The sequence below is a fragment of the Rhopalosiphum maidis genome, chromosome 1 (assembly GCF_003676215.2).
Source record: "Rhopalosiphum maidis isolate BTI-1 chromosome 1, ASM367621v3, whole genome shotgun sequence".
Classification (NCBI taxonomy): Eukaryota; Metazoa; Arthropoda; class Insecta; order Hemiptera; family Aphididae; genus Rhopalosiphum; species Rhopalosiphum maidis.
Window position 1 is genome coordinate 6,018,885 of NC_040877.1, and position 72,089 is coordinate 6,090,973.

Consider the following 72,089-nt stretch of genomic DNA (forward strand, 5'->3'; position numbering starts at 1 on the left):
TTATTAATGGTATTGAATAAAAAATCTTGTATACGTGCCCGGTGCTGGACAGGCAAAAAATTGAAGAGTAATTACAGTAGGTACACATACATTGTCATACAAGTAGGAGACGAGTAACTTGTAATACTCAGCAACAGCACCTTATGATAAATTTTCAATTTTTTTTTAACCCACGAACAAATTTTTAATTATACATAAATCTAACAAAAAGATAAACAATTTAAAATGTCAAAATATTTTGAAATTTATATCCAATCTAAAGAATGGTAATAAATAAATATTTATTGATGAACAATTTGTGCTGTCTACAGTTATTCATATATTTGAATTTTGAATTATAATATCAACACTTTTTCAACGTATATTTAGACATTAGGAATAGTGATTGTTCATGAATAAATCGTTACTAATTTTCAATGCCGTTTAAATATTTTATATTTTTTTCGTAGTACGTAATAATAATTAACAAATATAATAGTAATAACTACTATGACAGTAAAATACTAATATAATAATAATTATAATAACTTTTAACATTTTTTTTTGTTTTTTGGTAATACATATTTTTGATTTAAAAAATAATATATAATTGTTGGCTTAAATATTTTATTTGACCAAAACACGTTGCGTAATCTGTAAGACTGTAAAATGAAAATAAAAACAATTAATACACTATATTAAACGATTTTTGAAGACAACTGCACTACACGATAATCGGATGTATCCAGTATCCGATATAGACACGTGTAGTTACGTTAAAAGTTAACACGATTACAAACAACACTTTTATTGAGAAGTAAAAAATATCGTTACCTTTGTATAACTCTGTTTTTCATAGATCAATTTGTGACGACAACGCATTTCGCGTATGGCATCACTCCGTTGTATAATGAACTAGAACAACTCTTCTCGACCACTGAATCGCTAACGGATGTACCTACTATGGTCTTGCATATCGAATGCAAGAAAATCTTTAATTGTGAATTCGTGATTTGGGTGAAAGTCCGAGAATCATACATGGTACCACTTGTCTATGAAACACAAAAAAATCATAACGGTTAGGTACAGATAGTAGTGTAATAAAGTACATACATAGTACGTAAAATTTAATATCGTCTCATTTAACGGCATTCTCGGGGAGAGTGGATGAATTTACTGGGGTAAACCAATTATGGGCCTTGAATTTTCCAAATTTAATATTTTAAATAATATAATTATAATTAGGTATAATAAGTATATACATTGTTGTAGTGTAAACAATTGTTTAAAATAAAAAAAATCAATATTTATTTTAGCCTTCAGTCATGGTTTGATTTTTTATGCATACATTTTTTTACTTACTTAACTATTTAACCGTTTTTGAATGAATTACATTTACACCTACTGGTTAGTAATTATGACTTTTAAATATTATCCCTTCCCTATGGGAATTCCGGAAAACGCTACTACCTACTTTATTTTCATTTATTATACTCTAATTTCATTTTACTAACCATTAACACCAAATTCGTCTCTATTGATTTGTTATAAGTATACTCATTGTCGCTGGATTTACCATTCGGCGACGAAACTGTGTAAATGGTGTTCACACCACTCGCTCCTGAAAAAATAACACATTATAACCACTAAAAATTATTGTTTCTTCTACTTAACAGGTTATATCATATATATTGTATGTATATAATGAACATGTATATATACATATACACACACACACACACACAATATAATATCATAATTATTATGTTACTACTTAAACACGAAAGATACTCACCGAATATTCCATCATCCGAATTATCACTCAAATTGATGGGAGCAATCAGATAAAAGGAAATGCCTTGTTTCGTATAGCATGACGTTACGTAGTTGAACGTATACTGAGATACCTGTAGTACAAAATGGTATACTTTTGATCGATTATCGTAATATTTTACTTAAGTACTTACGCCTATAATGGGACTTTGGGCATCGTATAGAGATTGTGCTACGGACAAGACGACTTTAATAGCATTCGCTCTGTACGGATAGTCGGCCGAAAGTTTGTACGCTTTGTCTTTTGAATTTTGACCTGAAAGTAAAATCATAAATATATTTGTGCCGCAGTCCGATACTCCGATAAAGTCATATCTCTTTCATACATTCTCATCGATTTAACGTATTATTATACAGCCTCAATTTATTTACCACAGGTTTACTCAGAGCCGTGCCGTGGGGGGGGGCTAGGGGGCATACGCCCCGGACGCATGGCTTAAAGGGGGTGCCAAAAAAAAATTGAAATGCATAATGATAAATAAAATAGCGGGCGAATATTTTTAATTTTGCCCTGGGCGACAAATCTTAACGGTACGGCTCTGGATGTACTTAACATTTTAATTATTTAAACGAAGACTTATATACAGTATGTTATTAAATATGGGTATATGGTGGAAATAATTGTATTAGTCTAACTAAGTACGTATACAAAAAAAAATTTCGGGGGGTTTACGAAATATAGCAATACAAATTGTGCCGCAACATAATAAAACAATTTTTTTTTGGGGGGGGGGATTGAACTCTTTTGTATAAGCCCTTGAGTATAACTATGTATCTGTGTGTCATCGCGTATATAATATATTATCCATATATTTTTTTCGATAACAATTTAAAATAAATTATATTCTTAATTAGAGTCCAAAAATAACATAATATATATTACGCATCTTACCCATAACTTTTTTAAACGAATAAATCAACTGAGATTGCAGACTACTTGTTTCTACGTCATCGTCAGTAGTGGTAGTCTGAGCGTCTGATGTCCATTCCGGCATGTTACTCATTATTTTTGTATAGCCAGTATCATCATTAGTTGCATACATATGCACTTCAGAATCTGTACTTTTTCCAGAGTACCCAACAATAATAAATTTGACGTCACTAAAATTTAGAACAATAATTTAGTAAATTTAAAGTTGTTTTTAAATGATTCTCATTATAGTTAATTCGTTTTACTTAGTTTATTTGCTAAATACTTATTAGTTGCAGCTTATAAATTAATTATTTTATGAAAATTGAAAAAGTATACACGTAAAATAAAGTTTTACACGAGAAATATTAAATTAATTTTGGAGATGTCGGAAATAGACCCACAACGGTGAATGGTGGTGTAAAAAAATATCTTATCGGAGACGGTTAAACGTCATGTAGTGATTTTAATAATTTTACGATTGAAAAAATAAATATTAACATAGGTACGACATACATACATTTACATAACACTTTTTTGACAAAAACGTTGAAATACTTCAATAACTTACCAGGGGTATATATATTATAGTAACAATATTTATCACACTTTTACTAACTTAATACGTGATGCCTATACGCTGTATAATCAATACGTTGGTAACTCATTACCTATTATAAGTTGAATATATTTCAACTCGAATCACACAATACAGTGTGAAGGCACATAACGCCTTGTCGCCTTATGTTATAACATTATTATAATCATATTTACTTTATTCCTTTACTGTTAAAATTGCTTGTAAGTTTTTTCATGAAAGGATTCAACATTTTCGAAAATGTTTGTTCAATTTCTACGGTCTCTTCGAACAAAATCATTACATCTGCTACGTCATTTGGTTCAGATATTTGGACATTCGTCGTCGCATCTATCGTTCTTTCGTGTATCGATGTCGTTACTATATTATAAGTAAAAAAAATGACATTGATAATTTAAGACACACGTATCTACAAGTGTATTATTATAAACACCTATAATTTCTATAATTATTAAAACCACAGAGTACCTATCATCTAGATTATTATTTATGAGACGCTCACTAAAATACACTAAGTTTTATTATTATATTGATACTGTATACACCATACACTATACATATGAATGTTTAGATTAATATTAATTGAAAACCAGCGTCATAAATGACTAATTTTGATTATGAATAAAAGGCATCCGACTAGGTTGAAATATTTATTGCAATATCGCAGTGTCACAGCATGCATGTAAACAAATGATTATATTGAAATATTTTTATATTTACCACGAGAAAAAATATGTATCTTTTGCTTTACCTAATAAGTATCTACACTAAAGTAAAAATTATACTAGATGCTCAATAATTTTAATACACACTTTTTAAGAACAAATGTTAGGTACATTAATAAGGACCACGATGTACTTGAAAATACTTACTGCACATATCTGGAATATCACAATTTGACATAAAGTTTTGTCTGGCCGTGCTTACGAAAGCTTTTGCCACTAAACAAGCCTTATCCAAACTATCTTGCTCAGATGTAGCTGAAGAAACGATTTGGTTGCAAATCGTTCTATACGCTGTTGGTGAAATTGCTTGGAAAAACGGTCTAAGTACAAAAAAAAATTGTATGTAATTATCACATACGTTTCTATTACCTGCAGTAAGTAATTAACTATATTAATTTATGAATTATATATCTACTTTAAAGAAGATTTTCCAGAAAACAAACTGGAACATAGTGGTTGATCGGTTTGTAGTAAATCGATATTAGTCGGTTCGGTGTTTCCAGATTGTCCGTACGCCGACAAAAACGATGCCATGTCATTGGATAACTATTATAAAAATAAAATTTCAAATAATACAAATTTAACGTTTGATTTTTTTTTTTTAATCATATTTTACTTCTCCGTTAGGAAGGTTGAAATCAAATTTAGGTTCTTGATACATTGATCCTAGTAAACCACGCACTTGACCATAATAGTATCCATTAATAAATACTTGAATAATGTTGAAATCCAAAGTGCATTTAATACTGACACCAACAGCAATGTCGATTTCAAAGTAATAAACATCCTTCCAGGTTTTTAAATTGTCATTGATAAGTGGAAAATCAGCATCTTTACCATTTACAGTGATCTGTTAATATTATTTAAAATTAGAAACTAAAATTTGATCATCATTAAGATTTAAGAATCTATATATTGTTAATAAAAACTAATAATATTACAAATAGCAATAAAAAAAGATTAATCTCGGGCGTGATGAGAAAAAAAATATTCATTAATTTAATTTGAGCTAGGTATTTGTACACAAGACTGATTAGATATTAAATAATATTTCATTAAATAAAAATGTTGATTTGAACGTTGTTTAATATATAATTTAAAAAAAAATAATGTTTCCGTGTATTATATTCTGTTTAGTATTTACCTATTATGTTATTTATGTAAATTGGTGACAGCAGTATTTTATATACAAGGTTAATAATTATTCTTTTACTTACACTTCCTCCAGGAAGTAGTTCATATGTTTCGCCATTATAGGTTGAAATCGATAATTTTATTAAAATGTTATTCTCGTAATAGGCAAGTATTGAAAATTTATTGTTTACATAATCTTCAGCCAACGTATAACATCCAGTATTTGGCATAAAGCTGTAGGGTTGACCATTGTATGTGATTATATTGGTGGAGTCAATAATAACACTTTGTACTGTACGAACGACAAAATATATGAAGTGTGAGTTAATAATTTTGAGTACATTTTAAAAACCAATTTGTATACATTACCATCGTACGGTGGTATTAAATTCGATGGATTCGCATATTTATGATACAACTGCATATTATATTCATTGAATTCGAATAATAAAGGTTTATCACTGGTTGGATATGGGAATGTGTTCGGTGAGGCTATGTGAAGAATAGTCTGGCCAAAGTTAGTAAGTTTACGTAATGCATTATAAATATTCATTGCTCTTTCATGATCCACGTAATTGGAGAAATCAAATATCATTGACTTCACAACTATAAGTCCTTTATTCCTTAGGGTTATTATATCTCTCTGGCTCACCGGTATATCATGAATGACCTAATATACGATTAAATTAAAATTATAAATATAAATTGCATACATATAATATAGCTATATACACATAATACTTACATTATTTATATAATTATCTAAAGCTTTGATAAAACTAGCAAAATCTATAGTTGGAGCTGACTTTTCTAGTTCTTGCAAATATTTATGTATTTCCTCCCATAATTTTTCTTTGAAAGGATATGATTTTAACTATAAATAATAATCATTATAAAATATATGAATACAATCATAGATTTTATTTTAGTCTTAGAATATTTTACTTCTTCAATTTTATCTTGTAACTGGTCATAAATCGATAAACTCTTGATATAATCTTCTGCTAAGTCTTTAATGTTATTTATTTTATCTTCAAGTCCCTCGATTGCTTTCATAAGTTTATCCATAATACCTAATTAAGAAAACAAACAGAATATAATTAATTTTTGAGTCTTCATACGAATTATCTGTGATGAGGCACAGTTTGTTGTACATTTAATTAAATTAAAAACTATATGGTTTAAAGTGAAATCATAAAGTAAATAATAATTTTTAATATTATGTACCAACTAATTTTGATTATAAATTATTATTAAACCAATAAACAACACATTTTTAAAATAAATTCACTCAATAAAAAATATCTTACTATCATAGTACTCTTTAACCGAACGAGGTTCTGATGATTGCATATCATTCATTGGTTCATCAGTATATAGATTTAACTGTCTTAATATGTCACGTATAGTAAGCTTCACTTGGTCGATTAATTCATCAATATCACGCGCCAATTTATTCATGAGTATGTTTGCTTGTTCTGAATAATACTTGTATATTTTCTTTAAATAAATTTCCATTTGTCTATTTAAATATCTAATCGAGTCTCTGAAGTAGTGGCCGTTTTGATCAATAAAATCAATAACATCGGAAAATACGGCTTCTATGGTATTTTGTCTATAAGCAGATAAAATACATTAATTTACCTATAAAATGTATTATACTATATTTTTTCAAATTTACATCAACATTGGTACTTTTTGTAAATAATCATCATCCAATACTTCTTGAAGTATTTGTTTAAACTCGTCGCACGTATAATTTACCAATGCACGATATTGTGGTTGAGCTTTTCTTGCTTCATAGAAGCGTACTTTACGCTGTTGTTTGGCAACATCAATTATATTTTTTATATTACTGTGTACATTTATAAATATTTCAATAAATTGTCCCTTTAATGATTGCTAGAATATAAGAATTGTATAATTACTTATTAAATAAAAATATTATAGAATAAAAAAAAACGATTCTGAGCCAAAATGGTTTGTTAGTCTAAGTATATTTCATTTATTCATTGTATGTATATTTATATTGCTTCAATAGTAATTTATTTTTCAATCATTTATTATTAGTAAATATTAATACGATTGGTTGAATTAATGTTTCTGGATAATATATTTATATCATATATTATTGGTACTAACTTTTTAATCAATACAAAATCACTATATAATAATAAAAATAAAAAATAGGCAATAGTTTAAAATGAATTTAAATATTTTTTAAATATGTAATTACAAAACGTGTACCTAGTACCTACAGTAAAATACAATAATATATGTAAAAGTTTAAGTCCCCATGTATATTTTTAAATTAGAACAAAATGACTAAAAATCATTCTTCGTTTAAACATAAGATTTTGTCAACATTTGAACTTCAAACGCTTATAAAAAAAAGATCGTTCTTATGATGTATTTATAATATTTTTAATCAATTACTTAAAGGAAAACTTGTGTAGCATTTTCCATTTTTGGAAAATCCTAATTTTTTTTTTTATCAATATTTAAAAAAATAAATCAAACAACTATAAATAACTTAATATTAGTTCAAATATTTTTAAAATTGTATATAGCTTTATATAAATGTTAATATAATTAATAGTCTTAATTGTTAAGAAATCATTTATTTTTCACTCTTAACCCCCTAAGTACCTATTAGATTCAATTACCTACTAATAAAAATATTGAAGTTGAAAATTGAAAAATCGTTACTGTTCCAAAACAAAAAATACAAAAAAAAAATAATAAAAAATATAAAATATAATTGTAACATCCATAAAATGATTATTCCGCGTAGTTTTAAAAAAAAAATCTATAACGTATATTATATGTACATACCCAAATTTCATTAGTTTGTTCTGTACTCAAATGGTTATTTGTTTCCCACCAATTTTCTTCGTTTAACGATTTTTTAACGTATCCCACAGGTATAACGTCATTGCCATTGTTTTGAACACGAGTAGCACTAATAACGGCCGATTCATCCATAACAATAGAACCGTCGACCATCAGCTGTTCGTGACTTCCCTTTTTATCTAATAAAGATATACATAATTTACATTCAGAATGAATTATCTCATCTTAAGGTAGTACATACCTTCCCATCCCATTATGAATTTGAAACTTGGATTTGCGGTTAGCGACAATTCAAAGGAATATGGACGTTCATTGTAATGTATGTTTGAACGTGTATTCAAAACTCCGTCTTTGACCATAATTGACGAATCGACATCGATCACGGCAATATCAAAAATATTAATCTATATACAAAAAAATAAAATTAATATTCATAAGCTATTTCTTAGTAATACAAATAAAGGAATACAAACTTTATTAGTAAATCCTTTAGGCACTAATTCAAAATGTAGTTGAATAGGTTTAACAGTATTATTCGAGTCAACGAAACGTACATCTAAATATTTTCCCCATTTTTCACTTGAAATATATAAAGAATCTTTTACAGCATAATCCAATTTCATACCCTAAATAAAAAAAATAGTACGGTATTATTATATGACAATTATTATTTCAAACGTAAAAATTAATATAGCTTAATATGCTTACATCGCTTTCAGCTTCTAAAGAGGCAGAATATAAAACTCCACTATCTTGAATGTCTCTATTCAAACTAGTATGAAGTTTTAATGTTTGCTTTGTAGAAGAGAAAATGTCAAGTTCTAATAGTATATTCAAAGGATTTTCCCAACTCTTTAACATCTGAACATCGGTTTTGACACCCATTTCCTAAAATATTTAATATTTCATTGGTTTTTTAAATTTTTATACGTAGGTATGAATTAAGTTACTATAATTTCTTTATATATTTGGTAAAAAGTTGTAAGAACAATGATTTTCATTTTTTACCTACATTAAATTAATTTTTTTTATGTTACCTTATTATTAAATAATGGCACATATATTTTTATGTCACTGGCTGCAGAAAGTCCATCCTCAAGTGAATAATGACTATTTATTGACAAGGAGCTTTCAGAATTTGAGTCTTCTTTATAGTCTAACCAAAGTTGTCCCTCATAATTCAAATTATATCCTCCTTTTATATGGTCTAAGCTATAATGCGCTAAACCTCTTATTTCTCGCTGCTTATACAAAAACTTGAATGCTAAAAAATAATATTATTTTCAGTAAAATATAATGTTTATAAATTTAGAAAATGTATAAGATCCAACCTGTTTTTTCATAGTTTGTAAACCATTTAAGTTCATACGAGTCAGTTAAAACGTCTGATGAATAAATTTGAAGAGTATGGTCTTCATCTAATGAGTAATTACCAAATTTTATATAAGATCTAAATTCTAATACATTTTGGTCATCATTAGTCAAATAATGGAAAATACTCGGGGAATTTACTTTAAATATTAAATTATAAGACCAGTCGTATAAACCTAAAATAAAATAATTATTTTTACTATTCATAAATATTTTTTATTATTATTATTATTAATCTATACTTATTATATCATATTCTAAGTTCATATTTATGTTTTGTTCTTCATCATCTATTTTGTGTATTTGTCTATAGTTAAGCGCGCGGTTAGTGACTTGCAAAAGTTTTTGGTATAGAATTTGCTGATTATTTTGTTCCAGTGCAATTTTGTACGCGATCTAGAAGAATATAATAATGTTTAAATTATGTCTAGATAGAACTAGTCGTTATAAATACTTGTTTTCCAGTAGAGTATTGTTCATCAATGTAATTTTTGTACATTATTTCAAAACTAATAGGTTTGACATTCTGTGATTTATCGGGAATACTCTCTCCAGATACATAAAATTCATCATCGTTTAGTGTTAATTTATACTTGAACCTTTTATAATTATTCATTCAGAATTATTTATCTTATATAATAATAAAATGTCAAAATACTTACTTTTCAGATAATAAAACTTCATTATTAGATATGTAGCGAACTGAAGCGAATCCACCATCTTCAATTTCGGGGTCAGGTTTACTCTTTACTGATAATCGGACATTTACCAAATGTGCTAATGGAAAATCAATGTTTCCATTCATGTGAATTTGACGTCCATTTAAAAGTATTTTTCCAGTTGCATTCAAATAGTTTGAATTTTGATCACCAGGCCATAAGACCTGTAAAGTAAAAAGTTATAATTTATTTATTTTTTAAAGTACCTATTCTCTTTCATTCTCTCTTTATCTTCAAAAATAATCGGTCGAATGTTTTGGTAAATATTAAAACATACATTTGTATCGATTGCATACGTGTTTCTTGCTTCTAACCAACCATGTACTATCATATAAGACTTATATTCAGGATTGGGTGAATCGTAGTTAATATTAAAAGCAATATCATCTGTTAAAACATTCATATCGATCGTAAATGTGGAACCATCGTGGATATCATAATGAAGAGTATACTTGTAAAAATTATCCGTAAACTAAATAAAAAAAAAAATAAAAAAATTAAAATGTAGAGCAATATATTAAAAGTAGTCTGTTTAATATTAATAAGATAAAAGAAGTATATGCCAACCTGTTGTTCTGTATTAATATGATATTTTCCAAATGTTTGCGGATATTCTGAATTAAATTCAAAATAACTACCTTTTTTATTCTTATTTTGAACATATTTAAAATCTCTATATCCAGTATTTGATGAGTCCGAAACAAGAGAATTTTCTAAAATTCCACGAATAAATAGTCCTGTATCTTCAGTTATCGGCAGAACAGTGATATTACCTTTGAACATGATAGCATATAGTTAATAAAAGCACAACCATTTATTCCATAAAACTGCTTACCATTAAATGCCAAATCGAGAACATTGGAAGCCGAAATGTTTCCGTGTATTGTGGGTTCATTGTTTTCAATTAGTATGTCACAATTTGCTTCTAAATAATCATCATCCAAGCGGATATAATGATTACTTAAGAATACATATGGTGCTTCAATGTGAAGTTCATGGGATGTGAGTAAATTTAAAGTCTTAACTTTGCGTAGTAAAGCTATGAATTTGGAAGTTGGTTTATTATCATAGCTTTCATCAGTTTCTAATTGCTGATTGGCTTGTTCGTTTCTAGTCATATCTAAATGTAAGTTCATTTTGAAAATCGGATAATCTCCACTAAGAAGTCCCTTCATATTAATAGTAAGACTATTAGCAGTTAAACTAACATCCCCTGATATTTCATTATTTTCAAAAGTAAACGACCCTTGTAAAGAATGTCTGCTCTTTGTAGTAACAACAGCAATGTCTCTTAAAGTTAATTTCGTTGGATAATTACTTTCAGGATTCGTATTATGTTTCACGAGAACGTACCCTTCTATGTCAAACACAGGTAAAAGATGATGTCTGTGTTTTTTAGTGCTTACTTCTGTAGAGTATTTAGCTTCGAATATTGGTGAATATTTTATTGTTTCAGCATCCACTGTTTCACATTTTACTCCAGCATTAAAAATGTGCTGGGAACCATCAATATATTTAACTTCTATGGTTTTTTGTTCGTCAGAATTAACTAATGTACCTTGCAGAATTTTTTTAGTGAATGGAGTTTTAAACTCTGCTAATATTTTTTTATGTGCTTTAGTATCATAAACGACAACTAACTCCAAACCACGTTTGATGTTTGCATCCGGTGTAACAAATATGAACTTAATATATTTTAGGATTGGTGCTATGAAATAATTATAATAAATTATTAATTGGTTGATGAACGAATAACTGATAATTATATATTATAAGTACACTTACAGTTAAAGTCGTAATTTCCTTTCACAACATATTTAGTTAAATTTTCATCAACTTTCAAAATTTTTAAAGAAAATGACGATGGACCTGAAAATGGTAGTAAAGATTTTAATTCTCCATTCCACGGACAATCATAATTAATGTAAAACGATAACCCTGAAGTATCCTTAAATTTATCAAATGTTCTTGTATATGATTTCCTAGAAATGAAATTGTTAACATCTATGTATTTTTAAATAAATATTTTATTGTATTTTCCGCAAATATATTACGTTTCAACATCTGTAGACGAAAGAGGTATTTCAATCGATTGACTTCCCTTTTCTTGTACTATTGAATAAGCTCCAGATTTTATAGTCAGTATATCCATGACATCCAAAGGAAGTCCATAAACCATTTGGAAACCTCGATTTTGAACCATCTCTAACGAAAAATCAGATCCTGTAGAAGTATGGAGTGAGGACGATACTTTATATCCGACATCAACAGTATATCCATCGATTGTCAATAAAGAGTTAAAATCAAGTGAACCACTGAAAATAATTGTTATAAATTCATCAGCTATAATTCATAACAATCAATTAGATATCAATTATATAATATATATATCTTATTTAATTTTTTAGTCCAATTCTTAAAATGAGCAAATTAATTTCATGATATAATATGAACTAAACAACAGCCGCGAGCCGTCTTAAATTTGTTAATAATAATAATCACAGTGGTGCACATAATATTGGTTAACTAGTTAAGTTGAATTGTTTGGATCATAAATATCATAGTTTTAATGAAAACTGCGAACATTTTATTGATTTATTCATAAATGAAAATCACTCTCAAATTTGATAGAAAGGTTAATTTCACAAATATTAAATGTAGTCATGAGTTAGATTTAAGATAGATATGATATGCTAAAGTATTTGGCTAATATTATATAATAAGATACATTTGTATGTTTATTATAACAAGTCTTGAATACGTACCTAGGTATAAGTTTGAGTGCAAAATTTGAATTTTCCGGATGTTTAAAATAACTTTCTAAGTCGAACGTAGTAGCTATATCAAATTTAATAGCTGAGGTAGCTTGGATTTTTAAGGATACTGGAAGTCCGGAACATGTTGCGTACTTATTTTCGAAATCGACGATTGGTATTTGTTTCCTTATATTCAGCTAAACATATGTTTGATTATTTAATGGTAAAATAGATATTTAACTTAAAAAAACTTTAAAATAATTATTTACTTCTATGCTCTTTTTTTCAGTTATAGAATTATCAAAATTTTTAAGTATAACATCAATTATATGTTGATAAGTAATTTGACATTCATTTCCTTGGAATGTAAACCAACCAAGATCGTTTCCGAATAATTTCAGTGCAATATCAATATACATTTTTTTCATTTCTTCTTCAGGAATATTTTCACAATCCTGCAAAAGCAGTAATTAATATAATTTTTATCCATAATAAATATTACACACTTATTCTGGTAGGTATATATTTATACTATATAACGTTTAGCAGAAAATTTTAAAGTTTTTTTTAAAGAAATCTTTTTAAAATCTAACTATTTTATGTTTGATCATAATTTATAATATTTATGGTAAATGGTTAGATACTTAAAAATACAATTTTATATAATGCCTAGATAATATATGGTTCGTGAAAAAAGGCATTGAACACGTGACCGAATAAAGATTTAAAAAATAAAAATGTTTGAATTAATAATTATAAGAGTATACTGATATATTACCTATAAATGACTTACTTGTTTAGAATACGATTCAGAATCTACGCTATTCTTAGCATAATTTATTGCCTGAGTTACATAATTTTTAACATCATCAAAAGTAGATCCTTTACTTTTTGCAAAATATCCTTCGGGTCCAAATAGTTTTTCCAGTAGTGGTTCCAAATTTTCAAAACGAACATCAATCTAAATTATAATGAGAATTAGTTATTATAATGAATTATATTTTTATATATTTAGTATTATAATATTTACATTAAAAACATCATATTTACGTCCAAACATGTACGTTTTAAGTGATGCAGAAGAAGACCGTGCCAAAAATGTTCTTTTTAAAAAAATATATGATTAATTATAGAACTTTCAAATGAAGTTAATAGTTATACTGTAATAGGTATAATGTTGTATTACTTATAAGAATAAATAACTTCTCCGTCCAACAAAAATCCACTATGTAGTAAAGGACATTGATAGTAATACTCCAATTTCTGCGAGTAACGTAAAATATCATTGAGTGGTTTTTTTGATGACTTAGTCATAATGCCTTCATAAAATTGTTTTTGGTCTAGTTTATCTTCGTCTGCGGTAGTCTGCAAGTTACTCAAGTAGCTGAGTAAGTAAGCTCGGACTAAAATGAAAACAATTATTATAACCGTAATTATATTAATTTTTTAAATATTATTAATATAAACGTATTACAATTAAAAAAAATATTAAGCATTTATGAGTTATTTTTACATATTATAGGATAAATATAAGTTTATTAAGTTTTAACCATTTGCAAACTCACATTTTTCTGTGGTCATAGTAATGGATTCTCGCATTCTATTTATGTTAATTGGTAAAAATAATGTACTTAATTGTTATGTGCATATATATATCATTATGGACTAAAAAGTTTAGCATAATATAAAAAAGTAAGTAATATTAATTATCGGTTGTTTTATATTATCTTAAAAATGAACTAAATTAAAATTAAATCTAAAACAATAATGTTCGATCAAATGATTAAATCGGTTTTTTTATTTATCTTACTTTGAAGTTGGGTGTTTTTGTCATCTAATACATCTTTTATAACAGATGCTTTAGAGTTGGTTGGATTAATGGCAAATACTTTGAACGCTAAAATACGTAGTTCGGAATCCTCCAAGGTATCGGTAAAAATGTTTTCACAAGCTTTCTCCACCTAAATATAAAATGTAATTAACTATAAAGATTTAAAATTTCCGATTTTATTACTTATAGATAAAATATTGTTGTCGAAATCAATCAAATAATTATACCTACCTTAATTTGCTAACATAATTAACTTACGATATAGGTGTATTTGACTCATGAAAAGGGGTGGAATAAATTTAATTTACTGTGATATTTTAACGCATATGGACGATGGACCACGATTTAAATCTATAACATATGCGTACCTTTGAATTTTTAGCATAGATTTTAAGCATAGCTAATGATGCTGCTTTAATCCTTTGAATAGTATTTTTATCCATAGTAATCTGAATAATCAAATCTTCTAGATCATTATTTATATATTGAACATAGCCGATACTTCTTAGACTAGCAATAATTAAATCTTCGTCGTTAGCTGATAATGAACCATAACCCACTTTCTTTAACGGATTTCCCAGATTATTTAAAGTATTTGCTACTTCAGGACTATTAAAATCTTGAGTGTCTTGTAGGTATTGTCTTAACAAAGCGCCAACTCCAAGATAGCCCTCTTTTAGAGCTCTGTCACTGAGCAAGCTCTATAAATAATAATAACATTTTTACGATTTCAGTTTTATTTTTAACAATAATACGCAAGTGAAATATAAAAAATATTTAAATAGATTTACTGATGCTTTGACCACTGCCTCTTTGGTGGGATTTTTCGCGTTTGCCAAGTTATTAAACCAAGAAATAGTTAATGAATCGCTTAATTGTTGACTATCTATGAGTTCTACAGCAGCTTCAATAGATTCACCACTATTAGCAGCTATTAGTGCATCTATGAAAATGTCCCTACAAGAGTATTTTTAACGTGTTACAATAGTGATTTAAACATATTAATTTTATTTTAAATAATATATTAAATCATATGTATTTTTTAAAATTTTATCAACATACTCCGCTACGTTGTTATCCTCAAATCCATCGCTACCGCTCTTTATCATCTGGAATGTAGAAAGTATGTCGTCCTTCTTTGCCACTTTTAATAATTGTATTAAATTTGAAAAACTATTAGCACCGTCCATGTCGACTATTGGCTCGAGTTTAGTCAAAGCCAATTTGGTTGCAGCAATTAACGCGTCCACATCTGCCAATCCAATCATTGCAGTTGGGTTTTCAAACATAATAGATCGGCTTTTTGACAGACGGCTTAAATCAGCTAAAAGAAAAAACAAAAACGTTATACAATAATATATGCTTAACGTATTAATGTACGTTTGTGTCTTGTGTATGTACTATGTATACGTATGTGTTTGTGCATGTACGTGTGTATGTGTGTGTGTGTGTGTACGTGTGTAAGTATTAAAAAGTGAAAATAGGAATATAAAGATAATTTTTCTTACGAGGGCGAAACGTTGACATTTTTGCTAATTGAATGGTCATGGAAACCATGATTTTAGTTACTACATCTATTGCACTAAGCGGTTGATAGAGGAAAGTCTCTTTGTTGGCGACCGATACTAATGTGGACTCTTTTATTTTGATTTCAGAACTTTGAACTGCTGTTGAGAACGGAGAATCTTTATAAATCTGTATAAGAACATTTAAAACAAATTATTTAATAAATCAATAACTTAACTTTGTAATGTGTTAATTGTATAGGTTGTATTTTATATATGTAATAAATTGTATTCTGACCGGATACGATTGTGTCGATGACAATCCTAATAAATTTATTTTGTCGTGTCCTGTACATTGTGTGAGATCTTTATCCTTCGTTATTGTAAATTGCGAGTCCGACGATGTCCATGGATAGTATGTAGTATTGCACGTCCCTTGAATATCAGTCTATAATATAATATTAATTATGATTACTGAATCATACATGCTTGTTATAATAAAGATAATTCATAGAACAAAAATAGGTACCTCAAAAAGATCTTTTTGATTTTCTTGTACCGAGGACACTTGCAATGCTGATAGAATTGCTCGTTTGAAATTCAACGAGGCGGTAGAATCACGTGGTAATGAACAGAAATTCTGACCGATTTTTCCGTTATTATAAGAAAACAGAATTGGATTGCCTTCTAGTTCCTTTAAGTCGCCTTTACCATAAGTCTATGCCAAAATATAAAACAATTACTCGTGATGATTCTGCAGTTTCGCGAAAAATAATACTCGTGGCATATGAAAATAAGCTAACCTTCGATCCTCCTTGAGTTATTTCAATTTGCTTAACATAAAGGATGGCGCCACATTTTTGTGTCCCGATGATATTGGCTCTTCCTTTGATCGATACTTCTGATATACCCTCATTGGTGCCGGTCGGAGCGATAATAGTGGTCTTACCGCTGAACATATACACATATTTTCTATTCTCGTCAAACAATACATTGCCATTTGAAATTCCTAAAAGTTCATTTTATAGTTTATTTTTCACTACCAATCCGCCGACGTTATATGCGGTGACTATGATAGAGTAATATAAAGCATATTTCGATAAGTTTACGAACCTTCAGTACATTCTGTGGAACATATTGCACTTTCTTCGTAATCCGTCGTAATTTCACTTTGCAAAGGAACTGAATATGAACAAAATTAACTTATCTTAATTTCAATTATTCTACGTATAAGACATTAATGAGTTTATATTTTTATATATTTTAATTTTATGCTACATTCAACTTCGTGAACGATAAAATACAGCTTACAATTAAATAATAACTTGGAAAAATTGGTTTACAAAATATGTCGGTTAAAGAACATTACTAAAGGTAAAACAACTAAAAGATGAAGGAAAAAAACGGCGTATAAAAATTGTTTTTCGGGGTACGTGTGTTAAATATTGCTATATTAATCGCTGACCATTCAATTTTCTGTGGACTAAATCTAGATTGGTTGCTGTACCTATTTATGTGTATGCACATATTCATTTATATAAAATTATCTATTTATTATAAAATAAAAAAACCGTTTGTAAATCGAGTTAGTATTTTAAATAAGTACTTTGTTTTGTATTCAATACTTATGGTCTATAGGTATTTGTAATAGTTTTAATTTATTTTTTCGAAAAAATATGCAATGGATTTTTATTCAACGTGAGCGGAGTGATCATAACAAAAAAAGAACCAGCATGGCGGACTATAATTTTGAAAATATAATCATGTTTTTAAAGAGAATAAACAATTATTTAATAAATAAATTTACATTACCTACTATATAGTATGTAAACTATTATGTTAGTAACAAAACTACAAGGTAATAATCAAAAGTAACTGAATAGTATTTGAAATATTTTAAGGAAAAAGTATTTAAGTAAAATAATTTTTTTTTGAAAATTCTTTACAACACCGAGTTTACTACAAATAAAAACTGAATATACAATTATTTATATATCAACAAATAAATATCTATTTTTATTTTTTAATTTAATTAAATTGTTTATTTCAAATTATAATATTTTGTTCTAGTTTTATAAACTTCGAACCCCAATTGTTTTCAAATAATTTTGAAATATAATATTATAAACACACGAATATTTGTAATATCTACTAAGTAGATTCTAATTGTATTTTTGAAAATGTTCGATATTTAAAAATCTGATCAATTTAACTGAATATTAAATAAGTATGTCACTCGTATTTTATACTAACCAGATCTGTCGCAAGAAAACCATGGACGTAATTTTACTTTGGTAATGATTTGTACACGCAATTCGAAAATGCCTATATATATACTAATAATATGTACATGTACTAACATAATATGTACATTAAATTTAAAAATTTTAATATATCTACTACATTATTATTCAGCCTGAATATTAATAATTATAAGATAAGTATATTATAATAAATGTATAAATAAGGTACCTAATGGAAACAGCAATAAAGAATGATTATTAATTTAAACAATACACGTGCCATAGATAATTTTAAAATATTTTAAGTTAATTTTATTTTATTTATTAACAAAAATTCAATCATATTATTGAATTATAGGTAAAACTTACTTGAATGTCTTGACAAAGCTAATCCTACTGTTAGTGCTAGTAGGAATAACTTTATTAAGGTTTTCATGATTACTCAAGAATGTTTTTAACCAAATTGGTTCTCGTAATTTTATGGTTTCACATGGATCAAGCAAATAAATGATACGACCTTTTCTTTCCTAAAAACAAGAAGTCAATTTTAAAATGGCATCCACACCAACGATAAGCTGATAATACTTGTCGATAAAAGTAATATTTAGTTAAGTTTGTAATTTTACAACATTTTCTAGTCGGATTGATTAAAAATATGTATGGACCACAACATCTTTTGTTTGGTTTTATTCATGGTAATGGCAAGGTATCATTAAATAATATTTTTATTTTACCATAAATATAAAACGATTTTTCATTTAAACGTATACATAAAAATGATATATAAGTATTTGGGTACTCAAATTTCAGATTAATTTTAAAGACTGAAAATATCACACTAAAAGATATAGCACTATAACAATAGGTACAGTACGTCAGTACGACAGTACCTACTTAAATAATATTGGAAAATTAAAGTATTTGTGGTGGAAATACTGGAAATGTTTTCCAATTATTTAAATAAATGACAAACAACCAAAGGCATATTTAGGTAGTAGGCATATAGGATGAATTACTTAATAGTTAATACTAATATAGGTAATTTAAATTGTTTTCGTTTATTAAACATAGACAAATATACTTTGAGAATAGATAAGTATAGTTAAAAAAGTATAAAGATGGATTATCATTTAGTGTACACTACTGTACAGCGTTCATATTGAGTTTTCAAAAATAAATTGTATATTTATGTTTTGTTTAAGATAAATTATAAATCATTAGTAAACACATTTACTTACCTTTTAAAATATAAAAAAATCACACACAATTAATGCTTTAATTATATAAAATATTAACAACAAAATTATAGTTTAGATTATTATCGAAAAATAAAACAGCTAGTATAACAAACTGGTTAGATCCACATGCACTAGTGTCATAATTTTGCCATTTTGAGCTTTTTATACGACAATTTTATGACAAATGAATGTCTAGCGCATGATCTAGAATTGATTTTGACGGGAAAATATTATGCGTCCGCATAAAATAAAATAATTTGAAATTATAAATTAGCAAAATCTACAACAACAAAAAACAATACATTAAACAAATACATTCAAATTCAGTATGATGCACGTATTATTTATAAATTTCCTATTTTCATTCATTTATTCGTACTTATACAGAGTGTCCCGCGAGGATTTACCCATTGCGATATCTCCTGAAATAATGGAGATATCATAATTCTGGTTTTTTAATAAGATTCACAGGATTAAGAACTACAAATATTTTATATTTTAATTTATTTTTATGTTTTGGTAAAAAATTTAATAAAATAAAAAAATACATTTTTTAACTTTTCTACCAAAACATAAAAATAAATTAAAATATAAAATATTTGTAGTTCTTGTTCCTGTGAATCATATTAAAAAAACAGAATTATGATATCTCCATTATTTCAGAAAATATCGCAATGGGCAAATTCTCGCGGAACACTCTGTATAGTTTTAAATAAATAGTCATATTCTAGATTAAACATGGAGGATAATTTACAGGGTTCTGACGAAATATCTTAAAAAGAACAACATAACCATTTATATTCTTTGCGTGATTTATTCACAAGGCCTTATATTTTTTTATAAAAATGTGTTATGAAAGTTATTTTTTTTTTATATATTTTTATTGACTGTTAAATATTTTTTTTTTAATAGTACCTATGTTTAATTATTATTTTCGTCAATTAATAAACAAAACACCAATAACAATATTTTCATTATATATATGTAAAAAAGTAATGATCATAAAATAACATGTACCTAAATGTAAATTACATGTGTCGTCATTTTTTTGAGAAGGGGGGTATTTTTCGGGTCCCTCGCCACCCCTCATTGAATCCACCACTGAATACGACAAACGATTATGAACGGAAACGGTCTTTAACCCATAATACCAAGTGATATGTTTATTTGATACATTCATTAGTCATTTATTTTATTAAATATGTAGTATATTATAATAATATATAATATATTCATTTATATCATGGCATATAATAGAAAGTTATACAACGCAAAATGTAATAACATCTTTCTGTAAATACCGTACAACAGTAAAAATAGAGAATATTTTAAAATAAAGAAAAAATGTTTTTGCGTATTATAAAATGCATAGTAATATAAAATACAGGACTGTTTAAGTTCCCACGAATAATATTTTTAAATTACAACAAAATAATTAACATAATATCAATATTTATATCGTTTAAATAAGTTACGTCGTCCGAATTGGAACTTAAAATGTCTATAAAAAGTTATTGTTCTTATACATTTTTTAGATTTCATGTTTTCTGTATGAAGTACTTATAAAGAATTTTGTATCAAAGTTTCAAAACTTAAATTTAAAAGCAAACATTTTTATGCATTTTTAACTACAAATAAGTTTGCAAAATTTTGCAAATTTGACGAATTTTGTAAAATTCTAATTTCAAATACATCAACGAAAAAATTGATACCTATGTATTTTAAATATTTTTATACAGATATAAGAATAATTTTTTGGGATTTTGTATCATATTTTCAAGAATTTTGACCCAGCGAACAATTTTTAATCGACATTTATAAAACAAAACGGAAAATTTCCCATACCTATTAGTATTTCAAAAAGAGTTGAACAATTTTGATAATAAAAATGATAACATAAACGTTTGGTAAAAATGTCAAATATATAATATTATTTATTTATTTTTTTTGTAACAGAAAATTATTTGAGGAGAAATAATTATTTTACGGGCCAATATCGAATGTTGTAAGTATTCAAACTTGAAATACTCATGAAAAAATTTGGCTTTCCGAAGAATTGTTTTTCGTGTGTATATTAAAAACCATAAATAAAGAATCTTGTATAAAATTTTTAATTTTTAGGTTTAAAAACAAATATTTTTATGAATTTCTTACTACAAAATAATTTAATAATTTTCGCAAATTGTATATATTTATTTAAAAAAAATAAACACTGCGAATTTTTATGTTTAATCTCTTTAAATTACAAACTAGATTCAATTTTATATTCAAAACCACCCCCATTTTTGAAAATCCAAGCATTTTATCAATTATCATGTACTCATACACAAAAAAAAACTTGATCAAGTCAATACATTGATTGCTTATTTCAGAATACAAATATATCATGTGAAATATACTTAAGTGAAATAAAATAATAACCAGTCTTTGCTCAGAATTACTTTTTATATACAATGATAAAGTAATGAATTTAAATTTAATACATCAATTACAGTGAGTCAATCAACATCAATCATACGCAGAGCTTTATTTTACTTGATTATTTTGAGAAGTACTAAAAAATTATTACTTTTAAAATTTGACTCTATAAAGAACCCACTATATCCTACTAAAAACTTAAAGTTAAAAGTTGAAAGCATTTATACTACTCCAAAATTTGATGAATTAAATTCACACACAGAGATCATTATAAAATAAATACTTTCATCACTCTGATCTGAACCTAAAAAATAATTAATAAACATTCTTTTTTCAGTCTATGGATTGTGCAGTATTTTAGAAACATAAAAATTATTGTGTTATTTGGATTTAGAAAGAGAAAATAATTAGTTTTTTTTTTTATTAAGAGTGCATACAGTATGCAAATTATATGTATAACAAAATTATTTAAATCTTTAAATATGCTTTTATATGAAAATAAAATTTGGTCAACAAAATCCTTTAATTTATAACTTCAACATTTCAAACCCTCATGAACATATAAACTCAGTTTGAACATTTAAATGCATTTAATTCTGATTTCTAGTAATAATATATTATACATAACATATTGATAAATTAATATTTTATTTAATAAAAATTATCAATTAATATTTGTTAATTCAATTTGTACAATATATTGTACACACACTAATGCTCAAATAAAAATTTAATTTCAATAAATCATAATATTCAAATAATAACATGATAATAAAAATTTTTTTTTAGGTACTTAGTCAATTTTATTTTTCAAAATAATTTTGAGGTAACATTTGCAAATTACAGAAATGTTTCAACAAAACAAAATATTAATAACTAATACTAAGAAAATGAATCACCCCTTGTTGAAAAATACACAATTAAATAATATGGTGCTACTAAAAACAATAATAAATAATAATTAAAATTATAAGTATACAATCTTGAGATATGGAAATAATATTCTAAATAACATACATAATTTAGATAATAATAATTATCTAATTCAATTTAATACACTAATATTGTGTATTTCAGTATACAGCCGTTATGAAAAAAAAATAAATAAAAAAAAAAATACAATCATAGATTGTACATAATCTAACTTTTAAGTCCCCCTCCTTTAAAAACAAAACAAGAACAATAAATACTGTAGTTGCGGAAGGATACAAAAATACTTTTCAAAAGCAATTAAATACAAATTCTAAATGCATAAAGTAAATATAAAAATAAAATAACAAAATTATAGTAATATAATTTGAAATTGTAGGACAAATAAATAAATAAAATAAGTTAACTTATTTTTTAACACATTCATAAGAAACATTACATTTTGAAAAAAACTCTGTGCAACAATTAAATAAGTAAAATTAAATAATGTTTTACAAAGAAATTTCGAGAATTAAAAATAAATAAATAAATAATAATAATAATCACTAATTTCCAAGTATTTTTTCTTAAGAAATTTTGTAGGCAAGAGTTACATAAAGCAATGAATACAGTTGTGCCATCTGCGTATCACAACAATATATTGATATTGATATATTGATTAAATTATGTGTATTAAGTTGTTCAATGAATTGTCACCAGGCCTTAGTAATTCTGTAAACCTAGGAGGAAACTATAATATGATTTGATGGCACCTTCAAATAGTTCTAAATTTATGATAACGTTGTGGAACTCAAAAATCGTCATAAATCTGGAAACCTAGATGGATCTTCAACATAATTTGCTGGTACTTCAAAAAGATCAGAATCTATGTCATCGCGAAACTCAAAAGCCTGGAATGTGATCTTAGCAGACACTGTTGGCAGTATTGGAATATCTATATGAATAAATTTAAATTGAATTACTATAAAGTATAGGTATCCAAGGAAACATTATGTTTTATACATTTTGTTCCGCAATAAAATTATATACCATTCACACAACATACCTAATTTGACTGGAAACCCTGGTGGTAATTTTAAATTCACAAAGTCACGTAGTTTAGCAAAATGTTTAAATGGAGCAGTAACTTCAAGTACATCCATTAGCATAGCAACTGATAGAGGAAAATCCATACTCTAAAAATAAAAAAATCATCATTCTAAGATAATTCTTTGCAAAAACTAATCTAGCTTAGTTCAAAAATTGATAAAAAATATTACCATAGCAACTGTTGCTTTAAATCCTCTAGTTGTGTTTTTAAAAACCATTTCTCTCGCTAAGGGTGGATGTTGTCCTGCCGGAGATGTAGAATACTCTTTCCAAGTGCATATTGCAGGCATTGGAGGAAAAAGTGATTCTCGTCGTACAGGCTTAAAAATAAAATGAATGGGATAACTCACATTTAAATAATCAAACATACATCAAGTATTAAGTTACTTACTTCCCCATTGCAATCAATATTAATAGCACATCCTCCTTTAGTTAAACTCTCAATGATTGCTTTATTTTTTTGTAGATCTTCTTCAGATAAGTGTTCTCTTCGTTTTTTCTGTTCTAATGTTAATCCATTGATATGATAAAAATCAGCATTAAAATCTCCGATGGTTTCCTGAATTTACAATTTTGAATTATTAAAACTATATAATTTAATGAAGTCAATAAACATGATAAATAATAAACATTGAGTACATAATAACTATAATATTTTTTCTTTAACTCAACAATAGATACTTATAAATTAGCATTCAGCTTATTATATGATATACAAAATGCATTCATACTTTTTTATCTTGTCGAAATATCCATCCCGATTGGGCTCGAGAAAATGTTATTGATTTTGTAGACATCTGTGCAGTAACTATATCAGTACTCATCATTAAATCAACTTCATCTTCAATCTCTGATTCAGTTTCCTTTAAAATTTAGTAATATAATAATATTCATATTTTTCATAATTGATAAAATTATATAAAATAATAATTTTCTTACTAAATATCTAACTCTTTGGTAGACGCCAGCTTTATTATCCATGACAATAAGAGAATGTGGTGGTTTAGCATCACCATCAAACAGAAATGTGATTTCTCCACGTTCCCATTTCATATCATTCATTGCAAAGTCTACTAGCGTTGTATCTAATCTAAACGATGTACCTTTTTTATGAATTTGGCAAAGATCTGAGGGTAGAACTCGTGAAACTAATGGCACTATAAAAATGAAGAACAATTGTCAATGATTATTACTAAATAATTAGTATTTTACAAAACATTCAAATCAAACTTTAGTAAAATTAATCAATATTCACCCCAACTCTGAAAGTCCCATTTTATTTGCATATAAAAATCTCCAACTTGTTTCAATGCAGATACTAAATTAGGTCGTCTTTCTTCAATCTGTTCCCTTGCTTGGTGTTTCATTTTTTTTAATAATGATATAACTAAATCAAAATTGAAAATCTTTAAAAATACATATTTATTTACAAATAAAATAATAATAATAATAATATAATCATTATTTTGTTTTATTTATTAAAGAAATGAATGTATCATATTTATTTATTTTTTCCAGTAAACTATGTATAGATTAATGTGAAGAATTATTTTACATGAAAAAGATTAAAGAGATGTAATTTTTGTTGGTTCTTATAATTATTTTATAATTTAAATTATTTAATAGGTAAGTTAATAACTAGTAATATTAGTTTATAAATACTAAATAATACACAATTTGTCAATATAATAATATAAATTTCTAGTTTATTAAAATTAATGCATTTACAAATTTTAAAATTATATCAAAATCGACCTTGAAAATATTTCAAACAAAATTAGGTTTCTTTTTGTATCAAGACTATGTGAAACTGATAAACTGTAACTGGTAAGTTCTAACTATTCATAGTATTCAAAGCATAATATTTGCAGAAAGTATTTAACTACTTTCTATGAATAAATATTGAATAAGTCTTAATGTTTAATTCTTCAAATGATTGAAATAAATGCTGGAAAAAAGTTTGGCCATATAAACTGGACAAAAACTCATTCAGCATAAATTATTACCTATTTATATTTACAGTAGTGTAATAATTATACCTACACTAGAAGAAAATATATTTAACAAATATTATGCATTAAATATAGAATAATACATTAATATTGCCTATTTGAGTAATAAAATTGGGAATTTATTTTTATTGTATCCATTACAATTTGCAAGTATACAATTAATAATTAACAGTAATTTTTACCATAGAACATAATATGTTCTATATTACGTAGATTTAACCAGTTAACCTAGTTAAACTATATTGTAAAAATAAAGATAAACTTAATATGCCATATTTCGAAAATTAAAATATCAAATTTCACAGAAGATTAAAATTTAAAATGGATACATTTTATTTACCTACTCATAGATTTCCCATTGTAATAAAAAATATATATTTTGTTTCTGGTAACACTGAAAATATATTATCAACGTTATCAGTGATTAATATTTTTTATTTAGCTCTGAAAATATTAAATGCCGAAGTCACATAAAAATTAATGTAGCACTCTCAGTCACCAATTTAAGTTAGAATTTAATTTTTACTTTATTAACTAGATTATTTAATTAACTAATCACTACACTTTTTTTATTTTAATGTGAACATTTAAATCTGTGTACAATGTGAAGTATGTATCTCTCTATAAACATTTATAATTAGTACAATATTATACTTAGTTTACTTAAAAAAAAAAAATCGTGATCTAAATTCAGTAATTTAAGTTGGAAAAATGAATAGTATACGAAATCGAATGCCGCTATGTTCAAAGCAAGTTTTTACAGGTAGACGATTCAATTCAAATTCAAATGATTTAACCAAAGATGAAAACAAGATTTTATATGAAAAATTGGTGAATCAAAACTATAATAGTGAAAAACATACAGAAGCAAGTTCTTTTGCTAAATGGGTAACACCTCACTATAAATTTGGGCCTTCACGTATCATGAATTATGATTGGTCTATGAAAAGCATATATTCTTGGTATAAAAGTAAAAGAATTGAATTTCACAAGTACAATCAACGTTATGTACCTGAACGAGTAAAATCACTAGGAAGTGATATAGCTGCATCACATTTTATTGTTTATCGAGGTGGTGCAATTAGATTTCGAGGACAGAATAACTTTATTAAATGGACTAATAAAAAAGAAGAGTACCATGTTAATTTACCACAAATTTACGACCCAAATTACTTTGTTGAGGCTATTGATGCTTCAGATCTAAAGTTGTATTACCAAGGAATAGAAAACTTTAAAAATCTATTTAAATTGAAATGGCTAAATTTAAGAAATAACCCAGTTCTGGACAATTGGTGCCTAGATTACATAGGGCATGCAATACCTAATTTGGAGTATTTGGATATTTCCAACTGTCCTCAAGTAACAGCTGCTGGTATAGCTGGTCTTCAAAAGCTAACTCAACTCAAAATATTAGTGGTAAATAGTAATAATATAGAAATTCAAATGGCATGCTTTGCATTGGAAGACATAATTCCTGGATTATTTATTTTAATTCAGGATAATAAAGATGTTGAATTACAAACAAAAAGAGAAAATTTAAATGTTAATGAAGTATAGTAATAACAAATTGTATTGTGTATAACAATAATAGTTATTTTTATTGTTATTAATAATGCTTAGAGCATTTTTAGCTTGATTTAATAAAAAATAAATTTTATTATATTATATTAATTGTATCTTTTACTTCTTATTTATCAAAGAAATTGTACATTTGGTGTGCAATACATGATATGAAAAAATAATTGACCACTTTTATATAAGTAAATAATAATATTCATAAATATTCGGTAAGGTGTATACTATTAATTTACCTTAGTCATGGGGTATTAGATTCTGAACGAAGTGAGTAATGTATTCTGTGTTGATTCTTATTTTTTTATGTGTATGCGAACATTTAGACAAATTAAAAACACAATGCAAAATGTATTGGTAAAATGTTTAGAATTATTCATACATACTACTAACGAAAAGTTTCATTAATAATTAAAATAGTTTGAAAAATATATATTTAAAGTGTTTAAATTATAAAATATAATGTTACAGTTTAAATACAAAAGCAAATTACATAAGACTATACCATGTCTTTGTAAGGAAGAACTTAAAAATGAATATCTTGTTATGTATATTAAATGTGTATAAATATATTTGTAACTTTTAAAGCAAATAGTAGACAATATTTAGTTTTGTTAAATTTAACATAATTAAATAGTAAAACTTTGAACTTGATCAAAATACAATGTTGAATTTATTAAGCACAAAATATTGTAAAATAATTATGCCACTAAATCAGTTATTTTAATTAATAATTATTATTCATCAAATGAATTATAATTAAGAAAAAAATTATTTAGTAGATTATTAAAATGTAAACAAGTTAACAATTAAACTTGAATATAATGACATGGTTTCAATAATAAATTAATAAAATAATTATTTTTATTTGTTCATCTAATAACCAATACATAATGTCTATAAAATAACGCTTATAGTACAGCTATATGTTGTATGTTATGCCACTCGAATATAATGATATATTATTATATAAATTAATTAATCACAGAGTAAATAATAAAAACACTATAACCATAGTATTTATGAACCATAAATTGTCAAATACTAATTATATGTATTTTACTTCATATTAATGAATAAGAAGTATATTTTTAAATCAAGCAATATTTAAACTTACTAGTAAGACGGTCTCCATAACTAATTGCTTCAGACAAAGGGGTCCATCCATTTATGTTTTTTACTTTCACTGGTGCATTGTGAGCGAGCAACAATTGTACTATATCTGTAATGTATTTCAGGTAAGTAAATAGTATTATCAATATTATGTTCTTGAGCGACAGGCAGAATGATGAGATACAATAAATTAGTATATTATATCGATAATGACTCGTAGTCACCAAACCACTGCCTTTAACCAACTTACCTTTACGACCAAGCATGATGGCTAGATGCAGTGCCGTGTTACCTGCAACAACAAATATAATTATGGAACAAGATATTCTATAGCAACATACTTTACGAGATGCGAAGCCACCATACCGTGTTTGTCTTTTCTCGACAAATCCTCTGTCCTCATCAACCGTGCGAACTTTTGTACGTCACCCTCGAACACGCATTCGTGCAGTGGATACGACAAATGCTCTTCTTCCGCCATACCACTGACGTTGCTCTTCAGATGTCGTCCAATTATTTCTAATTATCTGTGTGCTTAGTGTTTCATATTATTATTATTTTTTGGTGTTTTTGTATCGTCGTCTTCGTCTACATAATAATTATACGGATATTGACATTAAAACATTATTGACATTTATTATATTGTCGTGTGTTCACCATTTGTATGGTGAAAAAAAAATTATTATCAATGTTATTCCAACGTCCGTAACAGTGATAACAAAATCATAATAAATTATTCTGTCACAAAAATATATATGTATGTAGATTATAGACCAAACGAAACACGTCTGATAAGAGCGAAACCGTCACTCGTGATAACGTTCTGTTTTATATTTTTCGTAAATGTCAATATCAATTTCTTAACTTTTAATAGGTATTAATACTAATTTTTATATTTTTTTCATTAGGTAATCTGTTACAATATTAGAACACGCAGGAAACACGGAGTAAAGAGACCTCCCTGGCTCCCAGTGGAGGTACTTCGTTAATACGTAGACGTTAATAGATATTTATAGTTAACTTATATGATTTTGCACTTATATTACTATTGATTTTTTATTGTTGTCTATAATAGCTAATGAATTATATACTTATATATATGAGCAGGTCACGGAACTTCTATATTTTTAATCTCTTTTGAGAATTACTAGATTAGATTATGGATGCGAGTTGAGAACTTGAAAAATAAATGTGAGATTGGAATGATCCAAGCCAGTGGAGTGGATGAGGAGGCTGCGACCCCCCTGAAATATTAAGAAAATTTAAAAATTATTTTAATGTTTAATGGTCTATACAAATCGCAACAAAAATATTAAATTGTATTTTTCAAAAATTGATCAGCCCCTACTGAAAAAAATCCTAAAAAATCACTGAGTCGGTTATTGAAGTGCTTCTTTTTAATGTAGTTTGACTATTTTTAAATAAAAGTGAAGAGATTTTAGAGACGTAGATTGGAGGTTTTTAAATTATACGAAGAATTTTTGACTAAATTCTTTGGTTACGGTTGGTATTAGAAATTTTTGATGCACTCCAGGGCTGGATGCCGTACATTTAGATAAGTTCAAGCAGTAGTTTTTAAATTAATAATTTGTTTGGAATTTTTATATTTTTGGAAATTAGCAAGGGATGAAGGACATATAGGCGATTACTTAATGGTTGAACTTTAATGTGTGGTAGCCAGGTAAGATGGCGGTCAATATAAATACCAAGGTAGGTATGTCCATTATTTGAAATTGCAATGAAATATTTTATTATTCTAGCTATATCCGTTCTTTATAAAAGAGTATTCTCAAAAACAGGAGTAATATCAAATGCCAAAATAAAATAGGTTGAATGGGAAACATTTAAATATTCTTATATTTTTAAATAAAAATTTAAAACAATTTTAACAATTAGTATATTATAATTTTTTAATGCATTTAATTTTCAATTTGAAAGTTTCAAGTACCTAATTAATTTAATATAACTAATATAACTATTGTCTTCTATACTTTATTTAAATAAAAGGTATTTTATTACTATACAATACTATACAAAATACTTACAATATTTTTTCTTGTAAAATATCATATTTAATTATGGTATAATGAATGGACAGATAATTAAACAAATTTATTTGTTAGACTTAAAATATAATTCTTATTTTTGGTCATAAGCATAACTTCATAATTCGACTAATCTGTTCGTTTGTAATTTATTCGTGTTTCATTGGTTATTTTTCGATAGTTGTTAATCGTTTGTTTTTCTATATAGTCATTAGTCGTTTTCTATAGTCATTAGTTGCTTATCGTTTAATCAATAGTTGTCTAATGTTAGTTAGTAATAGAAATTATAACAAACTACCTATTAGATGATATTTTAAAATAAAATATAATTATTAGTCGATTATCCAAATTATTCGGTTGTGTCCTTCGTTATAGTGGTATAACGACTGTAATAGTGTAATGTATAAATTGGGCTATAGGTAAAGATTGAGAGAAAGTTGCTGATAGAGAAAAGGTACAATGGATGAACTTGTTCTCATTCATTTTAACTCCCCATTCTTTTTACCAGATTTAAAGAAGATTGAGGTGCTTAAGGTCGGGTCGTTAAGGATCTGCACTGGTAGCTATGATAACATTGTCAAAGTCATCGACTAGTGGCTGGGTAATATACGTTTTAGCTTGTTAAGTAAACCTGTATATCACACGCCCTGTAAAACGTTTGGGAAACATCAACTTTGACATTTTCAATCTTTACTTCTCAAATAGTCTGACGACTCAAAATGTTTATTGATGCCCCATCGCCACCGGGCAAATTTATGATACCACTCTTCATTACTCTCTTATCTATCATAAAAAAATTTATTATTGATAATTAAGACTCAGACTTCAATACATTTAAATCCTTTTTTGGAGATGTCTTACGCGATGTTTTCCAAGCATTTTTTGACGTTTTTAATGCATTTTTTAAATTTTTAGAACATTTTTGACCTATTTCTCGTATTAGACTAAAATAATTGACCTCATTGAAATATAAGTACTACATAGTACTTATAGTAGTAATTGTTTTCTGTTTCGTCATTCATATAAATTTGTATATTGATCGATACTATATGTTGTATTGTTATGGTTTTCTCCGTTTTCTAAAAAATGAATAACGAATAATAAATCTTGAACAAAAGATTAGTTTTATAAATTTATATGTGTAATTACTGATTATAAGTATAATAATAATTATTTTAAATTAGAAATAATTTTGTATGCTCTGTTTCTCATATATCTTTTTACTTAAATTCTTAAAAACGTACAAAACAGTATTGTTATATTATATTATAATTCATATCATTTTTATTATATTGTTTATGTTTTTCGAATATTATGTTTATTGTATACATTATTATTGTAAATATAGTTAATCTAATATTACTATGAACTCTCATTTCCGCATAGCCATTGGCTTGAAAGTGATCAACTACTGTAATGTAAATTTTTTCTCTCTTATAAATTGTTAAACTATAGTTGGAAAATAAATAAAATTATTATTATTATTACTATTAATATAATATCTTAACATTTTTGACCTAATTCTCCTGTCGAAGAAATTATATGTTTGCCATCGTATATCAACCCTCTTCACAAAATCCTTAATACGCAACAATATTAAATTGAAAACTTTGCTACATCCATGGTGATCTCATATAACTTTTATGAATAATTATATAGTATGTAGTAATAAAGCTAAAATAATAATACCACGGCGACGTGTATATGCAATTTAGCTACATTCCTGTCGAGGATCCATTTATTTTATTGTTTCAATTTTATTTTAATCTTCACAATTTTTGAAATACAGATTTTAAATGTTATATCTACTTAATATTATACTATACTCAGTAGCATATTGGATTAGTGTAACTTTGAATACACTTTAAAAAAATATTGAATTTCCAAAAAAAAATTTTCACTTTTGTATGAAAATAATTATTTTTACAATTTTATACAAAATATTAAGTATTTTGATTTGTTATAATTTCTAAACAAAAATCATTTACCATAATAACAGGGTGTAAGTTTTTATGAGACAACAAACATTTTATATACATAAATTTATAAAATATACTTTTGATGGTTCCAAGACGCATAATATGTAAGTGAATGAGTATTTTAATTTTAAAAGATTGTTTTGTATTATAGTTGAGTGTAAATCACGAGTGAGATGAAAATGATAAGTAATTAATCATTTCGTTTAATATAAAATATTTATGTTTAATAAAATAAATATAAATAGTATTATTAGACGGAATAATAACTCTCAGCAATACGTGTAAATATAAACACTTAATAACTCAACACCTCATTATTATAGTGAAGTAAAATATAAACATTTTACATATTATTTTAAACCCATTTTTTTTCATTCTATTCATAAAAATAATAACAATAACATAAAAATGTGAAAAAACAATAATATTATAATGTAATAAATAAATAATATTGGACTTAAATTAAAGTTATAATACAATATACTCGATTTTATAAAAATCAGTTAATCAAAGAACTTGATATTTTATAGAACAGTTTTATTAAACCTTTTTTGTGGTACTGAGTCACACTCTTATAAAATTAAAACTCAATTTATAGAATTCAGCGCATTGCCATTAAATCATACAATTCATAAAATATTATATAATATATGTTACATGGTTATCGTATAATAAAAATCATTAAATAGACGGAAGTTGCATATGTGATACATAATATAGTATATCAGTTGTAAACTTAAATATGAAAATATATAATATATTCTATAATATACAAAAACTTTAAAATGAATGAATAGTTTTGATTTTAATAAACTGGAAAAATAATTAATAAAGTCTATATAACAGGGGTGGCCAGCGAGAAGAGACTCGCGAGCCATCAAATATATATTAATAAATATGGAAGAGCCAAAATGTAAAAAAAAAAGTCATACATAAATTCATATTAAAAAATTTTTTTTGTAAAAATGTTACGATAAGTTGCGAACTGCAAAATTCTATGACGCAAACCACATGCGGCTCGCAAGTCACGGTTTGGTCACCCATGCTATATAAAATTGTCGACGGACGTGTAGTTTTGAATAGCTGATAAAAAATTGAAACTTTATTATATACCTATAATGTCTACAAATCTACATAATATACGAGTATAGTAGTATAGATTATACAATATATTTATACAATGTTGTAGTAATAGTTTAATATATAACGATGCATTGTAGTAGTGTTTACACATATATTAATGTTCAATAATAAATAACAATAAATTAAATAATTATAAAGTTTAAATAGAGAATGCATTTCATTTTAATGCATTAATTGAATTAAATGAAAACATGTTTGCATAATTTTTACACATATATTGACTACAATCAAAAACAGACCCAGTTAATGATTCTTTGAAAATGTGCATAAATTCATGTTCTGACATAATTGTTTTGACCATGCTGTGAATTAAAAAAAAAAACATGGTAAAAATATAAATAATAATATAGCTATATAAGCACTATCCACTTATTAATATTATATATGATGTAGAACAGAATTATTGATTTCAAACATAATATTGTCTTGCGTGACCTAAACCAATCTTATAATACCGACAATTTGACAGTCCGCAACAACGATTTAAATTCGTTGTATACGGTATCGACTATACAGGTATACATCACTCTGTATATATTTATATGCGTCGATGTATAATAAATCGTTTCACATGGGCGTGTATCGTACGAACATGTTTTCGGCTACTTTGGTTAAATACATACGCACCACTCCTACGATGGCGCGTTTCCCTTGCCGGTATGGCGCATATGAACTTAATCAATCTAAATTATAAACGTGCGCGTACGGTACGCACTCATGTGAAACGGGCCTAAGTGTTTTATAAAAATACATTATTAATCTACTAATATACTATAATTAACTAAAATATAATATTTTTAACATAAGTAAAATAAGGACTAAATTTATCAAAAAATCAAATTTTGAACAATCGTATATTGAAAAAAAAGGGTGCTTGTGGGCATGCTTAGTGAATCGCCCTATATATTACTATTTACATAGTAATATGGTATTTAATCATGGTATACGACATATTACCTTCGAACAGAACGAGCTACAGGACTCCTGGCCACTTGAAGTCCGGCCTCGCAGGCAATTCTCCGTAAACACGGTCTGTCGTCGTTAACCGCGTCGTTCACTGCCGCAGTCAGGATGTCTAAATATCCTGATATCTGACGACCGTTCACGAACCGGCCGTCATCCACATGGTCTTTCAGCATGGTGTACACATGAATGTAATGCGCTATCCTGGGCAACACTGACGTTCGGAATAGATACGATGCAGCCATGAAGAATCCGGTGGCGAATAACGGCTCAAACACCCTGTTCAAAAGGAATCGGCTGACCGCCGTCAACCGGCTGCACAACGGCGAGTATCCGTCCAACGGTGATGGTCCGAATATCGCCTTGCCGAACAACAGCCGCTGCAGCAGCCCGGAAACGTGGAAAAACGGATATCCGAATTGCTGATGATGCTGTAGAGGTGATGAGCCATAGTGCAACACTTCATCGCTAGCCAAGTCGTACGGCCCGACAGATAACGGCTGTTTCAGTTGTATTCCGGCCGCTTCCGGTTCGCCTAACATCCCTATACCACCACCGCCGTCCACGACGAAACCTCCGGCTGACGGTCTAATCACCAAGCTACCACCGCTGACAACGACCGGACTACCACTTTTAACTGTGACTGCGGTTATGTCGGTTAGCCCTGGTGCTGCAGGTGCTGCATTAGATCCGTCACCATGATGGTGCACTGATGACTCGAGGGTTTGCCATTTTTTGTTGTCGTTGTCACTTACATCTAGTAACGGATAATAACTACTACCTCCATGATTTTTTACGTTGTCAGTACCGTATGGTTTACCAACTGATGGATTTTGTTGCACTTCGGGGTATCCGCGGTAGAAGTTGTTGGGCCTATGCGTTTGACAATTTGTACTTCGCAATACGACGCATAAACAAATCACAATCAACATTATTTTACCTGAAAAATTATCACAGAATTTAAATGGATAGCTTACAAAATAATCTCCAGATAAAAAGCGCGTTACCTACGTATAATGCTTCAACATTATCATATTAATAAATTCAAAATTTTTATTCTCGTCACCCGGGACAAGTATAAGGATATTTAAATTTTTTATAGCGTGAATTACTATATGTAGGGGGTTTTCATAAACGAAACGACAAAAGCAAACTGGTATATTAATTACCCAGAGCAGAAACGCATTATTACTTGCTATACCCTGTAAGAATCTCACTAACACTAAACTAATTGATTACCAAGTTATAATATAATCTTTATTACTGCAACTGCTTACCTTTTAAACATATAGATGAATTCCACATTTTGCTTTACTTATAATTTATTAATTATATTTAACTGATTGAAATCAAAGACAAAAATAGTATACTATTCAACTCCACAGACCACAGTAAACATTCGAGGTAATGAAATGTTGTTGAGGTTTTACGTATATTATACCTTAAAATTATCAAATTTTGTATAACGAGTTACGACCATATTTGTTTTTGCACTTATATATAAACTTAAACTTAATGTGATTAAAATATAATTAATATCAGCTAAATTACGTTGACATTGTTCTATAATGTTCTTTAAATGACGGTCTTAATTGTTGATCACTAAATGCCTAGAAAAAGAAATACAAAATAAAAATTAAGATTTGGACGATTTATTAAGTATAATATGAATTGCATTTAAACAGGTTTTAAGTATAACTTTTATATATTTATACATTATAAAGTATATTTGTAATGTAACTGTAAAGTGTAATTATTAAGTTCTTGTGCCTATTATTATACCTGTGTGAGATCGTGAATAGCAATAGAAAGCGTATTTACTTTTATAATCATCACTTATTTGTGAAATTGTACAAATATGTAGAGATCGATTTTCAGACATTTGACTCGGAGTGCTCGGATATTGGTTTAATTAAGCATGACCTAATTTATTTTAGCACTCCTAGCAAGCTAATTTAAAAATTAAAAGATATTGTTTTTTTTTAATCTAAATATAATTAATTATTATTTCATTGATTATAATATTAATAAAATAGTAAATATATAACTCTAGTTTTCGTGAAATCATTATAATATTATTATCGTTTATCAGCAAACAATATATGTTATTATAATTTATGAATCAGACACTCGGATACCAAATCGAACTTTGATGTCCAACAAATAATAATAATATGATAAGTAGGTAGGTAATAACGTAACTTGAAATTGAAAATTAAGTAGCTTATAAGTGTATTATATATAGCCATTATGTTATATAAAGAGATTTTAAAAAACGTTATTTCAATTTATGATTGTATTATTGTACGCAAATGTTTTTTTTTTTTAATTCTCAAAAACTATAAAACCAAAAGTAATTTAAAAGTTTTTTAAACTATCTTCTAAAACTAAAATTTTATATTCTTTAAAAAAAATAATTAATTATAACAAACAGTAGTTTAAAGTTTCGAACAATATTTTTATCAATTAGCTTGTTTAGATCAATTTATAATCATTTAGTTGTAATAAAATTTGTTCAAAAGTAAGGGAAAATTAAAAATTATAAGGAACCTTATATTGCACTTCAAGATTTTTGACTTAGAAATAACAATTTTCATTTTACATTGAAAAAAAACGTATCTTAGTAAGAGAATTATTTCATTTTTATCTCCTTGAAGTTTGAAATTTGTTACTAGATATCCAGAAACCCCTCTAAATATTTAAGATTGAAGAAAATTTTCTACTTAAAAAATGTATTGAATTAAAAACACACAAAAAAAAAATTATAATAAAAGTTATGTTAAACGTAAGAAATATAAAATATATTATATGAAAAAAACATTTTAATAAATAATAACTTGTATGATAGATGGATTTGATAGGAAAGAATACAGCGAAAATAAACGTATTAATAACATGCAAGAAAAAATAATACTATGATAAATAATGACTTCTATAATACATAGACGGAATAATTTTTTAATAAGAAATTTATAATTTATATCTGTTGTAAGCTGGTAAGTAGTAAGATTAATGCTACAGTCGTAGAATTTAAGTCAAAATTAATGAGCTTGCTGACTTGTAGGCTAGCTTCATCAACAACCCCTTTTACGTGTTATTTTTATTCTGATTTAATTTAAACCCTCTAAGGCTTCAAATCGTCAATTCACCAAGAAACCGTGGGTATTAGAATGAGATAACCTTTCAAAAATAATATGCCTCAAGTATAAACAATATTCTAAAACATCTTCCCCCAGATAATCTTCGTGCTGTTATATAGTAAAATATTCCAAGTCCAAGTTATACGCACTAACAGCTAATAACTTATTAGTTATTGCTGTAGCACTTTACAAATTGGTACTCAATAACCAACAGCCTATGTAGTACTATACCGTGTGTACCCTACATCAAGGGTGGCCAACCAGTCGATCTCGAGATGAATTTGAGTTGACCGCGACACCCTTTCGAATTTTCTTAAATTTTTGAATTATTTTCAGAAAACAATTTAAATATTTTTTTTGCAAATTTGTATATCTTTGTATATCCCACGAATATAAAAATTATATTTAGAGAAAAAGCAATAAATAACTATGAAAAACGAGATTATACACAGATATCGAATAAAAAGTGTAACACGCATGTACATATATATTTTTTGTTTATTGACAACCTTTTATTTTGGTTGATCGCGACAACCTAGAATATCTCGTAGGTCGATCACAAGTCTATTAAAGTTAACCACCCCTGCCCTACATAACTATAGTGGGGCCACGTAATGAAATTTCTAATGTCTAACATTATTAAACTTTAAAACTAAAATACCTTATTTAAATTACCTTTTTTACTTTATTGATCTCAACTTTTCTTACATCAATGCTTTATCCTTCAATAATATCATCATAATAAAAGTCATTCTTAGTTTTATCCTCTAGTATGGTTTATAAATTTAACAATACCTTTTTAGCTTTACACGTGATATACGTTTGTTTCTATTATTATTATATTATTATCATTTATCATTAAATACCTACCTATTTGTTATTGTTATGACCATAACATTTTTTTCTCTTCTTATAATTTATCACTTTTCAAATAATTTTTGAGATACAATAATTTCTATTAATATCTCATTAAATAAAGAAACAATGCATTTGGATTAACTACTAGTATTGTATAAAAGTTGATTTAATATTTAATTCTGTTGTCTCCAGATTGTGTTTGTGTATCTATTTGTGTCCGAGCCTCTGAGGCCATAATTGGATGGAAATATGGAGTAATTATTTTTATATTTTTTAGATTCTGAACGGAGTGATGAATATATTAATTTTACAACGATATAGACAATTGAAATTTTCGACTTTTCTAAGTTTTTTTTCTTAAACTGCTGATAAAAAAATTTGGCTATCCCAAAAATCTTTAAAATTCAATACAAGGTTGTACTTATCGTAGTAAAAAAAAATCAAAAATCGTTAGTCACAATTTTTGTTTGTAAGCATTTAAAGTTCAAATGTTTACAAAATATATCAAAATCACGAAAATTTGGAAGGAATTTTGAAGTTAAAAATTCATAAAATTTTTGTGATTTCTACTTAAGTTTCAATAGATACAATGATACCCGTCATTACATTCAAATTTAACATATTCATTATAATGGTGACCAATGACCTACTCTCCATCTCTACTATACAGCAGAACGATACCCACTTTCTCACTTTTTTTTTTCGAAACATTGATAACTTTAAATTTTTTACGTATGCAGATAAATTTAATAGTTTGCGGGATGTGCACAGAAATATAATATATAGGTGTGTGGATTAAAACTTTGAAAAACTAATAACGCGGTCCGCTGCTTTAACGTTTTAATAAATCTTTAAGAGTTGCATACCAGCGTTTCCATCTTACCATATCTTATTACACGGTTCATTCACCTTGGTTAACGCTTCAAACAGTTTATAAATTATTATATTTCAATTGAGTATAGAATTATATGTTAAACTTGTTTATTAACTTAGTTTTCTGTTTCGCTCCCGCCAATAATCACTGATTCTCTCTACCGTCAGTGTTGCCAACGACTCTATTCTAGTCATGAATAACTTGTCATTTCTCATTTTAAATTTCTAAGTTTGCACGGTTTGATTTGTGATAGCAGATACGTCCGCTCTAGCGCCAGCTGCTACAAAGTGGACAGACCGACAGATGACAGTACATAGTCTCATTGAGCATTGATTAGTTGAGTTTCCAAAAAACAAAAAAAAAAAAAAATCAAATTGGAATATAGATTATTCAAAAATCAACATCATGTATAATATTATTGTTTAATTACATTTATGTTATTTTAAAATAAATATAACTTTCGTATGCTGAAATTATGCCAAACACACGTCCGTTAATACTCAAAATACACTTTATAGAATAATTAGTTAATAATTTAGATAGGTATAATTTATTAAGTATAAGAGATGGATCATTGTAAAGATTTTATTAAAACCGAATTCCCCTCTATTGATATAGAGATGTTTCAATATATAGAAGGTAATATACTAAGAACTTGTATGCACACAAGTGTTTGACTTTCTCGAATGTAATTTTATTGTATGAATTTGTCGATTTTGTACATTTTATATACAGGTGTTCTACAAAATGGAATTGAAGATTTCCATGATTCTGAAGATATATTTGAAGCAATTGGTGAAGTATTACAGGAAATAGCAAATAAGTCCGAATCAGATATCAGGTACAACATAAAAAAACAAAATAATGATTACATTTAAATATTGTGCATTGAGAATACTAGTGATATTGAATTCATTATTTTAGAGGAATCTGTTCAAAATTATTAAATTTTATGCGACCTCATTCTGATGACAATGTAATAAGAAATGGTCATACAAAAATTCTGAATGCTCCAGTGCATTTAGCTTCAATGGCAGCAGATCTGGAAGATAACGATATGGAAATCAAAAGTATATGGGTTAATTCAAGAGACGATAGTCTGGTATGTTTATTTTATACGTATGCCTTAAGATTGCAAAATATAAAAAATTGATTATTTTTTGGTTATCGTTATTAATAATAGAACTTATATATTTTTTTTTTTTTATTAATTTTATTTCATAAGAAAGTGGATAAAAAAAAACTGGAAAAAGCTCAAGCAAAATTGCAACAAAAACAAGATAAACGGACTGAGCAAGTTATCAAAGGTGTAGGAACTATGAGTGTAGTAAATAGTAAAATGGATGCTGCAACTGCTTCACAAGTAACAAGTAAAAAGGAAGCAAAACTGGAAGCTAAAGGAAATAATCGAGCTCAAGATATAAGGATAGAAAATTTTGATGTTGCTTATGGAGACAGGTATATAGAATTTGATGTATTTTACTTAATGCGTTTAACCTTTCTGTTATTATAAAATTAAAAATTATTTATTACTAATTACTAACTTATACTATTATATTTAATTTAAATATCTAATTATTTTGTTTTTTAGAATATTACTTCAGAATACAGATGTAACTTTAGCATGTGGTAGAAGATACGGTTTAGTTGGAAGAAATGGTCTTGGGAAGACTACACTATTAAGAATGATTTCAGGGTAAGTTTTATTATACAGTTGTAATCTAAAGTGATTTAATGAATCATATAACTTTAATTATCATTTGTTGTATATTACTCAAGACTTAGGTTTTTGAGTTAATTCAGAATTTAATTTCAACTATTTCTGCTCAGGAAATGAGATGTATACACTATACACCCATACTTACATAACTGTAAATTATTAATCAACCTATCATAAATATATTGTAATTATAAATTGCATTTATAGAATAATCAATTACAATGTTTATTAAAATATATCAATATAATATTTTTATCATTATTTTATTTTAGTTTCAAAGTGATTATTGTATTTAATATTTATGTTGAATAATTTAGTGGTCAGTTGCGAATCCCATCTCATATATCAATATTACATGTTGAACAAGAAGTTGTTGGTGATGATACACCTGCTTTAGAATCTGTACTGCAGTGTGATTTTGTTCGACATCGTTTGTTAACTAGAGAAAAAGAAATTAATACATTGATTGCTAATGGGTAAGACAACAAGTTAACTTTAAACTTTAAAGTTTAAACCTAAATAATTTAAAAATAAATAGGTATTCAACAATCCAATGTTATTCTTAGGTCTACGTCTAGTGCTGAATTATCTTCTGAATTAAGCGAAATATATATGCAATTAAGTGCCATAGAAGCTGATAAGGCCCCAGCTCGTGCAAGTGTTATACTTGATGGTTTGGGTTTTAACCCAGATATGCAAAAAAAAGCAACTAAACATTTTTCTGGAGGATGGCGTATGCGTTTAGCTCTTGCAAGAGCACTTTTTTCAAAGTGAGTATCTTATAATCACCAAAAGTATTTATATGTATACTAAATATCAAAATTTAAAAGAATATTAGGTTATTATCTATTATTTTATTTAATATATACTATTTACCAATAATTTAGCATGACCCATTAAAATGTCTTATATTCAGAACTAAATAAATTTATTTTTTATTTAATTTTAGTTTTAATATAATGTAAAATAAAAATTACTCTTGAATTTCATCAATAAATAATGTTATTTAATATTTTTAATTTAAATAGACCAGATTTGTTATTACTGGATGAACCTACGAACATGTTGGATATGAAAGCAATTATATGGTTAGAAAATTATTTACAAACTTGGCAAAGTACATTATTAGTAGTATCTCACGATCGTCATTTCTTAGACACCGTACCCACTGATATATTACATCTACATTCACAGGTAATTCATATTTAAATTGTTTTTAATGTCAAAAGTTAATAAAGTTGTATATTTAGCGCATTGATACGTACCGAGGTAATTATGAAATTTTTGAAAAAACCAAAAATGAGAAACTTAAAAACCAACAACGAGAAATTGAAGCACAAAATGCTCATAGAGCTCATGTTCAAGAGTTTATTGATAGATTTAGGTACAATGCTAATCGTGCTTCTAGTGTTCAGAGTAAAATTAAAATGCTTGAAAAATTGTAAGTAATATTATTGTATAAGGTATATGTAAATATTTAGTTAATCATTCATATATATAATATTGCTTTAGACCTGAATTAAAAGCTATTGAGAAAGAAGTAGAAGTTGTATTACGATTTCCAGAAACAGAAGGATTGTCACCTCCCATATTACAACTTAATGAGATTTCATTTGCATATCCCGGTTGTAATAATGTTCTGCAAAATGTTAACCTTGGAGCTACATTAGAATCTAGAATTTGTATTGTAAGTTAAATATTTATTTGGTATATCACTGTATTTATGTTTTTAAATACCTACAATTTCTTTTTTTAACTTAATTTATTATGTATATTTAATGTATATTGAACCAAAACACTGTATCCGTATTTTATGTTCACCTTGCTGATTAAAAAGATTCCATACTTACTAAATATTACTATTTTATTCTGTACTACCAGTCACAGTATATTTTATTAATACTAAATTATGAGCATTGTTGTCATAACACCTTAGCAAATTCCTATAAAGTCATTATTTATGAAATTTGATCATTGTTTTTATAATATTCTTAATTTAAATTGTTTATTAGGTGGGTGATAATGGAGCAGGTAAAACGACATTATTGAAAATTATTATGGGCATTTTAAATCCTACAGCCGGTGTTAGAAATGTACATCGAAGTTTGAAGTTTGGTTACTTCAGTCAGCATCATGTTGACCAACTAGAAATGAATCTTTCTTCTGTTGAACTATTACAATCTTCCTTTCCAGGTTTGTTATTATTTGAACAAGATAAAAAAATTATTATACTTCATTTACAACAAAATTTGTTTCTAGGTAAATCCATTGAAGAATATAGACGTCAATTAGGTGGTTTTGGTATATCAGGTGATTTGGCATTACAAAGTGTTGGTAGTTTATCTGGAGGTCAGAAATCGAGAGTAGCTTTTGCAAGAATGTGCATGTCCAATCCAAATTTTCTAGTACTTGACGAACCTACCAATCATTTAGATATTGAAACAATTGAAGCTTTAGGCAAAGCTATACAAAAATATACAGTAAGTTTGTAAATTATTCATTATGTATTTATTAAATATTTTTTATTTAAACATTAAATTTTAAGACACTATAATTTCTCCAATCCAGCAATAGTGAGTCATATTGAATTATCCAACTTTCTAGAAACCTGGAGTAGGTAATTGTATTGAGTTGTTATAAAACTTTTCTAACCAATTAAATTTTTTGACAATTTGTGAATATATAAAACTTTCTATCATCTAAACAGAAGTGGACTGATTAATATAACTACTTTAAATACCATAAATCTAATTTTAAATTATTGATAAAAAAATTTCTCAGTATTACAGAAATATTAATCAATATCTTAATCATTATTTTTTTTAACCTAAATATTAGGTGTGATGAACCCAATATAATGTATGTCTTATTTCCTCAATTTAGTACTTAAATATAAATACATTCATTTTTCATTCTGAAAATTGGAAAATAAATTAAAAATAGTGTCTTAATTATTGAAATCAATTTTTAGATTAATTCATAACCACACAAATAGCTTTAAATTAAATCAAAAGTCAAGTTATAAATTTACTTTTTTTTAACTTATCCTGGTAGCATATTTGTTGAATTACTTATTACAATATATTAACTCAAACAAATAAATTGTTTGATGCTTATAAATTATTTTTAGGGCGGTTTAATACTTGTATCTCACGACGAACGCTTAATACGTATGGTTTGTAAAGAACTATGGGTTTGCGGTGGTGGAAGTGTTAAGAGCATTGAAGGTGGTTTCAATGAGTACAGAGCCATCGTAGAACGTGAACTTGCAGAAGCAGCCAAGTAGACACCATTGACCATCCTGTGTATCTAAAATAATAATTTTTATATATGTATTATTGTTTCCTTGTTGGCATTTATTAGGAATTTTACCACAATTGTATGTACATTGCTCTGTTATTATAAATATCATAAGTTAACAATTTTCATAACAAAGTATGAGTATGAATTGTATTTACATACAATTTTGTGATGATTTGTTATCAGCCATTATCAATACACATATAATATATATACACAATTGTTTCTTTTTTTACATTTTTATTATTGTTTGGTTTGTGAACCATTCTTTAATAAACCAAAGTTTGGTAAACTTATAAAATGTTTTTATTTCTTTTGAATCATTTTTACACTATAGTCTGATTAAAATTCATGACATTATGTTAATAGTATCTATGAGTATATATATTAATGATATTTAATAATTAATTATTTTAAAAAGTTTGGCATAACTTAGCCGGTACTTTTTTTATCATATGCTATGGATTGAATGATTTAAAATAAGTTCTGGGTTATGATCTAAAACAATTTCGAAATGTTTTAAGTCTTTCCTTCTCAATGTTATACTTAATAAAAATTAATTTATTACCAATTTAATTAATAGTTTAAACAGATTCTGTGATAAATTATAGCTTGTATTAGTATTTAAACAAACATTTGCAACTTGTAAACTTATATAAATTATAATACATAAAATGTATAAAACTAGAATATCTTAAAATATTATTTTCTACTAAACTATTCAATTTGACAGAAGCATAATACATAGAATATTATAAATATGTTTTTATAGGCAAATATTTACAATCTGTTTAGTTAATGCAATAAGAAGTAATAATACACATGAAATAAGATAAATAAGGATAGCTTGAGTGATGACTGTTTCTGTTGTCACTGCTTACTTCAAAAGTAAACATTATTATAGTTTTTATATAATTTACCTAGTTAAAATATGTCTACTGGTTTTTAAAATGACTCAATAACAAGAATAGTTCCATCATTTTCTATAGATCTTTTAAAATATTTCTCGAATTATTATTTTTTTGTGTCTAGTGTGTCTACCTATTTTAATTTTTGTATATGTATATTTAAATTGTTTACTGTCTGTTAACAGAATAATATTAAATAATATAACATGAGTATGACTTTAAATTTTTACGAAATAATTACATTATTTTTGTACTGTTCTTTTTATTATAATTGTTAGGATATCATATGATTAATACATATTAATGAAAGGATATAAATAAAATATGACGTATAATGTCAAAGTTAATTTTTTTTACCTATTGATTAAATTAACTAAATCTTAAACTTAGTGCCTATGTATATGAATAAATAAGACCTAACTGTTTTAAAAAAAGTTAAACACCAGAAAGTTTGGGAAGTTTTATTTTTTAGAAAACAAGTGATATAATATAGTGAATTCGACTACTAGAAAATTGTTTAAAGCAATAATTACGTTTAAAAATTTATTTTAAGTGGTTAATATTTTTTAGTTTTCATACCTATACTCGCTATAAATATATTCATATAGAATATTAATTTATTTGGCTAAAAATTTTTTATTGTTTGTATACTTATTTAGTTTTATAATTTGTAGAGATTTTCTTGTAAACAACTGGAAACTGAAACAATCAGTCTGAACGCTGATATAGGTAAGTACAATCTGTGGTTTTTCTTCAATACGTTATAGAAATTCGGCATTAAGCTTTTTAAAGTTTCTGAAGTGTAAAAAGTATTTGCCGATAAGTTAAAAACACGTCATTGTAAAGATCTACAATAAGTAAAAACAATAAATAGTTACCTATTTATTTAACCAAAACCTTAAGAGACTATTTTCAAACATCGACTTTTCTTCGGGGCACAACTGTTTTATCGTTGAGCCACAATTTGTACACCTACCTCAGACACACAGATCAGTCGGACGAAACGCAGAAAACCAACTTCTTTGTTTCACAATAATTTTTACAGATAGGTATATTTAAACAATAAGGTCAATAGGTTCACTTAATTAACTAGTAGAATTAAAAATTCAACTAAGGTTTATCGAATAGGTATTCATTAATATGGTTGATACTGAACCAACTGGGATTCGACGGTCGCAATCACTATTTTGATTTCCTCGATGCAGTCGCTCAGTTACAAAAATATTTTAGACACTGTTGCCCCGTAAATATATATATATATATATCGGTATCATGTAGTTAATAATTATTATATAGGTGCAAACGCCGAACAAAGTGTAATGGTTTACCCCGTTGTTGAAAATTAGCCTGTCAAATATTAATCGACAATAGTTTTAAGCATACATACTAATTACTTTAATTACATGATGATATGTATATTTATATTGTTATATTATTTGTTTTCGATTTGGGATAATTATACTTACATATAACAGACAACTCTGTGCGCAGACGAAATGTGGCTCCTGCGCTCCTCGCTAGTTCTCAAAACCGTGAAATCGCTCAAAGGGGCGTGTGCCAATAATTGGCCTCAAAAGTACCTTATTTTATACCAATTCCCCCCCTTACCCAACTACTTAAAACGAAATGCACTAGTTGGTCTAAACCAAATGTACCAGTTGTCCTCACATATTATTATATACATGATTAAAATACCAATCCATACAATAGGGCAGGTAAATATGTAAATAGTAATAATAAATAATAATTATAATAAAAGGACAAGTATGATAATTATAAGCGGCATACAATGTAATTTGTAACATAAAAAAATGCAAATAATAAAATGATAGATAAAATTTATAAAAATAATATGAATAGGTACAATAAAAGAATAAATAAATAATTATATTTTAACGGGTCTTACATTACGCTCTCTGGTGAAATATTCTCTTTGTACCAAGTGAGTTAGTATTATTATTTCTATAAACTATGATTATTATTTACATATTCAGTGGCGTATCTAGAAAAAAATTTCGGGGGGGGGGTGTTACATTATTACAATATATATATTGCATACATAAGATAAGTACATAGGTTATTAAACTAGGCCTCGGAGAAATTTCGGGAGGAGTTACAACTTAACCCTCCCCCCGGCTGCGCCACTGTACATGTTTATATCTCCTCTATTTTACGGATTGGTATTATAATCATGTACCTATGTGGCTATGTAATAATGTGTGAAGGAAACTAGTACATTAGTTTGAGGCAAATGGTACATTTTTAAGATGCAACTGATCAACACCACCCCGCTCAAGGGCCGCCCAGAGTCAATTTACCTACCAGACATTATGTGCGCGGCTCGACACGAAATACGAAAAACCAGTACTTACCACGCGTGTATACGAAACATCAACAAAGTTTTAGCGACGACGCGTCAACGTTTGAATTGGACGTCCTCAGTGGCGCAGGAACTATTTTTCATGAGGGGGGGGGACAAAACATAAAAACCTAATAACAATTATAATACACATATATATATATATATATATATCTGATTAATAACAGAAATCCTTTCTTGATATATTACTCTTTTAATGTTGATATAGGTAGTATATAATAATATAAGAATTATTCAATCATATGATAATGTATTACGCACATTCGGGAAAATGAGACCAATTTTGAATAAGTAAACGTATAAATTAAACGTATTACGTAATTTACGAGTATAGCGTTTAATTTTAATAGTATACTGCAATGGTATACTTTTTCCCCTTTGGATTATATCTGAGGGAGTCAATTGCCCCTGTGCCCCCCCTTCTCCGACGCCACTGGATGTCCTATGTCCAGTACACCCAATCGCGTATTGTATGTTTGTATGTATCCAACATATATATATAATACGGCGCTATATGGACTTGTACTAGGACTTGGCTGGTCAGGTGATACTCGTTGGCGTACAGTACTTACACGAACTTTTTACCCGTAAGCTCTAACGACTCGTTCCAGTACACCGAAAAACGTAAAAACCCGCTAATAATACCGATTTTGACCTGAAAAATGACTTGGCACTCGTTTGCGCGTGCAACTATTAAAAATTCATTTTCGATTCATAGACTAGAATATAGTAACTTTCAGTATACCTAACGCAATATAGTGATACGATTGATACGATTTGTCTTAAACATCTAGATAAGATATACGCGTATTAATCGAATCGGGTACCTATAATCAATTCACAATTTTTGCCGATGATAGGCAATTTGAATGTTCGATTATGTTTTGAGCTATTATTAGAATATTTCTATATCGTGACTTCCCACGTAGCCGAAACCCAATTTGCCGACTTATTAGAAAATAAAAGTAAATACAAATTTGTCATGTATAAATGGCTATTAATACATTGACAGTAAATATATTACATAAAATAAAAGTAGGTTATGATATATTATTATATACAGAGCACAGAGCTTGGGCACATATTCTTCGAACAGTTTTTTTTACTTCACCGTTGTGTGTACAATCGTGCACTAATCCAACTTCTTGTACTCGACGCAATTTAGATTGCCCAAAATAAAAGAGGCATCATTTTATTTCTGCGTTTTATCCAAATAAATCTCTATCGGCAACAATCATTCTTATTTCAAAATCAATTTGAAATGTTTTTGGTTTAAAAGCTACCTAAATCATTTCTCAAGGCGGCTTCTTTCTAAAATTGAACATTCTTTTATGAAAGTATTATTGATTTTATTCGGTAAAAGAGCATAAACATAAATATAAATAAATATATGAATGTAATATATTTACGCATATATTTATATAATATGTTAAAATATATATTAATTTTTGAAATGATAACATAGTACATACCATAACCAATGGCACCATAACACTAACACCCATTACAAAACAGTGTAATGTGTATATTTGCTTAAATAATTTGGGGGCTGATTTAAATGTACCATCCACTGTCGGCGAATCGGGAAAATTGAAACTGTATTGATAGTTTGTCGGCGAACCAAGACGTTGGCGAAAAGGGAATATTTTAAAAATATTTTAAAACTGGTATATTTGTCGGCGAATTGGGATTTGGCAAACTGGGTATGAACCATAACTTACAATGAACGCTGGCGGCGACTCGTATCTCGTTAACATCAACAACATCACATTATGTTTGACTGAAATAGGCATACATAGAAGGTTCATAATGTGATGTTATTGCAGGTGTTAACGAGATACGAGTCGTCAGTGTTCTTTGTGAGTTATAATGAATTTTGTATGAGTAGACTTTTGTTATGGTTTAAGTATGCAAAAGGTCCAAAAAAAGTACCTCCCGCTTAAAACACTCCGTAAACTTTTCTGGTAGGTATCCTTAAGAACAATCTCCGACATTATAGCCGTCAGAATCGGTTAAGTAATAATAATAATATATTATTAATAATAAATTAAAATATATTACTTTATTTTATTTAAATATTGTTTTTATACGGCAACCCTAGCTATATGTATAAATAAAATATATTTGATTTTTTTTGTGAGCCAAAACGAAACTCGTGTGTGACGTCTGAGCATATGCACGTCTAGGCCTCATTCGCAGGTCGTGCACAACAGTGGCATATCCTGGAGGACGAGGTTACTGCACTAGAATTATCAATTTTTATAGTCTTATAAATATAAACGCTACAAGTCCACGTGATGAAAATTAAAAAAAAAAATTTATATAAAATCAGAAACTGAGAAAAAAATAAGGTTATATTATGTACCACAATTTATAATGTAATTTGATCTAAATTTCGCAGGTCATGGCTGTGCAGGACAGGCAAGACCCGTAAACACGCCCATGCGTCTGAGTCATCCTGCTATAACTACCTAAAGGGGTTGAAACACAAAGCAAAGAACACTCTGTCAAGGAATAGGTACGAGTGCAAATTTGGTTATAAATGGTCGAGTAGTTTTCGAGTCTTAAAAACTATAATGAGCTTTAAATTACATACATTATTTTGTATGTATATCGTATGTAATTATATATTTATAACACATAAATGTATACAATATTATACATTCGTGTCTACAATCAGTTAGTAATTATTTACTGTAGGAGAGGCTGTTCGCTGAAGCAGTATATACACTGCAATTTGAAATGTTCAGTGCTACGATTTAGAGTGACCAATGACCATGTCATAAAATTATAATAAAAAAAAGTGGGACAAACAATTAAAAAAAAAACCAACAATATCACCAAAAATGATTTAATAATTTTTATTATTTACTAAAGTTATTTAGCCGCGTGGGTTCATAGTATTCATAATAGTACACACTATGCAATACGCCAACACGAAGAATGAGAATTTTATATTATATTAATTTCATATCTTAATGCTTATTATTGTCGACAATATTATTTTTTTTATTGTTTGTCGGCACTCGAAACTTGTTATACAAAAATTATTGTTTGTAAATTATAATATTATAAACTTAGGTTTTAATAATTCAATAGAAAACCATTGATTATAAAAATATCGAGTATACATAAATAGTATAATTATATTGTGTAAATACTAGTTGTATTTGTCATCAACGATAAAACTGTTAAAATACTGTTTCGTAATTTTTTTGAGTAATTTAGGTCTTTTAGTTTACACACATAATAAATAATATACGAGAGATTACTGGATGAAAACCTTAAACTGCGGTCAGTAGGACACAAACGCGCCATATTTACTGGCGAGAAGAGGTCCTTGTCGTCCTTGCGGGCGATGTTTGCGGCACGAGCCGCAATTAAGGTTAGATACATATGGCCAAAACTGAAATTGCGTTTCCGCATGAACCACGTTGACATACTAGACAAAACTTATCGACATGTTCATGAACTGGAAAGTAACTTTTTCGACCGCTGCGTATCGGCAATTTCCACTTATCCCGTATCCACCCTTTTACTTAATATGTAAATATGTTATACATAGATTATAAATTAATCGTACCTTAAAAATGATCACTAATAATATTAATATGCTTTATGCATGGTTGCCACGGTATATGATTTATAAAACATGATATTCGCACAACGGCATGCAATAAGTATTATAGGCTAATAAGCTATAGCTTATGATACATTTTAAAATTTATGGATAATTTAGAAATGAAAAGTGTAGGTGTAGGACATCAATGATTGTGATAAAATACTGTAGTCTTGATAAAATTTTCACCTGGCTACATTTTACCAAATATTTTAAAACCATATAACATTAGACTGTGGTCTTTATTTTATATTTCCATACTTATTATCAGTATAGAAATTGTAATAAATTTACGGAAGGTACACACAATTTTATGATTTTTACTATCATTAAGAAAATAGGAATCTTTAAAATTAATAGATAACTTAATTTCAAAAATTAACAAATAGTTTAACCAAGCCTATTTTAAAATGTCAGTTTTAAAGGAATAAATCACTGATTTAGGGGAGATTGATTTTTGGCGCTATATTATAGTAAATAATTAACTCTGGCCTTCCGGTCGTATTATAATTTGAAAGTATTTGATTTTACCTTTATGGATATAGTGATATTATTATTATAAATTATCATTATTCATATTTAATACTTAATAGCTTGATATTACCGGGAAAAAATAAACAAATATTAAATATGGTTCTCAATTTTAGTGTATTTTTTGCGCGATCGATTGACCGGTCGATCGCGATCGACGGTTTGGCCACCCCTGTTATATACTTAAGTTCACGGGCAACTCGGCATCAGTATGTCTCGCTTTGTGAACCAATTCGCCTGGATATAGAAATTGGTATATTTTCGAATGTAGTTTTAACTAGTAACTACTCTAAACTCTTCTAAAAATATCTCTAATAATATTTTCGTCAAAATCGGTCGAGTTATTATTGAACATAAAAGCTACAAAAATGCATTTATTTTTATGTATGATGCAAATAGATAAATAAAAGATTCTTTTATTTCTGTAATCAAGAAAATTCTATGTATAAATAAGAAAATATTTATTTTCGTGATTGAATATTTTTGAAAAGCGGTTTCCGCCACCCGTGCCTATACCTACACGTCTTCCGCCGCGCGCCGTGCCATTTGATTATTGATCATTAATTGATTTTGTGAGTAGGTAAAAATCAAAGTGTAATATAATGCGACGAATTTTCGACAAAATTCGATTAGTACGTATTTCTGCGAGTTTCATTACTTCCGGCATGTGTTAACCGTTTCTTGAGAAATTGCCACGGGGATCGATGTGTCAAGGTGTAAGACGTCATCATCATAAACGCGTTTAGAACCAATTTGACATCCTTTATAGGTTTGACCAAGATTAATTTTTTGCAAATTTCTCGGTGTGAATTCAGTATGTCCGCTTCATAAATAAAATTTATAAAAATTACTTTTTTTTTGATTTAGATTTGCAGGTCTATAGGCCATTGCTATATAGGGTGTCAATATTACTGGTCTGACACGTACATGAAATTTATTTATTTACGATTATAGTTGCAAAATCTATATAAAAAGTAAGTACCTAAAAAATATCGATAAAATAGTTATGTGATCTTAAAGCCAGCTTAAATGCTGTACGAAAATTGTCTCTATAGTCTAAAAGTAGAAACATAAATTTTCCCCACCCTAATATATGCCACACCTGTATTTTGGAAAAATTTAAATTGAATTAAATGATTGTATAACATAATCTTATATACATAGTATTTATATTATATAATATTTGTCTGTGGTTTTCATATTTCATTCATAAGAAAATATGAAAATGGAGTACTGCGAGTTTTTAATTTTCACCTCTTAGAAATATCTACTAAGTTCATTCTCTTTCACACCAAAAAAGATATTGAAGTTGAAAATTGCCATTTTTTTCTTCTATAAGTCGTGAATGCGTGTATAAAAAACATATCATTGTAAAATCAACACATTCATAGTCTCCGTTCAGTATCAAAACATTTCCATCATTAAAATAATCAGAGAAAAAAAAAGGGAAAACAAGAATTTTTATAATAACAAAAAAACCAATTAAAATTGATTTTGTGCTGTTTTGCATATTTTGTCACGGCCAAGGACGTAGTATCGGGTAACAAAAAACCGAGATCTTATGTAAGGAACTCGTATACAATTATTATCGTTCGAACTACACGATACACGATTAAGTCCCAAGCAACGCGTAAAATATGATGTTTATGTTTAAATGATTAATTTTTCTAAAACGTCATTCTTAAATAATCATTTGTTACATATTAATATATTAAAAAAAAAAAATCTGTATAATTTAATCTCAGGCCTTATTATCGGTATATAAATTTTAAATATGACTTGAGGCATATCAAATGCACCGTTCACAAGCATGATTTACAAGTTGTTTTAATAATTATTATATAATTATCACTGTTCAGTATTTACTTACAAATAACATGTACAATAATATTATATACCTAAATGTAATACTATGTATTCATTACACGCTGGTAATTTATTTACAAATAACATATACAATAATATTATATACCTAAATGTAATACTATTTATTCATTACACGCTGGTAATTTATTAATATGCTATAGTCTCCTAAAGCCTAATGACCAACATAACGGACAATTTGTTATTCTAACTGCATTAGCGCTTAAGTTAATTTTTATTTTTGCTACAGACTCAATGTCCACTACATTGAATGTTGTTTATTATCCCCCCCAAAAAGCTCACATAGAAATTACTAAAGAATATAAATATTCAAAAAACAAATATCCATATTATAATGGACGTCAGGTCAACAACATCATAATAGTAAAAATTAACACAGACGCTAAAATATATAGTTAAATAATTGTCCATTAAAATGGACATTGAGCTCGTAATACTACACCTACGCACTATGCACTATCACCAAATTAATTTGGGCCTCAGGGGAGTAAGCTAGATTATTTTATTACATTATAATTTACAAATTACTAGTTGATCCTGTATGGAGAAAAATTAAATAATCCCAGTAAATTTATCCTGTGTTAAGCTTCAATAAATGTAAACTACATATATATTTAATACAGTATTTTGGGTAATTTTGACCAAACATAAAATACAGGTTTAAAATGATATCCAATCATAATAATTATTTTATTTTTTAAACTATATGGCAACCCTCTAAACCAGGCATGTCAAACTCAAAGTATCAAGTGGGCCAAATATATTGAACAGTTTACTATTTGGGCCGCACATAAAAATTGAGCGAAAAAATAAATGTTTTATACAAATTTTTCAATTTTATTCTTTATGTTCACGAATACAGCAATTACAACTAAATTAAAAAATGGAAAAAAATGAATATTAACATTTAAATAAAATATAAATCATACTAATTATTTATGAAAATAGGTGTTGTATAAATTACAAAAAATAACATATTAATAATTCTTTTTAGGCGATACTTGACATCTCTTTCTCCAAATCTTTTTACCAAATAAACCATTCTCTAAGAATCTAATATAGTCGTGACACAACATTAATATTTTATTATTATTATTTTTTTTTTTTTTTTTTGTCCATTAATATTGGTAGCCGCGGGCCACAAAAAAATGAGCAGCGGGCCGCATGTGGCCCGCGGGCCGCGTGTTTGACATGCCTTCTCTAAACAAACAAAAACAATATTCGTATTTTGTGAAACGAAATGAATGTGGAACCTCTTTTCAAAATAAAAAATTAAAAAATTAGCTCCGAGGTACACATTCTTGTGGGTAGGATTATCTTAAAAGTTATATGTACCAAATTTTAGAACCACCAGTGTGATAGATTGGGCTCTGGATCGCTTACGCACTCACAAACATTACCTTCTATTAATATATAAACAATAAAATTGTATTGTATTTCGTATAAATACAAATAAGTTTAGTTTAGTAGTTACTAGTAATTATATCTAAATATGTAACAATAACTTGCGGTATTGTATGACACGCTGGTAGATTCTGCAATAATTGATTTAATGTTATGGAATAATAATAAGTGAATAAATTATTTGAAAATGAGAATCTCAAAAATACAGACGAAAGTGCTTTGCATCATAAATAAATGTTTGTTCTTTGTAGTCTCAAAAGCTACTAGACCGTTTTAAATAGAAGTTATATCAATAGATTTTTTGAAGCTCAGAGAGTGTTTATACCTTATTTTTCAGCCTTGCTATACATGGCTCACGCATGAATTTAGTTTTGACACGCGAAAATCGAATAATTTTTGGTTTTTATAAAAATGATTGCCATTTGTTACAAATTATAATACTTTTATGATGTCATACACAGTTTTTAACAAATAAATCTTACGAGTAGGTACTGCAATTATAAGATTGCTTTTATTATATTATGCTTTATATATATTTTTATATATATACACACACACAAAGACGAATACCAAATACCAATCTTACCGATATATTGGATTTACGTCGGCTTTTAAATGTCCTTTGAATCGGTCTCCAGTTCGTTATGTTTACATCATAAATATATTTATAATTAAAAAGTGAAAAATTATAAAATTATAAACATTGTAATTGTATTTGTATAATATGTATTTCAAATTTTCAACTAAACAAAATAGAAAACAATAAAAAGAAAAATTAATTTTAACCCGACTACATACGGAGTCAAATAATACAACTAAAACTAAAAAAAATATTTTTTTTAATCAGTTCTTATTTTTAAATAAATTATTCTTTCACTAGTCATCATTTTAATTTATTATTATAACAAGTATTAATTCTCTATTTAATTAATTAATTTACGTTTACAGATTACCGTCAATTTCAATTTCGGGAACGATCTACAATCGGATAAAATATTACACACCCGTCTCATCGTTCGAAATTCTTGCGCTGGCTATTTTTGGATATTAATAGGCGTGTAATACGATCATTTAAATGCTCACGTTCGGATTTATAATACAACAGAAGACGGCAAAATCGGCATCGTTTCCGATTTGTTGACCGTGTTTGTCAACTACATATTATTTTATTTTATTGTTTATTGTTTGTTGAATAAATCTAATACAACGCAGCAGCTTATTTATTATATTATATTCACTGGAACTCAAAAAATCACTTACGATGAATAATAATTATATGACGTGTATACGTATAATATATAAATATAGCTGAGGGCCAAAGGGCTATTATAACCTTCGTCGATTATAATCCAAATATATTTTATCATATACGTATTTAGCAGATGGTAGATACACTAACTATAATGATTACTGATTAGATCATATTATGCAGCTCGGATCAATAAAATATTTAAAGAACGAAGACTTTTATAATTGAATAAAATGATCGTCCACTGAAATAATTAAATTCGATCTATCTCGTGAGAGAAAATTCCCCACAAAATACAAATCAAAGCTTACAACCAATAACCACCATTCAATATATCCTTTAAAAAATCAATTACGATATTAAAGTAGGCCAGTTTAATGGCAATAAGCCAATAACATATAAAAGCGATTGATATACACGTTTATGGACAATAAAATGTATTTACAATACAAAAAATTTTAATTTATTTTTAAATTATATTCCATAGTTTCAATGTAGTCATAATTAAAAATAATATGTTGCATAATTCACCAAATTGAATTTGAATAGATATCATGTATTCAAAACAATTTTACGAAATAAAATGTATAAGAAATATGTGTGTACAATTATTTTAAAAAGTAGCAGCACTTCTTGTTTTGATAAAAATAATTAGAAGGGATGAAACTTTCAAAATATTAGAAAAAAATAGTAAAGAACTTTTGTCTTCTTAAAAACTAACGCTCTCTGATTCTAACACCGACACCAAGTTTGTATAGGTAACACTCTAAGGATTAAGGCCTTCAAATATTTTTACTCGAGGACCATATAAAAAATTAAATACTCTTTGTGGGACAAAACATAGTATAAGATAATATATATAGGTAAACACATTCACAATTTTAATTCAATTTCATAGAAACACAATTAATACAATTTGTTATAAATACCAAATAGGTTAATATGTACAAGTTTTTAACGACTGGTTATACTACGGTACATCGTTGTTTTGTGAGTGTAAAGAGACATTTTAATTTGGCGTCAGTATAGTGTATTTTTCCATACTTAAACTAATAATGTGTATGTACATATGTTTAATAATGAATATAGAGCTACGATGATATATATACTTTGTATTTATGTATAGCAGCGTGCTTATACTGATATCTAAGAATTTTTTGAAAATAGATTTTAACCTTATAACACCACAACTCGCAAGGCTAAAAGTATTATTTGAGTTGTGAAAAAATTATAACATCTATATAAGGCAACAGGTTTTCACTGAATATCAAAAAACGGATGACGATTTCGAATTGAAACCAATTTTAATCAAATATCGATGCACCGTGCGTACTGTCTGTACCACATATAACAGTATAATAGCTGCATGAATACATTTTTGAATAAATATTCAAAGTCGATTGTCAAAAGTATTTATTTGAAATCTATACGATTTGACTACGAAAACCTCGCATTTCATTTGTAATACTAATACTGTTTTGTTAAAACTATTTTGTTCGGCCTACACGCACGTTACGATGAACTGTTTTCTTTTGAAACCGTTGATAGATTAGTTTCATCCAATTATTATATTATATGTTAAACAGTGCGTATTTATACAGTATAATATAATAGTGTATACACGCGTATCTATTGCAATTAAGAGTAAAATTATTGTTTAAAAGGTCATATTATTGTTTGATAATAAGTGATTGTACTTACCTGTTTGGCCGATGAGTCAGTACTCATTAATAATCCGTATTCGATAATATTATAATAATTGTTATCTATTTATTGTATTTAATAGACGAATGACGACAGAAGTACCATAATAATAATATTAATACGCGTGTACCAATAATAATAATAATAATAATCATCTATACGATATGCCAGATGCGACTGTTATAAGTGATACATCGGTTACGGGTTTTGTTTGTTTTTTTTTTTTTTTAATCTAATTTTATTGCAACAAGTATATTATAGTCACTGTCGATTAAGTTAGACTAATGACCGTTAGAAAATACGAAAAAAAAAAAAAATGCTTAAAAAATAGGTAAGACCACAGAAAAAAAAAGATATGCTAGTTGGTATCGTACGACGCCGGGCATACCAATTATTAATTATTATCAAATGGCAAACCGACCGACACCGTGTTTACTCTGCAATAATATTAGGTATTATTATTTGATCTACAATTTGAGTACATTTCGATGCCTATCCACTCATTGTCCAGGCGTTTTGGCCTTCGTAAAGTTTCCGAGCGGTTTGATCACACACAACACAAAAAGTGATATTTAGAATAATATTTTTATACATCGTTAGTAAAACATTGATAAATGATAACAATGTATTACGCATTCGATGTGCCGAGTTTATCTGTACGCGTACAATATAATATGCGTATAATATATAATATACAATTACGGTTTACAATAACGAATACGAACTAGGATTTCATATTAGGAAGGGACTTCAATAGAAAAGATAATAATTATTAGACGCAAATGTAATCTTATCTTTTCTTCTTTATTAAAGTAATAAAATAATTTAAAAAAAACCAGAGGACATAATTATAATAAACATAAAAATAATAATAATCATAATAATAATAATAATAATAAATAAATATTAATAATAATATTATTAAACAACAGTAGTATGTTTTTTTAATTATGTCTAATAGTGTGTTTTGAAAAAAAATAATAAATAAAAACGTTGATCTAATCGGCATATTTAAATGACGACGAGATAAACATTATAATTATTATTACAATAGTGTTAGTCGTAATAAAAATTAAATAGTTAAGTAGCCTGGCTCAAAAAATAATTATTTAACTTATTCTTATAAACTTACAATCTAAAGTTCAAGGCATGAAAAAATTAAAATATAAAAATACTGTGATATAAAGTCTAAAGGATAAAACCTCTTACGTGGGTTAAATAATGTTCCCTAATGCCCTTAAATTTGTACGAAAAAAATATAATAATATTGTAAAATAAATTAATATAATAAATTATTGTGTAAGTATAAATGATTATAAATACAACCATATAGGTTTGATATTAATTAGTTATGATTTTTCTTTTTAAGTATAAAATATAAGTACGATCTAAATAAAAATGAATTACGAAAAAGCTTTAAAAGCATAAAAAAATATTTACTCTTAATTCTTAAGACTAATTTAAAAAAAAAAAATGTAGAAAATTATTTTCGGGAACATGAGTAGACTTGTTAATTAGGAATATTGTAGTAAAAAAAATTCACTTGTCCAGTGGCGACGAAGCAACGCCAGTGTTGTGGTGTTGACCGTGGCTTCGCTGCTGTGGGCATATCCCTCACTCAAATCTCAAATGGTCGTCGGTATAATCTCCGTGGTAGTCACGGGTCTTGTCTTGCAGCGGTACACGTACGCGTTCACGGACAGGTCGTCGTCGGTCTTCAAGCACGCCAAATTCGGGTTGCAAATGCATCTGTAACGAATTCAACCAAAAGCACAATTACAACGACTGTTATATTATTTCACTATAAATGGTTTAAGGCGGTAAAATAAACTCACGTGTTCTTCATGAAATAATCGATACGGCGGGTGAACGGTATGTAGATGGCCCATCCACACGGGGTATTTTGGTGGCATTCTTTGGTTGGAGCAGTAGTACTCTCAATCGCCAATGACGCTATTGCTCTCTGGAAAAACAACAACACATACGTTAGATATAAAATACCCCTGATAAGTATAATATTATGCACATTGTTGTATCGCCTTTGGAGATAAACCGATAGGCGAAAATACAACAGTGATGGCACACATAAAATAATTCGAGTACGGTTTAAATTATAATTAATATTTTACGAACGACTCACTCTATTCTGCAAGGAAGCGGCTCCAGCGTTAGACAACAAGCAAAAGAAAAATATCACGAAGAAAGCCGAGACGATCATGTTGTACTTGAAAACCTTGGGTAGGCGGCTGGTGGCAGTATCCACCATTTTCGCGCCCTCTTCGCCCGATACCAGAGTAATGTTATTTCGGCGCATGATGGTTTCCAACGATTCCACAGTCATGTTGAATATGATGCAAATGAAATATTAAAAACGAGACGAGAATAGTTTTAAATGAAAAAAAATTCAAATTCAAATTCGAAATGAACAAGAGAGCGGGTTGGCGAAAAACGATTGAGTTCCAAGAGACGAGCAGATTATTGTAAGATCGTACAAGAACGAACGGACAACGAGCGTGTGACGCGAGGTTCGGTGTGCGTAGACTGTTTCAAATTGAGGCGGGCAAATGGGTTTTATAGCTTAGGGTCAACTCACGGGGGGAGGGGGGGCCGCCGTTCAATGGAGAGATCCGCCACCGCTGCCGATCTAATATCTATATACAAGGTGTAGACGGTGTAGTACAGTCGCCGCCGCCGCCGCCGCCGCCGCTGCCACCACCACCACCACCGACACCACCGCCACCGCGACTACTGCAACCACCGCCACCACCACGTCAACCAATAGTCGCCGCCGCCTCCGATAGTGTATAATAATATGTACATTATATGCACAGGTATTATAATATTATATATTATAATAATAGGTACGCCGTATGTGAGCGCGTTTCAAATCGTTCCTCTAATTATATTACGATTATTATTATTTTTTTTTTCCAACGGTCGATGATTCATTATAGAAATTCCAGAACAACTTTCATTCGTCTGATATTTTATTATGATTATAGATAAAAATATTATGTAAAGAACGTCGAACGCGACCACATCAGTCGTTTTAGGTCTAGGTCCTCTCTCTCTCTCTCTCTCTCTCTCTGTATTAAACATATATAATATTGTAATAATTCACTGGTACAACAGACGTCCGAACATCCATCGCGCGGGGTATTTTCTCTCTCCACGTCCACGCGTTAATTATTTTCCCGCACGTTTTTCATCGCCAAATGCTCTGTGACATTTAACGTTTATTATTTTTTTTTTTTTTACACCATATATATCACGATTTAACGTTGTATCGCATAGATTTTTCCAATCGAACGGTTCGCAACAACAAACGAGTCGGCGCATTGTAGGTGTATATATATATATATATATATATATACCTAACTCGTGCACGGGGTACGTATGTCTATAACTCAATCACAATATAGCGACAGCGTACAGCTTATATATAGTATAGGTATACATGCGCGTAGAAACGATAGCCGTCGATCGTCACAAATATAACATAAGTACGGCGAACGATGTCCGTGTATTAGATAGCATAATACAGGAATTCCAACGAGATCCTGACGCGGAGAAGCGCATACGAATTAATGTACACGGGAAGTGCAAATGCCCAAACGCCGATACGTCAACCGTATTATATAGGTACATATTATTATTGTGTACACGGGACACGAGTGATTGTGTACTTATATCAATAAATACATACGGCAGTATAATAAATCGTATCGATTTAGCGATTCATAAACTATAATAATCCAGCCTATTACGGCTGTACAACATACTTATTATTATAGTTGCATACTTGCAGCATACATTCATTTTTAAATAACATTTTAATGAGTATTTTATATGTCTATGATATAATATGTATATATATATATATATATGTATACATAAATAAGATAATCTTACAAATAGTTTTAATTTATTAAATTATAATAATTTTGTATTTTAATTGTTGTCTGTCGTATATTATAACAAGGTAGATAACAATATGCATAATAAGTATTAGGTACCTATGTACAATTATTATATCGAAATAGTTGATATAATGTAAAATATAAAATCATTTTTTTTATCAAAGTGTGACAAATTAGAAGTCACATAGTATAAAATATAATTTCAAATGCAAAAAATATTTTGTTTGAAACAGATTTCACGCATGTTAGTTATTAGCATTATAGGTATACTGTTTATACAAATATATATATATATATTTGTATATAATTACGTTATCGATTAACTTAATATAAATAAAGTATTAAAACACACTACCTGCCATGAACTATCTAATTACCTAACATAATAAGCGAAATATGTATATCTATTCTGTACAGTAGTAGGTATTTATAAATCTATCATTATAACAATGAATTAAATAGTAATAAAATGATATTTTAGTATCTGTTGTAAGACATAATCCTTATAAAAATACTTTTAATTATTTTTAACAGAAATATAACATGCAATCTACTACTAATTATCGCCATTTTTCGTTGTATATTTTGAGGTGACGATTAAAAGTTAAGGAAGCAATTAGCCGAGATTTTCAGTTGTCCTGGAAACCATTTCTAAATAGTTATATATGCTGACTGTAGCTTCATTATTACGCTTAATATGGGTAAAGGTGTGTCATTATGGATAATTTAGTTGGAATTTCGGAAACATAATATGCCGAAAATCTATAAGAATGGTTATTTATATTTTATTAATATATATTTTAAATAATAATATGTGATGGTTTCATATTGAATAATTAGTATGGTAGTATGTACAATACTTTTCGTAGTAGAAATTTCCACACATAGCGACTTATTTAATTATGACATTAAATAATTTTAATACAGTACATAATAATTTATTAAATTTTTATAATTTTGCATTCACATTGTCTATTAATAATAATAATTGTCTGAGCGAGTGCGTTCGAGCTACTTAATGACTTCTAATCCATCAAAAAAATAACAATTTAAGTATAGGTAGGTAATTGAAAATTTTTCAAAAATAATTAATAATTAGTGTCTACATGAGTATATTATATTAACGGATGTCTTTTAATTTAACTTAATTTCAATAATTTAGTAAAATCAAAAATCGTTGTATAAGAACAATAATAAAATGATTTCTGTATTTTGAAATTAATGTTGACAAATAACGATTAATATAACATAATATGAGTTAATTAGTAAAAGTAACAAAATATAATAATTGTTATGAAAACGAGTTCTTCGGCTTATTATTGTGTAAGGTTAAATAATTTATATCTGTAAGGACATCGTAAAAGGTTAATAGGAAATTTGTAATCAAATATAGAAGGCAGAAAACTAAAGAAAACGAGTAAAAAAATATATGGATTTATTATAGAATTTTAATCGTAATATTTTTATTGGTAAATAATTTAAATAATACTAACTTAACTAAACGCATGTTAGTATTTTACATAATATAAATATATTTAAAATCTAAATAGTTTAACTTTAAAATTCAATTTCTAGTCATTTACTCTTTTACGCGTATTAGAAATATTTCAATTTATACTTATTAATCGTTTAAAATCGTTTCATATTTTTGATTGGTAAATGTTAATTAAATCGATTATTTTTTTGCTGAACACCACAAAATCCCTTTAACTATACGTCTTTTTAATCTATGCGATGATAGATATTATATTCTTATTATAATAAGTACAATGTACATACAATTGAACATAAAATCATTCTAAATTAGTTCCTTCTTATTATATTATAGGTACCACTGCAACATCATTCATTTATTAATATTACTATGACGTATTTATGCAATTAAAATTAAAAGAAAAGGAAATCAATTAAAAAACAGAAAAAGTAAAAAACAAATCTTAAAAAATAATATAATGTTATATCGTTACTATTATTAATAATGTTTATTAAACCAGTGTCAAGACGTTCGGAGGACGTGCTACTCGTCACAGATTGTAATCGACAACATTTTTCTCACTAGAAAGAACTCTGGGTAAATCGAACACGATTTAATACTGAGAAAATGTGTACATTTCTTCACTCCATATATTATTGATTTATGATGTTTGTATACATTATTTTTAATAATATTAATGTTAATCAATGTGCTGTAGTACTCATGTATAAGATAGGTATATACATAGGTATTTTTTTAAATAAAAACAATTTTCGTTCAATATTTCAATAAATAATGTATTTATTTTTGAAACATATCATAATAGCCTACTCATACACAGAATTATTAACTTAACAAATATGTCATAAACATTTACAGGTTTATATGTATCATGATGTAATATGAGAATATAGATTAATAAAATACATTACTACATCAATACAACATAACTAGGGACGCTATAGGGTACCAATAAAATCTTTAAATTTACAAATAAATTGTTAATACTCTTAACTTCATTGATAATTTAGGTAGATTGATTGCTTATAGTAGTTTACACTATTGCATATGAATATTGTGTAGTACTATGTAATTGCTGATGAATTTACATATTAATTTCTTTTTCACACTTGACCGCATAAATAAAGTGTATTTTAAATAACCATTAACATGACATGCGTATGGGTTTTTTTATTGAACAATATTATGTATACGCGATTTTCTGGCAATTAAATATAATTTTACTCTACCGGGAAAAAAATTGATTTTTTTAGATATCTTGTTTTTGTACATCTAAGGCTATAATATATGATTTTATGAATAGTAAATAATTATTTTCAAATGTACCAATGCCGAAAATATTAATTGATTCATAAATCGTAATTAATTTTTACTATTGTATTTGTAGTATGTACCTATTCGGTTTAGAATATGTTTATATTGGTGTGTGCCTATACGTAGTACTTACACATAAATAATGCACATTATGAGTTATGACTAACACGTGCGTTTCATCATGTAGTTTCACGTGTAAAACAAACTTGAAACCGGTAATATTATGTATATTATGTAGGTCTCGGCTGCGTCTCATTTGCATTATTATCTTTTTTTCCACGTATAAAAATTACTTAATTAATAAATAGCCATAGGTTGGTAAATTAAATATAATGTATACTAGTTTCATGAAATCAATAAGATTATACTTCGGGTGACCATCATATTATCATAATATTATATATTATGTACACTCATGTCACTAATAACATAGATTTCCGATGCTACATACAAACTTGTAATATTCTACACACATTTTTGGTAACATCTATTAGTGCATACTATTTGCGAGAGCGGGAATATCATATGCAAACATAATCTAACTAGACACAACCATCCTACGATAGGGAGTTGATAGATAAAATATGACAAGAAATGAGTATTGATATAGCAAAAATATAATTGGGAGAAAATCTAAAAAAAAAAAATGGATGGAAAATAAACAGCTTTTAAAATAAGGTAGAGATGCTCTATAATATGTAATATTAATAGTAGGTAAATATATAACTAATATTAACAAATAACCATCACTGAAATATTTGTTTTAAATAATAAATCGTGTCTGAACTTGGGTAAAATATAATAATAATAAAATATATTTATAAAATAATTTTACTCTTTGACTTTTATTAGTTTTTTTTCGCACCTTTTGCTATTTACTGCCATTTGTTAGAAGTTTTATGTATTCCAATTATTTTGTATTGGCATATTGATTACAGGTATATTAATTTTTAATTTTCGATTTTGTCATTTAAAATTTAAAAATGTATAGGTTTATATAATAATATATTAATTTCATTTATTATTCATACAAAGCACAGCATACAACGATATTTTAATTATTAATTAATTTATAAGTAAAAAACTTGCTCTGCTGTATTACTAGGTTTCGAGTGAATATCGTTATTGAGCACGTCACTTTAATGGATGTATTAAATTATAATTCAATGATAAATCATATTTTTACTATTAATATACCTATCAGAAAAACGACTATGAGCGATGAGAAGGTCTGTAAGTCTACATTTGTAAATATATTTTGTAATTTAAATTTTTTCCATTAATATTTAGTAGTATTGTAGATTATCGTTGTACTAATTTATTGCTGTATTTCTGCCTACTTTCAAATCGACCAAATAACCAAAGGACGATAGCAGATTGGAACAATCATAGGCGAGTTGATCGTTGTGTTATACATTTAGGCCAATAAATCGATAGTCGATTTTTGATTATTTACCTAAAATTATGGTCATAAAAAATATATAAAATATATAATTAACATAGTTGTTATACTTAATTATTACCAGTTTTATTAACTATACGGTCTACTGTCCAACTTAGCTGCTGTAATGTATATTTAAGATAAAGATTTATAATTTGTATAATAACGATAATTGACTGTCGATTATTATTTATACCTCGATTGTATGTAGTACTATAGTACCAACAAAAATGACGTGCATAAGGTATAGAGTATAAAATCTAGCTTCAATGTCTATACTATGAGTATGACATAAGTCATATGCTCATAACACTCATAACTAATACTGTTATATTGAGTATATTACACGAATTTTATCATATAAATATAAAATCATCATTCATCACCAAGTTTAATTTCCGTATAAATAATTGATAAGTTAAAGTATATTTGGCTTAGCTACTTGTTCTTTGTTTTAATATATTGTAATGCATATGTAGTATAATAGGTATAACAATAAATTATAACTTTAATTTATTTAGTTTTCTACAAAAATGTGTGAAAAAAAAAACAAAACGACGGAGCTGAAAACGAAAAAAGTAAGAGAAAATAATAATAAAACGTAGACTAGAAGACAACAAAACCATGCAAAAATATTCTAACTTCATGTTATAACATAAAAATTCATAGTAATCATTTTTATTAATTTAGACATTTAAAGTTATAGACTATAGTTTTATATATAGAAATGCAAGTTATTCTTTTACAATAATTAATTTTGGGCTTTTATAATATAAATTCATTATCTCTTTCGTCGAAACAAACAATATTAATATATACAGATACAAATTAGGTACAAGTAAGATGTATTATACTTATTTACACAAAAAATTAAATGAATAAAGTAACTGGAGTAATGTTGACATTCAAAGACCAACTGTTTCAATGATATTAGAAAATTTAACTGGGTTTCTTGATGGTAATATAATTAACTCGTTAATAAATTATGCAACATAAAAAAAAATAAATATTGAATAACTTGGATATAGATAACATTACTGAAGATATGAAAACAAATAATACTCAACTTACTAAATCGTTTAAACATTTTATAAATAATATAAGTTTAATAATTAACTTATAAATTATAATAATACATTTATGTTAGTATTGAGCACGTATGACATGGAATTTTTACAGTATTGAGTACTACAGTTTACTTATTTTATATTTTTTTTTAAATTATAAAGTGAAGGCCAAATTTTTAAATTCTTTATACATATTATAATTAAGTTTGTTAGTATTAATATTAATTAAAATGTTTTATTGTAATAATTGTTTATTATATTGTAAATAGAGGTAGTAATAAAAATTAGGAAAAAGTTTTGATTAAAAAAATATGACGTTATAAAATATTATGCTGTAAGTTAACCAAACAGTACATTCCGGGTCGAAATAATATTGTGTAGCCAATCTGCCGCTGGTGGTATCTATTAGACGGCTATAAACATGGCTTTTAATTAATTTAAATATATTATTATTATTATTATTATTATAAAATATAATACAATTTTGTACAATTTATAATAATATACGCAATAAAGAAACGTTTCAAGTCCTTATGAATAATGTTTTTTTGAATTACAATGCAATAATTAAAATTGTTATTTTATTCATTTAAATATCAATAATTTTCAAAAATACAAATGTCTAGGTATAACAAAATACTATGCAATATATATTTATTTATAATGACGCTAAAAACAGCCAATGGAAAACCTTATATAAATAAAAAAAAATAAAAAATTTCAAATGTTTATAAAACTCTTATTAATGTTTTACTGTGTACATAAAAAAGTATAAAAATACCTTAATAATTTAAGATATAGCAGAATGTTTCAAGTTTTCGTGGTCAATATTTTTTAAATAATATTACAAAATAATAAAAACTATTTGAATATAAATTGCTATTTTTATTTATTTATTTAACGAATATCCAGTTATCAACATTTTAACTTATCTCCAAAAAAATAATTTTGCTTTACGCACAACTTTTTTTAGAGTTCACTAAAAAAAAATATAAGGATCTATTGTGTTAAATTGTCAAGCTTTTAGTGTAAAATTTAAAAAGTATATTAATGCTTAACTTAGTAATTAAATCAGAACGTTTTTGAATTACACCTAAAGAACAAAATCAATTTTTCAAAAACTTAAGTTGTGTTATTATTTCCTTTTTTCTAATTATTCGGAAAACTGTAAAGTAATACATTTTTACCATTAACAACCCAAAGTAAAATAAAATATATCACTGTAAATTCAATGTATCTATCGCTCCAGCTCAGAATCTAAAATAATCAAATGCCTATAGGTATTTATAGAAATTATTTTTTATATAAATAATTAACCTTATATATTCATAGGTAAGTATTTAGTTGTATATTTAAATTGTCAGTTGTCTCACAAATCACAATATGTTTAAATATGATTAGATACAGCACTACTACCAGTATACAAGTAAAAAATCTTTTTTTTGTGAAAAAAATTTCTAATGATTTAACTAATGAACGATTATAAAACAGTATGAAATCGTATTAAATATTTATATTGACATATTTTATTAATAATGTATTTATTGTTATTTTACATTCATTTTGTAAAGATATTTGAAAAATTACAAAACTTAAAAAAATATTGACCATTGTGCACAAAACCGATTTACTGATTATCATCTTACTACGATACTCATATTGCTATTCATACGCGGTATTCTTATAATTATAAAATTATATTTACATGGCCTATTTTGATACGGACTTACTATGTACCTATAAATAAAAAAACTAAAGTTAAATATATTTGTATATAATTATAACATTACATTAAATAGGAATAAATAAAACAAATCTAATATTTATTTTTTTATGCGATATCTATCTCAAATCTATAATAATACAAGACAACATTTATTTGTGTATGTGTATGTGTGTGTGTGTATATCTATCTGGTCAAAACCATCCAATTGACTGTAGTAAAGAAATATGTAGTTTAAATTTAACGGAGATATTTTATTATCCTATCTGCAGCACAGCAGGACACAGGAAACGTCGTATGGGTAAGGTATAGTTGCTGGAATATTTAAGTCTATATGACAAATATAATATATAAAAAAATAAAAAATTGTATATGTATAATATTAACAACAGTTAACAGCCGCGTTCCATAACGTCAAGTCCACAGTATGGAATATATACGTATCTGTTGATATGTATAAAAGATATGCTAAAATTGACTGATTCATAAGTAACGTATATCCAAAACTATGTGTAGTTAGCACGATTTAAGATAATATATAATATTATCTTAAATCGTGGTAGTTAGAGACAATGACTAATGAGACATTTTCACTGTACGTTCGTACCACTATGTGTATAGGTGTGCAATAAGATAGGATTTTTAAAAATTCGCGTTGTAAAGAAGGACTCTCTCAAGGATTGGTCGTTTCGCGAAAAATGAATATTTATTTTTGTTTATATAGGGTTGCCACTTATTACAGAAGATAAATAAATTATTATTATTGTATTTAATTAAATAGATCTGTTATTTAATATTTCATAAACACCCAAATAGTTATGTTAAAAATATGTATAGTTTTCATTTAACACAGTTTAATACAGAAAATAAATACTATCGTAAAAATATTAATAACAAATAAACACTGCAATATAATCAATATCCACAATAATGACACCATATTGTTTGTAGAAACTGTTCGTTGAATATAAATATTTTAGGGATTGTATTTTTATTGAATACAATAATTGTATTTGTTTTATAATCGAAATCGTTTGAAATATATTACGTAGGAAATGAATATGTTCGAAAACGTTATTGTATTATTGAAAATATTTCGTAATATATATGATCATAGATCACAAATTTTCCAATAAATTGTGTTTTAAATAAATACGATTTCAAAATAATAATATATTCAATGTTCGATCATTTTTATATAAATTATACGTGTAGTCGGTACCCTTTGATGAATTTTGTTGTTGTTGTTTTTGTTGATACACAATTGCATTCATATCAATTTTAATAATACCGTATTTTTATTTTACCATATAATTAAAAGTTTTTTTACTTAGGTACACTAAAATACATTATTATTCTACAATTGAATGACATAATTTTACAAATAAAATAAACATTTCAGAGTTCATTATTATTTATTTTATAGGTACCTAATTGATAAAATATCTATCTCGGCTATTTATCATCATATTATATTCTCATAACGGATGATGTGTAATGAATTAATGTATATTATTAGTTATTATAATATATCTGTATATAAAACGATTTTTATTGAGTGTAAATTATAATGTACAATATTTTATTGATAGGTATTTGATAATAATTATGTGTATTTTAATCATAGTTAATTCAACTTTTCTAGAAAACGTTTTGAATAAATATTATATAGGTTGACGTGATAATGAATATACTTAATACAACTATTACATGACCAAGTAAATAGATTATAGTTATTACTTATTCAATTTAAAAGGTACTATTACTACAATACTACTTAAACATAGGTATATTAATCTTAACTGAACACTGATTTTCATCATCGATTGGAATATGTCATATTATGTGTTATTATTTTATTAATTGTGCAACATATACAAAAATACACAATAAGTTATATTACTTTGTTCAATTATCAAATAATATGTATAATCTAAAAAAAGGCAGAGACTTTTGATGTGCAGAAGAAATTAAACTCGGTAGACGGTAGTTAGTAACCATATATACCTATATAATTAAACTTAGAAGTACGCGAAATCGAGGTATTGGCAAGAGTTTATTTATATTCATATTTTAGTTTTGTAATTTTGTAAATTTAAAAATAATGAGTGTAAAGTTAAGATTTTTTTTTTATTAAATATTGACAAAATAAAATTAATAGTGTAATATAGTTATATTTACAGTATGTATACTCCGACTTCTACCGCCGTAGAACTGAAAAAATCGTGACTCGTGAAACAGTTACCATTTATTTTTAAATAGCACCAAATATGCTTTCAACACATTTGATCAAATTTAGTAAACGTAAATTCAGTAATTAGCATATAAACTGACCGAAATATTGTATGGTGAATATAACGTATAAGCGTGCATAGATATAATAGCGTATATTTTATGTCAGTGCCGTAGCCAGGATATTTTTTCGGGGGAGGCTTAATTTTTGATGGTCAATTATGACAACAAATTAAGTTTGCACTGTATTTCTGACAATATAGTTCATATTATTATACATATTATCAAATCGAGATCGAGCAAGTGTGATAAGAGCGGCGTTGCTTTATCACCACCAACGGTAATTAAATCAATAAAATTATTGTCG

General features: G+C 27.1%; 6 protein-coding genes across 6 annotated transcripts; 2 read left to right on the plus strand and 4 right to left on the minus strand.

The window, feature by feature from the left end:
* Positions 1 to 546: 546 nt before the first annotated feature.
* Positions 547 to 19,822, minus strand: LOC113555268 (apolipophorins). The gene is made up of 46 exons (XM_026959682.1): positions 19,696 to 19,822; positions 18,827 to 18,984; positions 17,328 to 17,396; positions 17,018 to 17,223; positions 16,744 to 16,932; positions 16,513 to 16,662; positions 16,218 to 16,404; positions 15,772 to 16,033; positions 15,501 to 15,666; positions 15,078 to 15,410; positions 14,689 to 14,839; positions 14,065 to 14,281; positions 13,909 to 13,981; positions 13,672 to 13,839; positions 13,148 to 13,333; positions 12,888 to 13,075; positions 12,177 to 12,437; positions 11,908 to 12,104; positions 10,958 to 11,830; positions 10,690 to 10,895; positions 10,400 to 10,594; positions 10,066 to 10,286; positions 9,858 to 10,002; positions 9,646 to 9,799; positions 9,364 to 9,579; positions 9,070 to 9,296; positions 8,741 to 8,920; positions 8,506 to 8,658; positions 8,274 to 8,436; positions 8,015 to 8,211; positions 6,861 to 7,081; positions 6,490 to 6,794; positions 6,125 to 6,252; positions 5,925 to 6,053; positions 5,549 to 5,849; positions 5,263 to 5,471; positions 4,662 to 4,895; positions 4,461 to 4,591; positions 4,193 to 4,365; positions 3,497 to 3,680; positions 2,705 to 2,913; positions 1,947 to 2,068; positions 1,775 to 1,886; positions 1,494 to 1,600; positions 814 to 1,031; positions 547 to 641 (listed from the first exon to the last, which is right to left on the minus strand). The coding sequence occupies exons 2-45, from the start codon at positions 18,891 to 18,893 to the stop codon at positions 840 to 842; spliced, it is 8,757 nt and encodes a 2,918-aa protein (XP_026815483.1). The 5' UTR covers positions 18,894 to 18,984; positions 19,696 to 19,822; the 3' UTR covers positions 547 to 641; positions 814 to 839.
* Positions 19,823 to 23,506: 3,684 nt separating this feature from the next.
* Positions 23,507 to 29,506, minus strand: LOC113555154 (ankyrin repeat domain-containing protein 13C). Its single transcript, XM_026959501.1, has 10 exons — positions 29,196 to 29,506; positions 29,080 to 29,121; positions 28,834 to 28,938; positions 25,388 to 25,519; positions 25,072 to 25,289; positions 24,864 to 24,995; positions 24,524 to 24,691; positions 24,303 to 24,452; positions 24,089 to 24,218; positions 23,507 to 23,977 (listed from the first exon to the last, which is right to left on the minus strand). Exons 1-10 carry the CDS (start codon positions 29,308 to 29,310, stop codon positions 23,844 to 23,846), a joined length of 1,326 nt encoding a protein of 441 aa, XP_026815302.1. The 5' UTR covers positions 29,311 to 29,506; the 3' UTR covers positions 23,507 to 23,843.
* LOC113555159 (distal membrane-arm assembly complex protein 2) lies at positions 26,611 to 27,706 on the plus strand. The gene has a single exon (XM_026959514.1). It carries the CDS (start codon positions 26,856 to 26,858, stop codon positions 27,699 to 27,701), a length of 846 nt encoding a protein of 281 aa, XP_026815315.1. The 5' UTR covers positions 26,611 to 26,855; the 3' UTR covers positions 27,702 to 27,706.
* A 480-nt stretch (positions 29,507 to 29,986) lies between the features above and the next one.
* On the minus strand, positions 29,987 to 35,891 carry LOC113555640. The gene is made up of 3 exons (XM_026960146.1): positions 34,954 to 35,891; positions 34,196 to 34,298; positions 29,987 to 30,073 (listed from the first exon to the last, which is right to left on the minus strand). Exons 1-3 carry the CDS (start codon positions 35,889 to 35,891, stop codon positions 29,987 to 29,989), a joined length of 1,128 nt encoding a protein of 375 aa, XP_026815947.1.
* Positions 35,892 to 40,161: 4,270 nt separating this feature from the next.
* LOC113560499 (ATP-binding cassette sub-family F member 3) lies at positions 40,162 to 45,062 on the plus strand. The gene is made up of 13 exons (XM_026966402.1): positions 40,162 to 40,470; positions 40,567 to 40,672; positions 40,756 to 40,933; positions 41,057 to 41,289; positions 41,423 to 41,527; positions 41,869 to 42,027; positions 42,118 to 42,321; positions 42,580 to 42,745; positions 42,802 to 42,992; positions 43,064 to 43,238; positions 43,564 to 43,744; positions 43,811 to 44,031; positions 44,682 to 45,062. The coding sequence occupies exons 1-13, from the start codon at positions 40,398 to 40,400 to the stop codon at positions 44,835 to 44,837; spliced, it is 2,148 nt and encodes a 715-aa protein (XP_026822203.1). The 5' UTR covers positions 40,162 to 40,397; the 3' UTR covers positions 44,838 to 45,062.
* Positions 45,063 to 59,368: 14,306 nt separating this feature from the next.
* Positions 59,369 to 61,089, minus strand: LOC113548832. Its single transcript, XM_026949915.1, has 3 exons — positions 60,671 to 61,089; positions 60,366 to 60,493; positions 59,369 to 60,279 (listed from the first exon to the last, which is right to left on the minus strand). Exons 1-3 carry the CDS (start codon positions 60,869 to 60,871, stop codon positions 60,156 to 60,158), a joined length of 453 nt encoding a protein of 150 aa, XP_026805716.1. The 5' UTR covers positions 60,872 to 61,089; the 3' UTR covers positions 59,369 to 60,155.
* Between the last annotated feature and the right edge of the window lie 11,000 nt (positions 61,090 to 72,089).

What these genes read in the sequence shown, in the direction of transcription:
- LOC113555268 (XM_026959682.1), bottom strand. Translation starts at nt 18,893, where the DNA reads ATGAAAACCTTAATAAAGTTATTCCTACTAGCACTAACAGTAGGATTA. An exon ending in TAACTCAAGGAGGATCGAAG is followed by an intron (nt 16,933 to 17,017) that starts GTTAGCTTATTT and finishes ATTTTGGCATAG; the next exon opens with ACTTATGGTAAAGGCGACTT. An exon ending in ATTCATAATGGGATGGGAAG is followed by an intron (nt 8,212 to 8,273) that starts GTATGTACTACC and finishes TATCTTTATTAG; the next exon opens with ATAAAAAGGGAAGTCACGAA.
- LOC113555159 (XM_026959514.1), top strand. Translation starts at nt 26,856, where the DNA reads ATGAATAGTATACGAAATCGAATGCCGCTATGTTCAAAGCAAGTTTTT.
- LOC113555154 (XM_026959501.1), bottom strand. Translation starts at nt 29,310, where the DNA reads ATGGCGGAAGAAGAGCATTTGTCGTATCCACTGCACGAATGCGTGTTC. An exon ending in ATGGGACTTTCAGAGTTGGG is followed by an intron (nt 25,290 to 25,387) that starts GTGAATATTGAT and finishes TCATTTTTATAG; the next exon opens with TGCCATTAGTTTCACGAGTT. An exon ending in ACCAAAGAGTTAGATATTTA is followed by an intron (nt 24,996 to 25,071) that starts GTAAGAAAATTA and finishes TAAATTTTAAAG; the next exon opens with GAAACTGAATCAGAGATTGA.
- LOC113555640 (XM_026960146.1), bottom strand. Translation starts at nt 35,891, where the DNA reads ATGTTGATTGTGATTTGTTTATGCGTCGTATTGCGAAGTACAAATTGT. An exon ending in GTAGCTCGTTCTGTTCGAAG is followed by an intron (nt 34,299 to 34,953) that starts GTAATATGTCGT and finishes TTTAATTCACAG; the next exon opens with CATGGTCAAAACAATTATGT. An exon ending in AATATATGTGTAAAAATTAT is followed by an intron (nt 30,074 to 34,195) that starts GCAAACATGTTT and finishes TTAATATTTCAG; the next exon opens with GGGGGTCGCAGCCTCCTCAT.
- LOC113560499 (XM_026966402.1), top strand. Translation starts at nt 40,398, where the DNA reads ATGGATCATTGTAAAGATTTTATTAAAACCGAATTCCCCTCTATTGAT. An exon ending in GATGTTTCAATATATAGAAG is followed by an intron (nt 40,471 to 40,566) that starts GTAATATACTAA and finishes TTTTATATACAG; the next exon opens with GTGTTCTACAAAATGGAATT. An exon ending in ATTAAAATGCTTGAAAAATT is followed by an intron (nt 42,993 to 43,063) that starts GTAAGTAATATT and finishes ATATTGCTTTAG; the next exon opens with ACCTGAATTAAAAGCTATTG.
- LOC113548832 (XM_026949915.1), bottom strand. Translation starts at nt 60,871, where the DNA reads ATGACTGTGGAATCGTTGGAAACCATCATGCGCCGAAATAACATTACT. An exon ending in CCGCTTCCTTGCAGAATAGA is followed by an intron (nt 60,494 to 60,670) that starts GTGAGTCGTTCG and finishes TTGTTTTTCCAG; the next exon opens with AGAGCAATAGCGTCATTGGC. An exon ending in GATTATTTCATGAAGAACAC is followed by an intron (nt 60,280 to 60,365) that starts GTGAGTTTATTT and finishes AATTCGTTACAG; the next exon opens with ATGCATTTGCAACCCGAATT.